Source organism: Schistocerca gregaria, chromosome 4 (assembly GCF_023897955.1).
Source record: "Schistocerca gregaria isolate iqSchGreg1 chromosome 4, iqSchGreg1.2, whole genome shotgun sequence".
Taxonomy (NCBI): Eukaryota; Metazoa; Arthropoda; class Insecta; order Orthoptera; family Acrididae; genus Schistocerca; species Schistocerca gregaria.
In genome coordinates, this window is record NC_064923.1 from 176,255,771 (window position 1) to 176,327,859 (window position 72,089).

Consider the following 72,089-nt stretch of genomic DNA (forward strand, 5'->3'; position numbering starts at 1 on the left):
TTACACATTTCATATAAGACAGGGCTCATTATATGGGACGAAGGCTTTAGTGCCACTGGAGACACCATCAAATCCAGATGGTCTTTTATTTTTGAGTAAATACATAATTTTTGTTAATTTCAGAAGGTGAACTTGGCAAAACATTCGTTTGACGGAATTTTATTAGAATTTCTTTTTCGACATAATGCTGCAAATTTCTCTTGAACTGCTTGTCCCTATACTTTCTACTATTTAATAAATGATTGTTGAACACATTTTCTATCTGTGACTCATCATTTACAGCTCTTCACAAATGATGTAAACCTGTTCAGTGGCTGATTGTCCTCTCTCTCATTTCATTACATTCCATATAACCTTAATTCTATTTTCAGAATTGCTGATTTCTGGCATTATTTGTATGTTCCTCGAATTTTAATAACTTTTCTCATTAATTGTTAGCAGTTTCATATTGTATGACTATTGAAGGATATCTTACATTACTCTTTTTCCTTTTAGAAGATATTTTAGTCCCTCTAGTGACCAACAGTTTTTTCTTGGATTTTTAATGCCCTTTCTGATAAGCTTATGTGGAAAGCTATTGTCAAACAACGATATGAATTTATCATGAAATAGATTAAATTTCATGTTACCATTTGGTTCATTATAAAAGCCATCCTATGCCATTTATTGTAAAGTATTCTTAAAAATTTCTTAAAAGACATCATAGTTGCCCTTGACTGTATAAAATATTTATTGTTACTATAGCAATTTCTGTCTTATGGCCATTTTCAAGTAACACTGCAAAGTTCCATTCTGTCAGAATAATTCTTCAAAACATTTTTTCCTGGAGTCAAAATAGTTCAAATTTATTTCCACTGAGGAGTATCAATATTGTAAGCACTACCTTATTTGTCCTAACTAACTGTGCATCATGATCAGAGAGAGCATTTGTTCATGGTTAAAAAGTTATTTTCTTGCTTTGAACTTCACCAAAGTAAACCCTATTAGTTAGAGTCCTACTGTTTTTATCAACTCATGTTGGAAATTTAATTATTGAGGTCAAATTGTAGGATCCAAATAAGTTCACCAGGTAATTCTTCCTGCCAGATTTCTTTAGAAAATCTGCATTTAAGTCACCACAACCTATTAACTGCTTGCTGCAGTAAGCTCAATAAGGGCTAGAAAATCATGAAATACCATAATGGAACATGTAATGAATACTCTCTCTATAGCATACCACTGTGGTCAAAAGGGGTTGAAACAACTGGAAAAAACAGTGTCATGAAAGGAGTATTTGTAGGGAAACAAAAGCAATACATTCAAGGAGAGTGTAAAATATACAAGGTCGTGAAGACTGGAACAACAGTGAAGAAAACCGAACATTTCTAGTTGTTTTCAAAATTGCTGGTTGCTGAAAACTATGAATTGTAGTAAGAAATCCATTACAAAAGATGTTATCAAGGCAAGAGACAAACTTAAATTGTAATATGAAAACTGCCAAACAAATAAATCATGTGTTAGACAGGAAGAAGCCTTGTTGTAGATTGATATGGCAAATGGTTTTTTCCAGCATATCAGTGAAATACATGCAAGTGTGTATACCCTGAGAGTAGCAATGAATAAACCTGCTCATTTTATATTCTATTCTTATGTGCACAATGAGGTATGGGGTTAGCTAAATACCAGTGAAACAGGAGAAAAACTGTTGTACATTGTGATTCCAGTTGTCTACCTTTGGTGTATACACTGAGACAACAAAAGTCATGGAGCAGTGATATGCACGTATACAGATGGCAGTAGTGTCGTGAACACAAGGTACAAAAGGTTAGTACATTGGAGGGGTTGTCATTTGTACTCAGGTTATTCATGTAAAAATGTTTCTGACGTTTTTCTAGCAGCACAAAAGGGGTTAACAGACGTTGAGCTAGGAATGCTAATCGAAAATAGATTCACGGGACACTCCATTTCGCAACTCGCTAGGGATTTCAATACTCTGAGCAGCACAGTGTCAAGAGTATACCAAGAATATTAAATTTCAGACATTACCTCTCACCACAGACAATATAGTGGCTGATGGCCTTCACTTAACAGGTGAGAGCAGCAGCATTTGGCTAGAGTTGACAGCGTTAAGAGACAATCAACCCTGCATGAAATAACTACAGAAATCAGTGAAATGTGCAGCAAACATATCTGTTAGGACATTGTAGCGAAATTTGGTGTTAATGGGCTGTGGCAACAGATTTCTTTTGTGAGGCATTTGTTAACAGCATGACAGATTTATTGAATCCGTTGATCAGAAGACGACTGGAAAACTGTGACCTCGTCAGATGAACACCGATTTCAGTTGGTAAGAGCTGATGGAAATGATCGAGTTTGGTGCTGCCCCCATGAAGCATGGACCCATGTTGTCAACAAGGTACTGTGCAAGCTAGTGGTGGATCTATAATGGTGTGGGCTGTGTTTACATGGAATGGGTCCTCTGGTATGTTTGGCTGCTTGGAGAATATATTTTTCTAAACAACGATGCAATATTTATGGTTGAAAATGTCTCATGTCATTGGGACACAATTGTTTGCAACTGATTTGAAGAACATTCTGGACAGTTCAAATTAATGATTTGTCCACCCAGATCATCTGACAAGAATCCCATCAGTCATTTAATCCCATAATCCAGAGTTCAGTTCATGCACAAAATCCTGCACCGGCTATACTTTCGCAATTATGGAGCAGTAGCACGGCTGAATATTTCTGCAGGGAATTTCCAAGAAGTTGTTGAGTCCATTCCATGTTGAGTTGCTGCACTATACTAGGCAAAAGAGGTTCAACTCGATATTAAGAGATATTCCATTACTTTGGCACCTCAGTAAATGCTTAGCATTATCACTTTAAGGTTTATATCTGTGTTTTCCTAAGCAAACTAGCTACTTTGAATAATGTCTATAACCCTATATTGCCTCATATAAAAGAAAATAGAAATTTTTTTAATACAGCAGGTTGTTGAATGCCATACTACTTCATACAGAGAGAAAGTAACATTGAGATCCAGCTGAAATCCATATCATTTCAGAATGCTTCACATAGAGCTAGTAGACAAACTGGTAATTCCTAGAAGTTAAAATAAAAAGCTTAAAAAATTTTTGCTGTATGACAGGATGTATTTTCACCTCTGTAAACAACAATAATAGAAGTTCTTAAAAGCGAAAAAATTGAGGAATTGCATGGTATATCTGCTACAGTAATAAAACTTATTATCATAGGTTGATGGGACTTTTCTTAAAAATTAAACCATATATTAAAGAACAGTCAAAGCACTAAAGAAAAGTAGGATGGAACTTGTACATAAGTGTCGAGATATGAAAAATCTCGAGGGTTATCACCCCACAGCATTATGTCTAGCATCCTTAAAAAGTAGAAACTGAAATAAGAAAGAGGATAGTAGTTTTCATAAAAGAAACTGCTCATTAAATGGACACCAGTGTGGATTCAGGAAGCAAGAGTCTAGTTATTTATAAATGCCAAGGAAAAACCTATTCTCATTTAAATGCAAAAGAAACAGTTAATTTTAATCAAATCTTTAAGATTAGGAATTCAGTTTCTAAAAGTCACTTAACATGGGAGGATGATAAAAACAAATTTTTGTAGCTTGAGGAGCATTCTTGTATTGACAATAGAAAATATATGGCTTGTTGCATTAGTTTCTAAGAAAATACCTTTTTGCCCACACTATGCATCAATGTCTTATTGTCTAGCTATGTTACGAAATTACAGTGAATACACAAGGAACTACAGACTTTCAACCAGTTTCTCCACATTGGGAAAAACTGTATGATTTTCATATAATGAATTAGATAGTTTACTAACATTGACTGAAGAAGCCTTATTAAAGAGGTACAATACAGCTGTGTGAATAGATAAAACTAAAAACATTCATTTCAGCATGCACAAAGTTGTTTTCTAGGAAACTATTGGAATTTATACATAGTTGCTGCAAAATGTGGAACCACAAGAAGCTTGTATGCCTATTCTTTGACCTTCTGATTGAGTAAACCACAGCAACTCAGTGCAAAATATGAGTTATTATTGCATGCAGAGATAAGGTTGCTCATGTTATAAAGCATAACTGCCGTACAGAGAATATTGTTGTAGATAAATTATAATATTAACAATGCCAAAGCAGATGTGTACTTTGTTTTTAATCTAGTGATCCATGGTTTACGATAGGGATTAGTCCTATTCATACTGCTTGTAAATGGTATTACTTCAACAGGTAGTTACAATGTAATTTATGTAATACAAGGGAAGAATTGGAAGAGAGAGTTTATTGAAACAGAAGTCTTTCGAACATATACTTGTGTGGAAATAATTGATTTATAAATTCTATGGAATAAATCTTAGCAGTTAAATGAAAACAAAACAAATGAGTTACTTAAGGTCTGCTTTGAGATCAGGGACTTCGTTGTTCATATTCATGCCATATGTGAAGACCATAAACAAATATTGGTGTAAAAATTATTGTAATTTCTAATAGGGTAAATGTAAAAAAAAGTAACTGCACAAGATTGCAGATAACATAGCGAGGATTGCTCTACCCACACCTGTCACATTGCATATGTGGCAGATATGCATATACATGGATTTATGAATGTACAGAGCAAACCAGATAGACGTATAGGAAGTTTTCTCACAAGACATTCCTGCAATAATACATTATCTGGATTAAATATTGTATATTAACTTCTCTCACACTACATATAGATGTTGAAATTATTGTTGAAACGATGCTGTTAAAGTTACAGCTAATTATTATCTTATCTTTAGTGCCATTTTGCCACCAGCGATTAGTTTTATCAAGTCAGCTATTAAAGACATTGTAATCGCTATTATGTCACTGTAAAACAGCAATACTTCTCATTATGATGCGATTTCAACCAGTGTTACAAAAATGCAAAGCAGCACACATTCTATGGTAGGCTGATCAATCTGAAAGATGCTGCATTTCGTGAGAGGAAACCACTTTGTTACGGAAATGTCTGCAGTATAACATTACTCAAAATTTTAGAACCAAAAATTTTGCTTCAATACTCATAGAGTCTAACGCTGCCTGTGAATTGGCTGAAAATATTAAACCCCAGAGGCTGTGATTAAAATTAATAATGCAAAATAATCCAAAATAAAGTGAAATAATCTGAATAAGAAGTTTTAAAAAAGGGTAAACTAATAAAGAACACCAGTAAGGTAACACAACTGTAGTCAAATATAACGTAAATTAGATTAGGAAGATAGGAAAATTATTTCATGAGAATGATATAGACTATTACAAAAAGATCCCACCAAGAAATTTCTGAATGACTTATGGGAGAAAATAAATAGTTCTCGATTTCTTTAAATTAGTATGATACAGTAACAACAAACGTGATGAACTTTAATCTAGTCCCAACTTGCATCACAAGTTAATTTCTGTAAAATTAATAATACTATATATCCAGCTGTGACTAACATAGCTCCCAGACAGAAACTTCATAAAATTTCGAAGAAAAAGTTGAAAGCAGCATCCATTTTCAATACATATTATACAGTTAAAAAGTATACAGCTGGCGAACGAAATTAAGGATGTACAACATTCTAGATACAGCAGTTTTGGCATATATTTATATGTGCATAGCATATGCCGTCTGAATGGCAGAAAGCAACGTGTGTTAGTCCCACGTCAGTATCAGATTTTTAATCTCAGTCGAACTACATACACTTTCTCTTAGAGAGGCAGAAAACAATGCTATCGTTGAAACATTTGCAGTGTTTTAGAAAAGAAATAGAAGTGACCGAACATAATTACTGTAATATACAAAAACAAGGAGAATACACGCTTCTAGGTCCAAAGAACTTCTATCGTAGTAAAGTGTATGAAATGTTAATATCTTAGGAAGGAGCGTCTGTACTGTAACGTTGAAGTTGCCTGATCGTGTTGTTTGTGTTTATGGTTAGTAGGTGTTAAAGCAGTGAGTTTATTTTGAAAAACATTCGAATCATGGGGGAGAAAAAACTGCCGGAAGAAAATCTGTATGAATTACTGGGTATAAATATAGAAGCAACTGCACAAGAGGTACAAAACCGTGATTGTATCAAAGAGTAAAATAGGTACGTTGTAACAGCAGTGAAGTAATTCGCATACTTTTTATTTCAGGTTAAGAAAGCATACCGAAAAACAGCCCTGAAATGTCACCCAGACAAGAATCCGGACAATCCAAAAGCCGCAGAATTGTTTCATAAATTATCAAACGCTTTGGAGATTCTTACTGACGAGTGTGCAAGGGTTAGTAAACTCATTTATATTTCCATAGTTGTGATATTCGTTGCAAAGCTTAAAGTTTGTTGCTTCATGTACGTTCTGTTACTAACAGCTGGCCAGTAAACTTGATGTGACATACGAATAGGTTTAAGCCGTTTTGCAAGTTTTGTGCAATTTACTTCCGTTGGAGCTTTTCACTATATTATTCAGTACATTGACATAGATGGAATGAGTCTCGCATAACTTACCGGTTGTTCATTGTTCCCATTCAGTGAATCATGAACAAAGTATTGCCTTCCCTCCATTCTGTAGTTCCATTAATTTCTGTCAAATTGTGCTGTGTGCTGTTTACTTTTTACGTTTTGCACATAACGTGCCACATTTCTTGAGTAAATTGGGGTTTTGAAATGTGTGAGTGGTAAGGTACGCGTGAAGGGCCTATAGTATTCGGCTTGTCTCGATAATTTTTTTTATGATTTGGCACAGTTGTGGCATTGTTCCCAGTTTGAACAACTTTTTATCATAAAATGTGCAAATAGATTTCCAAGTTCCTTTTGTATTACTCTTCATCCACTTTTAATCATTTGCATCGAAGATTTATCATGTGTTTAATTTGTCTCCTAAATTGTCCAGTCATTTTAAAGAGATCCCTAAATGATACCAGTAGTACAAGTATCTGTTTCTATTGTTACTTACTGTGCAGTCTCAGCTGATTAAATGTGATGTACATTCACAATAATTTTCTGTTTTGTTCTCGTGATACTCTTATTGTTTGAATCACATTTACCAAATTTTCATTATGCTTTTCCACACCACCTTTAATGGATTTCAGAATTAGTTAGGCCTATCTACATCTACATGACTACTCTGCAATTCACATTTAAGTGCTTGGCAGAGGGTTCATCGAACCACAATCATACTATCTCTCTACTATTCCATTCCCGAACAGCGAGCGGGAAAAACGAACACCTAAACCTTTCTGTTCGAGCTCTGATTTCTCTTATTTTATTTTGATGATCATTCCTACCTATGTAGGTTAGGCTCAACAAAATATTTTCGCATTCGGAAGAGAAAGTTGGTGACTGAAATTTCGTAAAAAGGTCTCGCCGCGACGAAAAACGTCTATGCTGTAATGACTTCCATCCCAACTCGTGTATCATATCTGCCACACTCTCTCCCCTATAACGCGATAATACAAAACGAGCTGCCCTTTTTTGCACCCTTTCGATGTCCTCCGTCAATCCCACCTGGTAAGGATCCCACACCGCGCAGCAATATTCTAACAGAGGACGAACGAGTGTAGTGTAAGCTGTCTCTTTAGTGGACTTGTTGCATCTTCTAAGTGTCCTGCCAATGAAACGCAACCTTAGGCTCGCCTTCCCGACAATATTATCTATGTGGTCCTTCCAACTGAAGTTGTTCGTAATTTTAACACCCAGGTACTTAGTTGAATTGACAGCCTTGAGAATTGTACTATTTATCGAGTAATCGAATTCCAACGGATTTCTTTTGGAGCTCATGTGGATCACCTCACACTTTTCGTTATTTAGCGTCAACTGCCACTTGCCACACCATACAGCAATCTTTTCTAAATCGCTTTGCAGCTGATACTGGTCTTCGGATGACCTTACTAGACGGTAAATTACAGCATCATCTGCGAACAGTCTAAGAGAACTGCTCAGATTGTCACCCAGGTCATTTATATAGATCAGGAACAGTATAGGTCCCAGGACGCTTCCCTGGGGAACACCTGATATCACTTCAGTTTTTCTCGACGATTTGCCGTCTATTACTACGAACTGCGACCTTCCTGACAGGAAATCACGAATCCAGTTGCACAACTGAGACGATACCCCATAGCTCCGCAGCTTGATTAGAAGTCGCTTGTGAGGAACGGTGTCAAAAGCTTTCCGGAAATCTAGAAATACGGAATCAACTTGAGATCCCCTGTCGATAGCGGCCATTACTTCGTGCGAATAAAGAGCTAGCTGCGTTGCACAAGAGCGATGTTTTCTGAAGACATGCTGATTACGTGTCAATAGATCGTTCCCTTCGAGGTGATTCATAATGTTTGAATACAGTATATGCTCCAAAACCCTACTGCAAACAGACGTCAATGATATAGGTCTGTAGTTAAATGGATTACTCCTACTACCCTTCTTGAACACTGGTGCGACCTGCGCAATTTTCCAATCTGTAGGTACAGATCTATCGGTGAGCGAGCGGTTGTATATGAGTGCTAAGTAGGGAGCTATAGTATCAGCGTAATCTGAAAGGAACCTAATCGGTATACAATCTGGACCTGAAGACTTGCCCGTATCAAGCGATTTGAGTTGCTTCGCAACCCCTAAGGTATCTACTTCTAAGAAACTCATGCTAGCAGATGTTCGTGTTTCAAATTCTGGAATATTCCATTCGTCTTCCCTGGTGAAGGAATTTCGGAAAACTGCGTTCAAAAACTCCGCTTTAGCGGCACAGTCGTCGATAACAGTACCATCGGCACTGCGCAGCGAAGGTATTGACTGCGTCTTGCCGCTTGTGTACTTTACATACGACCAGAATTTCTTCGGATTTTCTACCAAATTTCGAGACAATGTTTCGTTGTGGAACCTATTAAAGGCATCTCGCATTGAAGTACGTGCCAAATTTCGCGCGTCTGTAAATTTTAGCTCATCTTCGGGACTTCGCGTTCTTCTGAACTTCGCATGCTTTTTCCGTTGCCTCTGCAACAGCGTTCGGACCTTTTTTGTGTACCACGGGGGATCCGTTCCATCTCTTACCAATTTATGAGGTATGAATATCTCAATTGCTGTTGCTACTATATCTTTGAATTTGAGCCACATCTCGTCTACATTCGCATAGTCAGTTCGGAAGGAATGGAAATTGTCTTTTAGGAAGGCTTCTAGTGGCACTTTATCCGCTTTTTTAAATAAAATTATTTTGCGTTTGTTTCTGATGGATTTGGAAGAAATGGTATTGAGCCTAGCTACAATGACCTTGTGATCACTAATCCCTGTATCAGTCATGATGCTCTCTATCAGCTCTGGATTGTTTGTGGCCAAGAGGTCAAGTGTGTTTTCGCAACCATTTACAATTCGCGTGGGTTCGTGGACTAACTGCTCGAAATAATTTTCGGAGAATGCATTTAGGACAATCTCGGAAGACGTTTTCTGCCTACCACTGGTTTTGAACAAGTATTTTTGCCAACATACCGAGGGTAGGTTGAAGTCCCCACCAACTATAACTGTATGAGTGGGGTATTTATTTGTTACGAGACTCAAACTTTCTCTGAACTGTTCCGCAACTGTATCATCGGAGTCTGGGGGGCGGTAGAAGGAGCCAATTATTAACTTAATTTGGCTCCCACACCAATTTGCACCGAGTATCTACTTCGACTTCACTACAAGATAAACCACTACTGACAAACACAAACACTCCACCGCCAATTCTGCCTAATCTATCTTTCCTGAACACCGTCTGAGACTTCGTAAAAATTTCTGCAGAACTTATTTCAGGCTTTAGCCAGCTTTCTGTACCTATAACGATATCAGCTTCTGTGCTTTCTATTAGCGCTTGAAGCTCAGGGACTTTTCCAGCGCAACTACAACAATTTACAACTATAATTCCGACTGTTCCTTGATCCAAGCACGTCCTGTAATTGCCAAGCACCCTTTGACATTGCAGCCCATCCCGCACTTTCCCGAGGCCTTCTAACCTAAAAAAACCGCCCAGTCCACGCCACACAGCCTCCGCTACCCGTGTAGCCGCCAGCTGAGTGTAGTGAACTCCTGACCTATTCAGCGGAACCCGAAACCCCACCACCCTATGGCGCAAGTCAAGGAATCTGCAGCCAATACGGTCGCAAAACCATCTGAGCCTCTGATTCAGACCCTCCACCCGGCTCTGCACCAAAGGTCCGCAGTCGGTTCTGTCAACGATGCTGCAGATGGTGAGCTCTGCCTTCATCTCGTAAGCAAGACCGGCAGCCTTCACCAAATCAGATAGCCGCTGGAATCCAGAGAGAATTTCCTCAGATCCAAAGCGACACACGTCATTAGTGCCGACATGTGCCATCACCTGCAGCTGGCTGCACCCTGTGCTCTTCATGGCATCCAGAAGGACCCTTTCCACATCAGGATTGACTCCTCCCGGAATGCACACGGAGTGCACTCTGGATTTCTTCCCCTCCTTAGCCGCCGTATCCCTAAGGGGCCCCATTACGCGCCTAACATTGGAGCTCCCAACTACCAGTAAGCCCACCCTCTGCGATTGCCCGGACCTTGAAGGCTGAGAATGATCCTCTGAAACAGGGCAGGCAGCTGCATCTGGCTCAGCCAGAGACAGTGCCTGAAACCGGTTTGTCAGACGCACCGGGGAGGCTTTCTGATCAGCCTCCGGTGACGCCTTTCGCTGCCAGCCACGCCTTGGAACGACCTCCCAATCAACCACAGGCGAGGGCTCAGCCCCACTGCGGGCAGCAACCGGGGCAACCACAGCGGCAGACCGATCTGGGGACAGACGGGACGAGGTTGACATCCCCGTGATACCCGAGTCCGGCTCCCCACAGTGGTGGCCATTGGCAACAGCCTCAAGCTGCGTGACCGAAGTCAGCGCCGATTGCAGCTGTGAACGAAGGGATGCCAAGTCAGCCCTCATCCGAACACAGCAATCGCAGTCCCTGTCCATTCTAATCTATGTTTAACAACAGTTACTGAAACACGAGTCCGTGCCTAGATAACGCAAGCGGAACACGCAAAGAATGTATCAACTAACCTGTACAAATGCCTAACGACTGCGCTACAATCTGCTGAATTTACAATTACAGTAACTAAAACTCGAAATTGCACCTCCTATATGAAACTCACACGCAATTTAAATAAGAATCTACGAAGTAAACACTAAAGCGCGATGCTACAACTGTCAAATACTATAATACGCCCGAAATATATGAATTAAACAATGCAAGTACCCAAAAACACGCAAAGAAATTAATTAAACTATCTAACAAATAAGTAAGCTAGGGTTACACGACTTGCTGCTGCAGCTGCTTATCCAACGGCGGCAGGGAGCACAATGATTGTGACCAACCGACACTGGCTGTTCAAAACAAAAAACAGAAGACAGACGACTACGCGAATTTACACTCTTCAGGTACTAAGGTGCGATGCTACAACCCTCAAATACTATAATACGCCTATGTTTAAATCGAAATATTTGGTATATTCTTATGCCTACTTATTTGCTTGAAATTCATTAGTCTTTCATGAAAGTTTATATTGTTTAAGACTGTCACATCATGTACTGTTTCCTTATTGTGTGGTTAAATTAATTCCTGTCACTCCTGTTTGGATTTTGCAAATTTTATTTTCTGTTTGTCACCTTCTGAAACCCACCCATAGACCTTGCCGTTGGCGGGGAGGCTTGCGTGCCTCAGCGATACAGATAGCCATACCGTAGGTACAACCACAATGGAGGGGTATCTGTTGAGAGGCCAGCCAAACTTGCAGTTCCTGAAGAGGGGCAACAGTCTGGATGATTCACTGATCTGGCCAAATAACACTAACCAAAACAGCCTTGCTGTGCTGGTACTGCGAACGGTTGAAAGCAAGGATAAACTACGGCCGTAATCTTTCCCGAGGGCATGCAGCTTTACTGTATGATTAAATGATAATGGCGTCCTCTTGGGTAAAATATTCCGGAGGTAAAATAGTCCCCCATTCGGATCTCCGGGCAGGGACTACGCAGGAGGATGTCGTTATCAGGAGAAAGAAAACTGGTGTTCTACAAACTGGAGCGTGGAATGTCAGATCCCTTAATCGGGCAGGTAGGTTAGAGAATTTAAAAAGGGAAATGGATTGGTTAAGGTTAGATATAGTGGGAATTAGTGAAGTTCGGTGGCAGGAGGAACAAGACTTCTGGTCAGGTGACTACAGGGTTATAAACACAAAATAAAATAGGGGTAATGCAGGAGTAGGTTTAACAATAAATAGGAATGCAGGTAAGCTACTACAAACAGCATAGTGAACGCATTATTGTGGCCAAGATACGAAGCCCACGCCTACGTCAGTAGTACAAGTTTATATGCCAACTAGCTCTGCAGATGACGAAGAAATTAAAGAAATGTATGATGAAATAAAAGAAATTATTCAGATAGTGAAGGGAGACGAAAATTTAATAGTCATGGGTGACTGGAATTCGAGTGTAGGAAAAGGGAGAGAAGGAATCGTAGTAGGTGAATATGGATTGGGGCTAAGAAATGAAAGAACAAACCGCCTGGTAGAATTTTGCACAGAGCTCAACTTAATCATAGCTAACACTTGGTTTAAGAATCATGAAAGGAAGTTGTATACGTGGAAGAACCCTGGAGATACTAAAAGGTGTCAGATAGATTATATAATGGTAATACAGAGAGTTAGGAACCAGGTTTTAAATTGTAAGACATTTCCAGGGGCAGATGTGGACTCTGACCACAATCTATTGGTTATGAGCTGTAGATTAAAACTGAAGAAACTGCAAAAAGGTGGGAATTTAAGGAGATGGGACCTGGATAAACTGACTAAACCAGAGGTTGTAGAGAGCTTCAGGGAGAGCATAAGGTAACAATTGACAAGAATGGGGGAAAGAAATACAGTAGCAGAAGAATGGGTAGCTTTGAGGGATGAAGTAGCGAAGGCAGCACAGGATCAAGTAGGTAAAAAGACTAGGGCTAGTATAAATCCTTGGGTAACAGAAGAAATATTGAATTTAATTGATGAAAGGAGAAAATATAAAATTGCAGTAGCCCTAAATGAAGCAGGCAAAAAGGAATACAAACATCTCAAAAATGAGATTGACAGGAAGTGCAAAATGGCTAAGCAGGGATGGCTAGAGGACAAATGTAAGGATGTAGGGGCTTATCTCACTAGGGGTAAGATAAAGACTGCCTACAGTAAAAATTAAAGAGACCTTTGGAGATAAGAGAACCACTTGTATGAACATCAAGAGCACAGATGGAAACCCAGTTCTAAGCAAAGAGGGGAAAGCAGAAAGGTGGAAGGAGTATATAGAGGTTCTATACAAGGGCGATGTACTTGAGGACAATATTATGGAAATGGAAGAGGATGCAGATGAAGATGAAAACAGAGATACAATACTGCGTGAAGAGTTTGGCAGAGCAGTGAGAGACCTGAGTCGAAACATGGCCCCCGGAGTAGACAACATTCCATTAGAACTACTGACAGCCTTGGGAGAGCCAGTCCTGACAAAACTTTACCATCTGCTGAGCAAGATGTATGAAACAGGCGAAATACCCTCAGACTTCACGAAGAATATAATAATTCCAATCCCAAAGAAAACAGGTGTTGACAGATGTGAAAATTACAGAACAGTCAGTTTAATAAGCCACAGCTGCAAAATACTAACACGAATGGAAAAAACTAGTAGAAGCCGACCTCGGGGAAGATCAGTTTGGATTCCGTAGAAATACTGGAACACGTGAGGCAATGCTGACCTTGCGACTTATCTTAGAAGAACGATTAAGGAAAGGCAAACCTACGTTTCTAGCATTTGTAGACTTCGAGAAAGCTTTTGACAATGTTGACTGAAATACTATCTTTCAAAATCTAAAGGTGGCAGGGGTAAAATACAGGGAGCGAAAGGCTATTTACAATTTGTACAGAAACCAGATGGCAGTTATAAGAGTCAAGGAACATGAAAGGGAAGCAGTGGTTGGGAAGGGAGTAAGACAGGGTTGTAGCCTCTCCCCGATGTTATTCAATCTGTATATTGAGCAAGCAGTAAAGGAAACAAAAGAAAAATTTGGAGTAGGTATTAAAATCCATGGAAAAGAAATAAAAACTTTGAGGTTCCCCGATGACATCGTAATTCTGTCAGAGACAGCAAAGGACTTGGAAGAGCAGTTGAATGGAATGGACAGTGTCTTGAAAGGAGGATATAAGATGAACATCAGAAGCAAAACGAGGATAATGGAATGTAGTCAAATTAAATCGGGTGATGCTGAGGGAATTAGATTAGGAAATGAGACGCTTCAAGTAGTAAAGGAGTTTTCCTATTTGGGAAGCAAAATAACTGATGATGGTCGAAGTAGAGAGGATATAAAATGTAGACTGACAATGGCAAGGAAAGCGTTTTTGAAGAAGAGAAATTTGTTAACATCGAGTATAGATTTAAGTGTCAGGAAGTCATTTCTGAAAGTATTTGTATGGAGTGTCGCCATGTATTGAAGTGAAACATGGACGATAAATAGTTTGGACAAGAAGAGAATAGAAGCTTTCGAAATGTGGTGCTACAGTAGAACGCTGAAGATTAGATGGGTAGATTACGTAACTAATGAGGAAGTATTGAATAGGATTGGGGAAAAGAGAAGTTTGTGGCACAACTTGACCAGGAGAAGGGATCGGTTGGTAGGACATGTGCTGAGGCATCAAGGGATCACCAATTTAATTTTGGAGGGCAGCGTGTAGGGTAAAAATCATAGAGGGAGACCAAGAGATGAATACACTAAGCAGATTCAGAAGGATGTAGGTTGCAGTAGGTACTGGGAGATGAAGAAGCCTGCACAGGATAGAGTAGCTTGGAGAGCTGCATCAAACCAGTCTCAGGACTGAAGACCACAACAACAACAACCACCTTCTGAAAGAATGCCTATGGACAAACATCTAATTCTTCTTTGCAAACTGTGTTATAGTTATGTGGAATTAAGAATGCAGCGATATGATGAATTGTGAACAGAGAGAGATGGAGCATAGTTTAATACTTTGCCCTGTGTTCTCTGTATTTACCGGGCACAATACAGGCATCACGGGGAGAAGAGCCATGCCAGACCTCAATTTCTACTTCTACTCTTTACATTCAAAGACTTATGTGCACAAAAAAAACAATACTTTTTAATTGAATTATTGGGGTTTTTGCATAATGCCATTCAAAATAAACCCTAAAGGTATTAAGTGTCACCACTATACATAAAGTAACAAGATAATCAATGCTAAATACTCTACAAACAATCTGAAGCATATGTTAGAGGGGGATATGGTATTAGATGGAGTGTTTTGTGGTAAGCTGATCGAAAATGAACCTCCGTGTGTTGCCCAACCACCCAGCTTGTAATGTGTGCCCTACTGTAGAGTATTATCTATGGGGTAGAAGAGGGCACTATTAGCCTATGTACCAGGCAGGGGTTGCTTGCATCTGCTCCTACTGCTATGTGAAATGCCAAGATACACTGTGCATGTGGTTGGCCTATACTGAATGTCTTCAAGTTTACTGCTTGGTGTTTCCTGTGTACTTAGAAAACTGATATCTGAGTGTTTCTCAAATGTGACCTTGATAAACAAGTAATAAGCTTTGGTAAGTTTATGGATAATGTTCTAGGTTAAGTCTGGATCAAGGGCCATAGCAACAACACTAGGATGTGGCACACCTCACATGAAAATGTTACAATACACCGAGGAAATGTCCCGTGAATTTCCAGTGCATTACTTCAGATAAATGAAAGAGGGCTATCTGTATGTGTGCCTCAAGGGTCAATCCATACCAAGTGGTCCAAGAAAAAAAGAAAAAAATTGGTTGCATGACCAACTGAGAATAGTTTTATATTTGCTGGGTGAATTCCCTGATGTTTAGTAGCCACAAAAATATTTTTTTTTAATTGTTTATTACTTTGCAATTGCGGCCATATTTGCCAGATACACTATTTTAAAAAATGTATTTTTTTTTTAATTTTTCCATTTTGTGGCCTGCAATACCTTTGTTGGGGGACCAGATAAATATCTGAAATTTTCATAGTTAATAGACCTTTATAATATCAAACTTCAGAGCTCTGTAGGAACATCGTGTTTGTCACTTTAGATAGTACCAACTGTAGTTATTTTCTCTTTCAAAAGATCGGATGCTAGTGATATGGTATTGAACGTTCTGTCCATGGTAACATTTCTTCTGGATTGTTTCGAGTTAGGCATTTCAATCTACCTTGTAATTATTTCAGGGCCACTGTTATATTTCATCTCATTTTCATGCATAGGGATATGCAACAAAGCAGTATTCCGTATTTGAGGTAACCTTCTATTCCATATTTATCTGGTTTTGTTCGAATATGTAGCCTGAATGGGCAAATTCTTCATCAACTATAACTGACTCACTAGGATTATAAAACTCAGAAAATTTACTATCATGTTCTATATATCCCTGATAGGAGCAAATTTACCGGTGTGTTTTCTAGCTGCTTGAGTTAGAGCATCATCAAAGTGCAGGCACTTTAGTGAGAGCTGCAGTTTATGCTCCAAAAATGGAGCTCAGTACTTCAAAATGTTTTCTTAACTAAATATATCACGTTAACTGCCCTGATTCTGTCTATGGGCTCCACAGTTCAAAAGAATTCCCATTGCTGACACAATTTCTTCCCTTTCAAATGGTTTCGAATTTTTCATGAAAATATCTTCAGATGATTCCCTAAGATTACCTAGCTTTTGGTTGGTATGCATCAAAATGTTATCATCAAGGTACTTTGAGTGTTGCTCTGGCACATACAGCTGGCCATGTCAAGCCTGCCCTTGGGGCCGCCTAATCCGTGTACCTGCGCTGGCAGCCACTTCCACGGACTATTGTATCATGTTTTGTCTCTGGCTCAGTTCCTTTTGGGGGCCGTCATTATGTTAGCAACAGACCTCCTCCTCTGATTTATGTAATGATCTCTCTTCCATATCATACTTGATGAGGCCACCATATCTTTTTCAAGGTGATCAATTTGTGCCTTCGGCGTGGGTTAACTTCTTGTTGTTGAATATCTATAAAAATGTGAACGCAGAACTGAATACAGGCACACAAAACACTCATCTACTGAGGCAGGCATCCTTATGTAGTCCAAAATATCAGCAAAAAATAATAAAAATCAATACTTACCCTGTTCATTTTCATCCAACCCGCTGCTATTAGAAACCATTCGATTTGGAATGGCCACGACCACATTTTCAGTCTCACTGCTTGCAGTTTCAGATAGTTCCTCACTAAATTCATTGTCTGAATTCTCAAGCAACTTTCTTATTTTGCCATCTGTCATTTTCATCTTTTTGTACATTCTGTCAATATGCCACAGAGATATTAGCTTCAACTCACCACACTGTTTACTGGTTGGCTGCAGGTGGTGATTGTTGAGCTGCTACACCTTCAGCTAGGACACAATCACTATAACTTGCCAGTGAATGTAAACCAAAAGCTCTTCTTACTATCAATTGTAGCAATAACCATTACAATAATTGTCATGTATGTATTAAATAAAATACTGAACACAGCGGCAGTTGCCCAAAGACAACATTGGGGGTCAGTCACTGACACCACCCTCACCCCCCCCCCCCCTCCCAATTAGTATGCAACTGTTAAGAAAGCAGATTTGGACAACAGGAAGTAAGGTTTATTTCTTCTCCCTTCTTATTATTCTTTTTCTGAGGGGGGAGTAGGGGGGGGGAGTGATTTAGAGATCAGATATATATATATATGCACGTTACAGGGTGCAGCAAAGGAAATGAAGAAGGAATGCCAAAGCAGAATTTTAAGTTCAGTGAGAAGAAATAAAAGTCTTAGGGCTGCCAATACCCTAATTTTTTCTTGGATGACAAGGGACTTGGTTTATCAGTTGAACAGAGAGGATACTGCTTCAAAAACAGATTATAAAACATCAACAAATGTAAAATAAATTTAATGGAAGTAGTTGAATTACATTGGGCAAAGTTGAGGGAATTACTTTATGGTTTGAGAAACTAAAAGTAGTTGATGAGATCTGTTTTTTGGGCAGCAAAATAACTCAAGCCAGCAGAAAGAGAATATGAAATGCCGACTGGCAGTAGCAAGAACTGAAAAAAGGTTTGTTAATATCTAACATAAATTTAACCCTTTGAGTGCTGCTCTGGCACATGTAGCTGGCCGTGTCAAGCCTGCCCTTGGGGCCGCCTAATCCGTGTACCTGCGCTGGCAGCCACTTCCACGGACTATTGTGTGTGCCTGAGATCTCCGCTCAGCTGTCCTGAGTATTTCTGGAACCAAGGCGGTCGTGACAGTCTTGCAGTTAGTGTGATCACTGACATTACAAATAAATGCAGGATATCTGGATACTTATTCCATAGCTTTGAATCTGTAGGTGAATTGCTCGACAGACCTAATGTACACTGAAACTGCTGACACTGCTAACATGTAACTCCTCATCAAAGGCTTTCTTTCATTTGCAATTAGTTCTTGAGAATCATCATAAGGTCTCAGTATACATCTGTGTTTTATTTCCTATACTGATACTTAATTATCAGATTTTTGTGCGCAACTTACGATATAAACGCTATAGAATCCGTAACAACCAAACATTGATGTTCTTCTGTGCTAGCGCAATAATTCGCGCACAAACAACCTTCGAGGGAAGCTTCTGGATGTCAAGACACTTTTAAAGCTATTCACTATATTTTGATAGCATTAACCCAATACATTGAAAATTAAACATTTCTGAATTCTTTTTATGTGGGACACAATTGTTATTGTACAGTAGAAATAAATAGTTATTTATAACTTTTGTTTAAGAATTTGATAAGGAAACAATCAAGTTTCAAAACTACCTAATTAAATGTTACCTTTAATTCCTAATGACCTTTTTTGCTTCAGAAATGGGCGAGTGTGTGCAACTGACCAATGTGTGCCGAGGCGCCCTTTCCAAGTGTAGGCCTAGAATTTTTTCACAAATCCAGTGTCCTGGGAAAATAGGACAGCAATCCATTACTGAATATTACTAGAAAATTGTAGCCTGGGTTGCGGTAAAATACATTTATTTAAGCGACAACTAGTTTCGAGCAAAGCCCATTTTCAAACAACCATGTCAAAAAGGAGAGTGGTATGTTTCAAAACATGGTTCAGTGCACGAAGGTACATTGCATGTTTTGCATTCATATTTCGTTTCTCGACGCACATTCTGTTTCGAGCAGACTGCACATCTATGCTATAGTCCGCGTTTCTTGGACTGGTCACTTGGAATGGCATGTGGAAAGTGCCTCCCAATAAAGTGAAGAGGATTCTCGTCATCAGAGCGTCTTACTTTCCTATCTCTTCTCCCTTCTGGAGCAAATTTTTCCACAAGTTCTCGTATCAGACATAAATCAAAATCTGCGAATGATATTTTACTCCCTGTCACCGATCTCTGAAGAGTGTGAGCATTCAAAACACAAAGGTCCACAACATGAAAATAAACTTTTTTGTACCATCTAACAGATTTATGTACGGGTGCAACAGAACTTAATAGCATATCGGAGTGGTCTATTGCCCCCATATTTGCATTGTAATCAACAACACATTGTGGCTTCATTACTTTTTCGCCAGTCATCCTGTTTGTCTTTCCCGTGTCACGCATTTCTGTAGTGTTGCAAGTAGTCAGCATGAACACTTCTCTCTTGTCGCACCACTTGATGGCAAGCATTGCGTCAGTTGACACAAACTCGACTTCTCCTCATTTCAGTTTCTTTTGTAGCTTCGGAAAGTTGCGCCTCTTTCTATGTACAGTACTGCATTCTGCTGTTCTCTGATTGTGAAGCCAGAGGAACAAGGCTAGACTTGGATACCAATTGTCGACATACAGGGTATGTCCATGTCCAAAGTATGGCTTCATTAATGTTGCCACAATATCACCAGATTTCCCCAAATTACACACTTCAATTTCTGTTGTTGTACCTGTTTATACAATGAAATCCAAGACATATCCAGTTTTACAGTCGCACAGCGCGAATGTTTTGATTCCAAATCTGCTTCATTTTGAAGGAATGTATTGTTTAAAAGATAAATAATCTTTGAACATTAATAGGCTTTCATTGACACAGAGTTTTCTGTATGGATTAAATGCACTGCGGAATGCCACACGAACTGTATCAATCTCCACGAGTGGCTGAGTTGTCACTAAAATGCAACATTCTCAAAAGTAACATAAAACGGTCACAGGACATAACTTCACTAAAACTTGGAGTACTCAGAAGTACATCTCTGGACCAATATTCCATTATTCTCAACTTTTTAACATGAGCCATGAGAAGCCAAATACCAATGAAGCTATACACTTCCTCAAAACCTCTTATCTTTCCAGGTGGATAGTCGAGAACGAACTGATTCCGACGTATTTGCCATGGTAAAAGTGAGAATCGGTTAATTTCAAGTGCTAAAAAACTTCAACAGATCTTTTGACAGAAATAGCATTAAAAAGGATAGAATGCTTGAATCAGGCGCTTGTTGGCAATTATGTCCTTAAGATGAGTCATCAAATGCATGAAGTGCAGGACTGAAATAATGTTTTTGCCAATAAAATTTCTCATTCTCACTATGGCGTGGCCTTTTACGGATCAATTCGTCTTCACTATCAAAATATGAAGAACTCTCCTGGCGAGCTCTACTAGGTGAAGTATGTGGAGGTGTATTACTATGAGATTCTTCTGATGAATCTTCATTGTCACTACATTCATTGAAGATGCCACACTCACTGTCACTCCTTGTCAGTATCTCCAGTGTCTATTCGTCAGTGTCACGATGCCGATGTGCCATTTGTCTGTGGAACTCAAAAGTGACATCATCATTTAAGACTGATTATGCCTTTCAGCGTTCAGTCTGGAGCAAAGTCTCCCTTATAAAATTCCTCCGTGATCCCCTATTCAGTACTAACATTGGTGCCGCTTTTGATGTTAAGCCTATTACTTCAAAATCATTCTTAACTGAATCCAAGTACCTTCTCCTTGGTCTACCCCAACTCCTCCTACCCTCTACTGCTGAACCCATGAGTCTCTTGGGTAACCTTACTTCTCCCATGCGTGTAACATGACCCCACCATCTAATCCTGTTTGCTCTGACTGTTACATCTATAGAGTTCATTCCGTTTTCCTTTTATTTCCTCATTGTAGACACCTTCCTGCCATTGTTCCCATCTACTAGTACCTGCAATCATCCTAGCTACTTTTATATCAGTAACCTCAACCTTATTGATAAGGTAACCTGAATCCACCCAGCTATCGCTCCCATACAACAAAGTTGGTCGAAAGATTGAACGGTGCATGGATAACTTAGTCTTGGTACTGACTTCCTTCTCGCAGAAGAGAGTAGACTGTAGCTGAGCGCTCACTGCATTAGCTTTGCTACACCTCGCTTCCAGTTCTTTCACAATGTCGCCATCCTGTGACAATATGCATCCAAAGTACTTGAAACCGTCTGCCTGTTCTAAGTTTGTTCCTCCTATTTGGCACTCAATCCGTTTATATCTCTTTCCCACTGACATTACTTTTGTTTTGAAGATGCTAATCTTCATACCATAGTCCTTACATTTCTGATCTGGCTCTGAAATATTACTTTGCAAACTTTCAATCGAGTCTGCCATCACAACTAAGTCATCTGCATATGCAAGACTGCTTATTTTGTGTTCACATATCTTAATCTCACCCAGCCAATCTATTGTTTTCAACATACGATCCATATATAATATGAACAACAGTGGAGACAGGTTGCAGCCTTGTCTTACCCCTGAAACTACTCTGAACCATGAACTCAATTTACCATCAACTCTAACTGCTGCCTGACTATCTATGTGAAGACCTTTAATTGCTTGCAAAAGTTTGCCTGCTATTCCATAATCTCGTAGAACAGACAATAACTTCCTCCTATGAATCTGGTCATATGCCTTTTCTAGATCCGTAAAGCATAGATACAATTCCCTGTTCCACTCATAACACTTCTCCATTATAAGCTAAAGATCTGGTCCTGACAACCTCCAAGAGGCCTAAACCCACACTGATTTTCATCCAATTTGTCCTCAACTAATACTCGCACTTTCCTTTCAACAATACCTGATAAGATTTTACCCACAACGCTGATTAAAGAGATACCCCTGTAGTTGTTGCAATCTTTTCTGTTTCCATGTTTTAAGATTGGTGTGATTACTGCTTTCGTCTAGTCTGATAGACCCTGTCCCAATTCCCATGCCATTTAAATTATCCTGTGTAGCCATTTAAGACCTGACATTCTACTATATTTGATGAGTTCCGACTTAATTTCATCCACCCCAGCCGCTTTATTGCACTGCAATCTATTGACCATTTTCTCCACTTCCTCAAATGTGATCCTATTTCCATCATCATTCCTATCCCATTCTACCTTGAAATCTGAAACATTACTGATCGTATTTTCACCTACATTGAGCAACTCTTCAAAATATTCCCTCCATCTGCCCAAGGCATTAACAGGATTCACTTTTGGCCTCACAATACCAATTTCACTGCAGATTTAATAGTGGTCAGTGTCATCAAAGAATCCCCTGAATACATGTGTGTTCCTCACAGCCTTCCTGAATTCCTGATCTGTTATTATATAGTCAATGACAGATCTGGTTCCCCTGCCTTCCCACGTATACCGGTGAATGTCCTTTCAAAATATTCCCTCCATCTGCCCAAGGCATTAACAGGATTCATTTTTGGCCTCACAATACCAATTTCACTGCAGATTTAATAGTGGTCAGTGTCATCAAAGAATCCCCTGAATACATGTGTGTTCCTCACAGCCTTCCTGAATTCCTGATCTGTTATTATATAGTCAATGACAGATCTGGTTCCCCTGCCTTCCCACGTATACCGGTGAGTGTCCTTATGTTTAAAAAAAGGCTTTTGTAATTACTAAGCCCATACTGGCACATAAATCCAAGAGTTGTTTCCTGTTCCTGTTGGCTTCGGTATCCTCTCCAAATTTATCCATAACCTTTTCATACCCTTCTGTTCGATTTCCAATACTGGCATTAAAATCACCCATGAGCAGGACACTGTCCTTGTCCTTTACTCTAACAACTACATCACTGAGTGTGTCATAAAAACTATCCATCTTATCTTGATCTGTCCCTTCACAATGCGAATATACTGACACAGTCCTAATTTTCTTGCTAGACACCGTCAAATCTATCCACATCAGTCGTTCGTTTACATGCCTTATTGCAAACTACCTTATGTAAAGCCCTACACCCCATTGGGCTGTTCCTGCTTTGACTCCTCACAGGTAGACCTTGTATTCTCCCACTTCCTCTTCTTTCTCACTCCTTACCCGAATGTCACTAACAGCTAAAACGTCTAACCCCATCTTATATGCAGCCTCTACCACCTCTACCTTCTTCCCAGAGCAGCCCCCATTGATATTAATAGCTTCCCATCTTGTTACCATTCGTTTGCAGAGTCGTATCTTAGGAGTCCCTGGTTTGTCAATTAGAGGTGGGACTCCGTCATCTCCAAAGGTCTGAGGCATTTTGCTCTGAATGTTGCCAGCATCCTATTTAAAGTACCAGGGGAGCAGGTTGCTAGCCTTACTTGCCCCGGGTCCCATTGAGTTTTACCCCTATCGGTTGAGGATCTAACCGGTGGATTAGGTAGTCTTTACTGTCTGAGCACAAAGTTAACCACAACTCATAATATGTCCGAGATGCCCAGCCTTATTCCAAAGTAACTGGTATCCCGATTGTCAGGACCACTTACTTGGCCACTCATACGTTTCCCATGGTTCATGAACTAGGACATTACAACAGGAACCCACACCATGAACTCAAAAGTGACAGCACTCTAAAAATCCTGATGAAACAGCAGCTAGCTAAAAGACACCACAGAAGCAGAATGCAGAAGATAATGTGAACCAGCTAGCATGAATGTCGAACAGCAACTGCGAAATTTGTAGCAGTGTTTCTCAGACAGCAGGGACAGCGGCGTAGAACAATAAATAGGGTACATTCATCCCAGGGAGTACACAGGACAAAAGAACTTGCTACAGGCCGGCGTGCAGTCCTGAGCAGCTGTTGACATCCATAGGCCCACAGGCATAGGAACGAGCTGCTGTATAAGCCGTCATTAGGGCTCAAGTACCAGTCAGGCCACACGCCAGATGTCGTCTGCAAAGCCCATGGGGAAGCCCACTTAGCGACAAACATCATCTGCAGGCCCGCGGCAAGGTGGAGCGCCGCAACATATCACGTCTGCAGTATTCAAAGGGTTAAGTGTCACGGAGTTTTTCCTAAAGGTATATATGTGGAGCATAGCCTTATATTAAAGTGAAAAGCGAACATTAAACAATATAAGGATGGAATAGGTGGAGCGCCGCAACATATCACGTCTGCAGTATTCAAAGGGTTAAGTGTCACGGAGTTTTTCCTAAAGGTATATATGTGGAGCATAGCCTTATATTAAAGTGAAAAGCGAACATTAAACAATATAAGGATGGAATAGAATCTTTTAAAATGTGGTGTTATAGTAGTATGCTGAAAATAAAATCGGTAGATTGTATAACTAAAGTAGTTCAGATTTAAATTAAAGAGCAAAGTGCTGTGTGACACTACTTGACTAAAAGAAGGGATACATTGTCAGACATCAAGGAATAGTTAATATGAGAATTGGGTGTGACAATTGTAGAAGTAGATCAAGTTGTAGCCACATTAAAAAAGGTTGAAGTAGAAGTAGGTAGCATTGTTATGTGGAGATTGTGAGGTACCCCATATTTTCAGATAAAAGGCCAATTTACTTTATTTCCAATTTTGCTATTTCACGTGCATGAAGTGAATGTATGCATACTGTCGTACATAAAGAGTAAGGAGCGAGTAGTAGGGTCCCACACTGGCACTTTCAGAGCCAGTGGGATGACGTGATGATGCAGAAATCGCTCCTGATGTCAACAAAGAGACACATAAGGAAAGCACATTTATTCTGGCATAAATCAATTAATTGTTATTAATAAATATTTACTAACAATGTTACCTTTCACCACTCAGACATAGTAGTAGTCTGCAAGTCATAAATACTATCTTTCAGTAATTTTATAATGCCAGGAAAATTGGTAGTAATAAATTAATGAATAACAGTGGCATAACAGAAAGTGTATGATCTTATATGAACTACACTGATTGTACACTCAGGTCACAGACTGTGCGCCATAGTCACCATTTTTCAATAGGGTGCCTTTCAATTTAGTCGTGAGGTAAACCATGCTCTTGTGCTATTAATAGTTAGCTTGTAATCAGTGTGAACAAGTTCATCTTGCTGTGTTATAAATAATTGCACCGTAATAACGTCTCACATAAAAATTATTTGCACAAAAAACACCTTCCGCCTCAAGTAGTATTGCACTTTCAGAATCCGACGACATTGCGGCTCTGCAAGGGGACATAGAACTACAAGAGCACCTCCACATAACTAGTAGGATGAATTCCTATGCACTGGCTCATTAAGTTAATTCAAAGACGGACTGGCTTAATTATCACAAATCCTGGGGTGGGAAAGCTTGGCCAGTTATACCGTATGCCCCTTATACCACCATCTCCAGACTCGCTGGCTAAACTGAGACCCTTCTAGAGGATTAGTAGTTGTGGATGGTTCTTTCAAGATGAAGACCCATGTTCAGTGTAGATTAGAATCGAGAGGTACCTTAACCATTCTTCAGGCTGAAGGCTGCTACATCAACAACATTTTGTCAGTTGAACAGTGTTACCATGTAATCACTGTGCTGTCTACTGTAATCTTAATTATATTCAGATGTAATTGTGTCTACACAGTGATCTCCAAGCAACTTCTGCACGATGCACATACCAGTACCCCAGATGGGGGTACCCTTAGTTGCATTGTATTTATTGGTCCTGTTGTCTACAAAACCATCTTTTGCATTAGACATTGGACAAGTCAAGTCATAAGTACACTTCTGAAGGTGATAGGTGATTACTAGACATGCATATTTAACGTTCTAATAATACACTTCACTTTATACATTTAAGTATTTGTGAAACACACTTCATAAATTTAAATGTTCTTCGCTGGAGTAAAAGCAGTGATGCTGTAATTTTGACTTACGAGGTGTTCTAAAGATTGTGACTTCAATAATAGCTTTTATGTTTTCAGGATATTTGTTGTAAAATTTAATTCGCATGTGGAAAGGACTTTTTTGAACAGAGATATATTGATTTGAGTTTTATGTAAATTTTTATTGTCTGGTAAAGTGATCATTGTATATCACAGATTTTTTTTCAGTCTGCTATCCATACCTATTACATTTATTTTAAAGAATGTAAGGGTTTACATAATGTATACACATGGCAATGGAGGAATACCAGAAATCTTAAACAGAAGTTTGCATACAAACAAGATTCTAATTGCCTTTTTTTTTTGTAGTTTGAAAGTGCTGTTAGCTTTTTTAGAGTATCCCATAAAGTGACTCCATATTTAAGGTAAGAATGGAAGTAGGCATGATATGTGTTCACTACTGTTGTCTCACTACAGCATGATTTTAGTAGGCAAAGAAGATAACAAGTCTTAGTCAATTCTGCTTCACTCAGTATGCTTATTCTGTTTTACGTTGCTTGCAACCAAAATCCGAAAATTCCTTGTTGATAGTGACCAGTGGGATAAACATGTCGTCCTTTGGAGCATTGTGGAATTTTAGTGCAGAGTTTTCTAAGCTGATTATTCTGTGACCAGCTGCTAAGTTGTTCTGTGACAGTGTTTATTGATTGCTGTAATTGTTCACAGCTGTCTCCTTTTAGTAGAATTGTGATGTCATCTGCAAATATGATTGTTTTACATGCACCCACATTTCTGATAAGTGTCCAGATACAGTTTTTAGGTGAACCTTTGTGTGCTTGATGCACACTGCCTACTTACAATTGCTCAGGAAACAACTGATCCAGCTCTTGGACAACCCTCGAATACCTTCCCCTCCCCCCACCCCAAGCTTTGACAGCAGACTCTTATGGCCCAACATGTCAAAGGCTTTTGACAGGTCAATAAATACTCCTATTGTTTCTTGTGTCTCAGACTTTGTGTGGCTGACAGTTGTCATTGACTTCTTATTTCTGAATCTATGTTGTTCATTACATAGGATATTGTTTTTATTTGCAAATTTCATGAGTTTGTGATACATTATCTTTCTCCCCTTTTTGTGTATTGGAGTGACTTTAGATGTTTTCAATACACCAGGGAAAGTGCCTGACTGAAGTGAACAGTTGAATAAGTGTGTAAGTACTTCAGTTAGGTTTGATGCACTCTTCTTTAAGATTGTTGCAGGGACACCATCAATGCCTGCAGAATTGGAATTTTTTAGTCCTTTCATTGCATCAACTACTTCATCTTGTGAGACAGAACTGATGTACATGGGCCATACACAAGCATTTATTTTATATTTGTTGGCTTGGGTGTTCTTATGTAAGTTTGTTTGTATCTGATTATCAGCAACACTTGTGAAAAAATGGTTAAATGTGTTGGTTACTTATAAGTGGTTTGTTACCTTTTTATTTTTTTGTGATAGTGTTATATTTATGCAGGATGGTATGTGTTCATCAGATTCTCTCTCTCTCTCTCTCTCTCTCTCTCTCTCTCTCTCTCTCTCTCACACACACACACACACACACACACACACACACTTTTTTTAAACTTTCCACGCAGCCTTCAGTTTATTAGCTGAATTAGAAATATATTAATTGTAATACATTATTTTTGATGCTCTTATTAATTTTCTTAGTATTTTGAAATATTTTTTGTAGTATACATGTATTTCGAGCAAGGAATTTTTTATTTACACATTTCATGAAGTAGTCTTTTCTTCTGTCATGAAACCCTTATTCCCCTTGTGATCCAGCTGTTTGTTCTAGAATTCCCCCTTATGGTTACAGTTTTCAGTGGGAATGCAGTTTGAAAGAAATGGGTTAATGTATCCAATGAAACTGTTAAATTTTTCATTTGTATCATAGTGTTGTTAATAATACAGCCTTTCATTTTTAAGCTTAGTATTTGAGCAAAATGGTCACTAGATCCTGCACTGAAAATTTTTAGTGAAGTTTTGTATAAACTTTTTTGTGATTAGAAATTGTTCTAAAGCTGTTACACAAGTTTCTTCTACTCAAGTAGCAGCCTTTACTTCCGTCATTAAATTACAGGATGTTGCAAGATTCAAAAGAGCCTCTTTGTTTCTACTGTTTGTGAGGAAATCAATGTTGAAGCCGCTACTGTTTGTCAACTCACAATCCATTTTATTTACTGTGTTTAGCAAAGACTCCATTTTGATTAAGAGAAGTTCAAATTTTCCAGATGGTGATCAGCAGACTACAGCAGTAACCAGTTTGAACTGAATAATTTTTATAGTTGCAATTTCATAATTCTTTTCGACATTTGCCATTATAGTTTAAATACATTCCATGCTTCATGTGCCGCTTTCGATGCAACCTGCTTATATCCAGTATTGTGAACACAGTTTCCTTGCTTTAAAGTTAGGTATATTAGTAAAATCTGTAGTTTCCTTTATGTAAATTGCCACCCCACGCAGCTTGCTGTTTTTCCTGCAGTAGTAGTAAGACAAAATGAATTTATTTATTTTCGTATTCTGAATTAATTCTGGGTTAAGCCAGTGTTCAGATATGCATAACACTGAGATATCTTTTAGTTCATTGATCTTATTATGCAGGTATTGCACATTATGGTGACAAATTTTAGATCTGGTATATTAATGGCTTGGTAGTTGGGATCATATCTACAGCAACACATACCTTTAGTGTAAATTGGGATCAGTAATTGTGTTGTCTTTTCATTCTTCTTTCTTGTTCATTTTACTTTTCTCACTGTTGTCCGTGGGATATACAGGAAGTTGATAGACTGTTTTCTTCCTTAAAAGTCTTTATTGATTATTTCATGACACGATCACAAACAACCTATTTCCATCATAGCTTTAAATACATTCCATGCTTCATGTGCCGATTTCGATGCAACCTGCTTATATCCAGTATTGTGAAAACAGTTTCCTTGCCTTAATGTTTGTTTTCCGAATTTCTTTGTTTGCACGTCAACTATAAATTAGATCGTATCTTTGAGGCAGTGTGGCAGCTACTGTCTTTCTGCATTTGTTAGCTTCTGGAAAATACTGCAGAGTGTTCATGCAAATCTCTGCTTCATTTTTTTGTCATATCATTTGTTCTGGTTATACATATGATAATGTCATTTTCCTGTGTTAGTTTCATCCGTGATTTAGTGTCTAGAATATTTTTACATCCTGCTCCAGGTTTCACTACACTAGTCATTGCTGTGTCGTGACTTTTCTCTCGGAACGTGCTGGATAGATTTCTGCTATTTTCGTCCTGTAGTAATATTACATTAATCTTTTTCCTTGTGTTCATTATTGACTTTAGTTGTATAGACACCATTCATTTTCACCTCATTGATTTTTACAAGCTCACAAGTATTTGGAGAGTCATTATCAGAGCTACTTGTTTCCAAAACATCATATTTGTTTTTATCAGAAAATATATATTTCTGTACCAGTTCATTGGTGCTACTTCAGCATTATTTCCATTGCAACGTACTCTGTATTCTCTGGTGAGATATATGATCAGTTAGTCATCATTGCTAGATGCTGCAGCCTAACAGAGAAAAACTGTCAGTTATTGTTAAATATCTCTTAAATTCAAAAAACTAAATCAATGCTACCTGTACTGCTTAATCGAAACATATAACATTAATAGCAAACACTAACAAATATAAAAGGGATTTTGAAAAATGTGTTAGCATTTATTTTGTGTATTTTCATCATAATTTCAGGCTGCATATGATAAAGTATTAAAGGCAAAGCAAGCTGCGAAACTTAGAACACAACAGCTAGACTCTAGAAGAAAGAAATTTAAAGAGGAACTAGAAGCAAGAGAGAAGGCAGCACAAGAAGCAGCAGCAAAGAAGTCTGAGTTTTTAATTGACACAAGAACAGATGAAGAAAAGCTTCAGGTAAACAGTGGCATCAACTGCCATGGCATCCTGAAATACATATTTCATCTTTTTCAGTCATGGAGAGATGAGTAAGTTATGAAGCAGTTTTTATTACCTGTACTATTTTTGTATTTGGTTACATTTTAGTATTTATATAAGTTACTGGTCTTGTTTCATAAGAAATAATTTTCAGCATTTGAAATATCGAAATGAAAATATTAACGCATTGGATAAAGCTGGAGGAATTAGACAAATGTTGATACAAATATGAAGAAAAGATGAAATGGTAAGAACTAATAGTGCTTTTCTTGGGATCAAGATTTTGGGTGTAGGTGGAGAGTGGCAACAGGCCATTGGAAGAATCAGTTCCTGAATTCAAAAATCTCTAACTCCCAAATATTCCAATTTCCTTTGCTGTTACGAAATATATTACTACTTTTTAAAGTGTTTCCAAAGCCCTGTGCCCCCAACCCTCCACACCTATTTTCTTCTTTTGGAAGAAAGAATCTTCTCCTAGAAGCTCAGTTATTTTTCTTTCCTCCATATCTGTCCTAGCCAACTTTTTCATAATTTTGTAGCTTCAATGGTGTTGGCGGGAGAGGGAGGGGAAGGCAGCAATGTGACCATGGCAGTATGTTTGCCGTTCAAACTAAATACTACTTTTTTCTATTTTATTTTCAAATCCAGCAGCAGTATTGATTGCTATAGATTTTGAAATGACAGGGATCCATATTCAGGGGTAAAGTGTAAGATTTATGTACATTACCTCTGCAAAATTAACATCTGAACATGTAAGAACTGCTCATCATCCGTCAATAGATACAGTATAACCTCAACTCTGTATCAACAGTTTTCATACCTCTTGTTGCATGAATAAGCATTGTCCTCATTTCAGATGATCAAGTCCACAAATGGAGCCTTGAGGCTTTGAAATTGATAGCCATTAAGTTATGAAGCAATGAATATTGCTGTTTGAATGTAAACATAAAAATAGTATTTTTTCCAATGTGAAAAGCAGCTTATTCTAATTTCCATATTTGGTAACAGGGTCCACTTTTGCAGTTGCTTTTCGTTGGATAAATTCCTTGTCAGTAACAGATCAAGAGTCAGCTTCCTTCATTTACACATAATGGAAACCAAATATTAGCCAGATCAACTTATCTTCATTTTTAGGAGTATTTGTGATGTGGACTCAGAAAGTGTCCAGCTTATACTCTGTGTGTGTGCTTCAAATTAAGTCGTATTAAAAGTGATGTAATAAACAAATGTAGCATTTAGAGTACTGAAGTAAGTTACAGAGTATATGGTAATTTCCATTATATCACTGTATTAGAACTAATGCACAAAGCTGTTCTGTAGAATATGCATATTGGCCAGATTTGGCATTGATGTTCCAGCCAACTGTGATGCACAGAAATGATAATCCTTGTGGGATAGCTGTGATATTTGTTTCTTCTTTTTTATGTAAAAGTGAGCCCTTGCTGTATGCACCAGTGCCAAAATACTCCAAACTTTATTAATTTTTGAAAAACTAGTACATAATATTTATTCAGTTTATTAATGGCAATTATCAGAACTTTGTTCAGTGTTGTCATGCATCTAAATGAAACCAGAGTTTTGAGTGACTACAGATAAGGACTGGTTCAAGCTTATCATACTGTGCAGTTCATTTATAATCATACTGTGCAATTTATTTATAATGAATGTTTTATTCCCTTCTTGTTATTCATAGTCTTACTTCTGTGATATATTTCAACAGTTGGGCTCTTCATGTGTGGTCAGTATATATAAAGCCAGATAAATATGGGTTCTTTTCAGCATACAAAATTAGTAGTTACTTAAAAATATTACATTTGTGGTAAATATGAATGTATATGTGAATTACAGCTCAAAATGGGACTACAAAATAAATGTTGTTTTGTAGCTAATTCCAGAGAAACTATTTTATCACAGATATTTCAAACCCCTGCAGGAACCGTGGACCTCACCGAAATGGGGTGCCTTATGTGCCTTAGCTGTACAGATAGCCATGCCATAGGCACAACCACAACAGGGATAGGCCAAACAAATTTGTTATTCCTGATGAGGGGCAGCAGCCTCTTCAGTCTGGATGATTAACTGGTTTGGCTCTACTCTGTGGCTTAATTATGAGGCTATACTCTTGGCTAAAAAATTTGAAAGGTTTTAGCCTACTATTCAGATCTCTGGGTGGGCACAACTCGGAAGGATGTCTTCGTCAGGAAAAACAAGACTGACATTCTGTGGGTAGGGTCATATAATGTTAGGTACATTAATCAGGTAGATAGAGTAGAGAATTTTGAAAGGGAGGTGAATATGTTGAAGTTAGATGTTGTGGGAATTAGAAGGATGCAGTAGCTGTATGAGTAAGACTTGTGGTTATATGAGTGCTGGTTAGGAGCAAAAAAAGCAAATACAGATACTATTAACAGCACAGTGAATGAATTATCATAGACAAGAAATCGACACCCACCAAAGCACTACAAGTTTATTTGCCAACTAGCTCCACAGGTGACAATGAGATGAAAGAATGTATAAGGAGATGAAAGAAACCATGCAGATAGTTCAGGGAGATGAACATTTTGTTGTGATGCCTGACAGGAATTCTCTAGTAGGGGAAGGAAAAGAAGGAAAAATAGTAGAAGCACTTGGACTGGAGAAAAGGGATGGAAGGGAAAGCCACCTGGTATAGCTTTGCACAGAGCATAATGTAGTCATCACTAACACTTGGTAAGAATTGCATAAGAAAGTTATGAACATGTCAAAGATGTGGAAACACTGGTAGTTTTCAGATTGGTTATATAATGGTAAGATAAAGGTTTCTAAACCACATTTCCATAGCCCAATGTAGACTTTGGCCATAATGTAATGGTTGTGTTGTTGTGGTCATCAGTCCTGAGACTGGTTTGATGCAGCTCTCCATGCTACTCTATCCTGTGCAAGCTTCTTCATCTCCCAGGTCCTACTGCAACCTACATCCTTTTGAATCTGCTTAGTGTATTCATCTCTTGGTCTCCCTCTACGATTTTTACCCTCCACACTGCCCTCCAATACTAAACTGGTGATCCCTTGATGCCTCAGAACATGTCCTACCAACCGATTCCTTCTTCTGGGCAAGTTGTGCCACAAACTTCTCTTCTCCCCAATCCTATTCAATACTTCCTCATTAGTTATGTGATCTACCCATCTAATCTTCAGCATTCTTCTGTAGCACCACATTTCGAAAGCTTCTATTCTCTTCTTCTCCAAACTATTTATTGTCCATGTTTCACTTCCATACATGGCTACACTCCATACAAATACTTTAAGAAATGACTTCCTGACACTAAAATGTAATGGTTATGAACTGCCAAGTTAAACTGAAGAAGTTGCAAAAAGATATAAAATTAAGAGGATGAAACCTGGATAAAGTGAAGGAACCAATGGTTGTTGAGAGTTTCAGATGAAGCATTAAGCAAAGTTTTGACTGAAACAAGGGGAAAAGAATAATATAGATAATGAGTGGGTAGCTTTAAGAGATGAAATAGTGAAAACAGCAGAGGATCAAATAGGTAAAAAGTTCTAATAGAAATCCTAGGGGAACACAGAAATAACTGAATTCAGTTGATGAAAGGACAAAACACAAAAAAATTAAACAAAATAGGCAAAAGGGAATACAGATGACCAAAATATGAAATTGCCAGTAAATGGAAAATGGCTATGCATAAATGGCTACAGAAGCCAGGTGAAACACACTCCGACTTTAAGAAGAATGTTATAATACCAATGTCAAAGAAGATAGTTGCTGATGGGTGTGAATATACTGAACCATCAGTTCAACAAGTCATAGTTGCAAAATACTCTCACAAGTCATTTACAGCCAAACGGAAAAACTGCTAGAAGCCAAGCTCAGGGAAGATCAGTATGAGTTTTGGAGAAATTTAGAAAAGTGTAGCACTGCTGACTGTACAGAATAGAAGGTAGGCTGGAGAAGGATAGGAAGAGTCTAGCTCAAGCTAGATTAGTGATTCATCAAAGCTATTTTTTTACGACTTGTACAGAAACCAGACTGCTGTTAGAGAGGCATGAAGGGCAAGCAGTAGTTGAGAAGGGAGTCAAACAGGGTCGTAGCCTATAGCCAACGTTATTCAATTTGTAAATTGATGAAGCATTGATGAAACCAAAGATAAATTAGGAAAGGGAATTGAATTTCAGGGAGAAAAAACAAAAAACTTTGCAGTTTTCCAATATCATTGTAATTCTGCCAGACATTATAAATGACTTGGAGCAACAGTTGAATGGAATGGATAGTGTCTTGAAAAGAGATTATAAGATAACCACCAGCAAAAGTAGAATAATGTAATGGAATCTAGTTGAATTAAATCAGGTGATGCTCACAGAATTAGATTAGGAAATGTAACACTGAAAGTAGTGGATGGGTTTTGCTATTTGGGCAGCAAAGTAACTGATGTTGGCGGTAGTAGAGAGACTGAAAAAAACAGAATGACAATCACAAGGAAATCATTCAGGAAAAAAAAAGAGAAATTTCTTAGCATATAACATAACTTTAAGTGTTAGTAAAACCTTCTGTCAAGGTATTTGTCTGGAATGTAGCCTTGTTCAGGAGTGAAACATGGACAATAAACAGTTTGGAAAAGAAAAGAATAGAAGTTTTTGAAATGGACTAAATCAGGAGTCTGATTGGTAGGACACATCCGTAGACTTCAGTGAATAGTCAGTTTGTTAATTATGTGAAATTGGTGGGGTTAAAAATTATAGAAGGAAACCTTGGCATGAATACATTGTTTGGTTGTAGGATTCATTTGGATAGGAAGAGTCTAGCTCAAGCTAGATTAGTGATTCATCAAATCAGTTTTTGTACTGAATACCACATTAACAACAATTTCCAAATAGCATTGTTTTCTCCTTATCAATATGAATCAAGTAACTAATTGTCATTAACCAGTATTGTACAACATTTAGAAAAATTACTTCAGACAAAGTTGCGAAATAGGGAATACACAGATGGAACATCATCTGTGTACTTGTAATTTATACTCTGTTGCAACATCAGTTGTCATGTGGATGAAATCTCTCCACAAGATACACACCATGTAAGCAACGTAGTGCATAATAGTCCAACCTGGCATCTTAGTTCAAATAAATGTGCACAGTTCAGTTCTACTTGGTGTAGTAGTCTTGTTTGGGTTGCTCCTTAATGAAAATACACAAGAGGGCTTATTAGTATGTTCATCTAGGCATAAACCTAGATGAACATACTAATGAAAACCCTGCAGGTCCAGAAACAGTTTTCTGCAGATGTTTTAGTAGTCAAATGGGAAAGGAGGATCTCAAGTAACACCTTAAATCAGAGAGGCATCCTCTTGCCTATAGAAAAATGTTGCTGCTTCCCAACACAGGCAGACATCACTTATTCAAAGCTTAAATAGTGCTTCGAAGAAAACAAGGCAAAGATCATTTATGGAAAAGAACTGCTGAAGTTTATGCAAAATAAAATAGTCCAGTCAAAAACCTGGAATATGGTATGTTACAGACATAAGAAATATTTGCCTAATTTTTTAGTGTGAACTAAAATAAAAACAGCCTTCAAGTGTGGAGCATTATGTTAGATATGGGTATAAATCTAGAACATACATTTCTTGTGTGAAAGAATACCATATTACTTTCTTGGACACACATTATTTTATGGTTGTGTCTTTTTATAGAGGATGCCCATCAATACAAACGCCTCATGCAGTTAAGGAAAGGAACTACAGAAACCTAAACCAGGAACACTGTACAGTGATTTGAACTTTGGTTCCCTTGAATATGTGTCCAACGTATTAACTATACTTGTACCTTACACAGTCTACTATAGTTCTTTTTCCAAGCTAAAAAATGGGATGTAATCAATGATTAAAGGCTGGGGTACACTCTGGCCATGTGATTTGCATTTTAGCTTCACCCTGTAGGATTTTATCCTCATAACAGGCCTCTATAAGCACAAGCATTGTTAGCTAAAAATATAAGAATCACAGTTGAATATATTGTTGTTGTTGTCTTCATCATTTTGAATCTGCGTAGTGTATTCATCTCTTGGTCTCCTTCTACAATGTTTACCCTCCACACTTCTCTCCAGTACTAAATTGGTGATCTGTTGCTGCATCAGAACATGTACTACCAAGCGATCCCTTCTTCTAGTCAAATTGTGCCACAAATTCCTCTTCTCCCCAATTCTGTTCAGTACCTCCTCATTACTTACGTGATGTACCTATCTAATCTTCAACATTCTTCTGCAGCACCATGTTTCAAAAGCTTCTATTCTCTTCTTTTCTAAACTATTTATTGTCCATGTTTTTCTTTCATACGTGGGCTACATTCCAGAAAAAAACTTTCAAAAAAGTGTTCCTGATACTTAAATCTGTACTCAATGTTAACAAATTTGTCTTCTTCAGAAAAGCTTTCCTTGCCATTGCCAGTCTACATTTTATATCCTCTCTACTTCGACCATCAGCAGTTATTTTGCTCCCCAAATAGCAAAACTCCTTTACTACTTTAAGTGTCTCATTTCATAACCTAATTTCCTCAGCATCTCCTAATTTAATTTGACGAGATTCCATTGCCCTTTTTTGGCTTTTGTTGATGTTCATCTTATATCCTGCTTTCAAGACACTGTCCATTCCGTTCAACTGCTCTTCCAGGTCCTTTGCTGTCTCTGACGGAATTACAATGTCGTTGGCAAACCTCGGAGGTTTTTCTTCTGCTTCCTTTACTGATTGCACAATGTACAGATTTAATAACATATGGGATAGGCTATAAAACTGTCTCACTCCCTTCTCAACCAATGCTTCCCTTTCATGCCCCTCGACTCAACTGCCACCTGGTTTCTGTAAAAATTATAAATAGCCTTTCACACCCTGTATTTACCCCTGCCACATTCAGAATTTGAAAGAGAGTATTCCAGTCATCATCATAAAAAGCTTTCTCTAAGTCTATAAATTCTAGAAACGTAGGTTTGCCTTTTTTTAATCTGTCTTCTCCAAACTGATCTTCCCTGAGGTTGGTTTACGCCACTTTTTCCATCTGTCTGTAAAGAATTCATGTTAATATTTTGCAGCTGTGACTTACTAAACTGCTAGTTCAGTAATTTTCACATCTGTCAACATCTGTTTTCTTTGGGATTGAAATTATTATACTACTCTTGAAGTCTGAGGGTATTTCACCTGTCTCATACATCTTGCTCCCCAGACGATAGAGTTTTGTCATGGCTGGCTCTCCCAAGGCTAACAGTAGTTCTAATGGAATGTTTTCTACTCCCGGGGTTGAATATAAGAGGCTCTGATCTCTGTACCATTAAACCATCAAATAACTTCCTCAAATTATATTCATATAATTTATATCTGTACATTCACCAGTGTGGATTGACACATTCTCAATCGAGCACTGTGATATTTAGATATTATGTCAGGTGGAAATGTTTGGTAATTTAAGTGTATTCATTGCCAAACTCTGCATAAAACACTATTTGCTCGACAACAAAACATAATTATGTGTTCATCTTTAGTGATGTTCCTCCACCCACTGTCTTGGGGCACTGAACTGCCATGTTGTTAATGGAACACATGCTATGGGTTTACACAAGTAGCTATTGAAATATCAGACCTTAAGCACTACCAGTCATGTGAGTGATTGCCACTTCGGAGTAGGATTGTAGAATTTTTACTGTGATAATACTGGACATTTTTACTCAGTGCTGCCCAAAACATTTCATTTTTTACACTTGTATCAGATATTCGTACATAACCAGTAATTGGTTTTAGCAGCATTTGAAACAGCTTTTTCCTCGCCATAAGAGAAGTCTTCATGATATAATTATGTGATGTTCCATGCCTTAATAGATAACTTTGTTGTAACTTAAAAGATTCTCAAGCTAATGTTTGCATTCTACACTAAAGCACCAAAGAAACTGGTATAGGTAAGTGTATTCAAATACAGAGATACGTAAACAAGTAGAATACAGTGCTGCAGCCAGCAACAATATTAGGCAGGTGTACCAGTTTCTTTGGCTCCTAGTGTAATTGTGCACATAATTGGAGAGGGGAAATTGTTCTTGATGATATCTGTTCTTGTGAAATTGATCTTTTGTTTGTCGCTGTTGGTAGTGTAATGCAGCAGCTGAATTACATCACTTCTCTAATCTTTAATGTTAATTATTTGTTTGTAGGCTGAGATTGATAGGTTAAGGAAAGAGGGATCAAAAGCAGTGGAAGAAGAAATAAGATATGTTCAGAAAATAATAGAAGAAGAAAGAGAGCAGAGAGCAAACAGGAGAGAACAAGAAGCAAATAATCAATATCGTCTTCGTATTAGGTGGAATGTAAATAAGTCTGATGTGAATAATGGAGGATATTCATATGACATGTTACACAAATTGTTGTCAAAGGTGAGATTATGTTAGTGTCTATCATTTATATACAATGTAATTACAATAACGGTATAAATCTTAATATTATATTTATTTAAATAAATGAAGGCAACATTTGCATGATCTATTTTAACTTTGTTTTGTTTTATATTGCAGTATGGAAATGTGGTAGCACTTATATTATCTCCAAAGAAGAAAGGTCGAGCACTTGTTGAGTTTGAGAGTAAAGATGCTGCAGTAAGTATTGTAGTAATTGAAACATATGATATTGCAAAATGAAAATGTCGATATTAAGGATAGATAAATGGGTTTCAGGGTTCTCTGTTGACTTATCCTTCACTTTTTTTTTGTATGTGTCACCTTTTTTTTATTAATGTTGTTATTATTTTTATTTTGGAAAAAGGAGAAAATGTTAAATTATTGTTGACATTGTACCATTTTTCTAACTGTCTTACTTGGAAAGATACAGGAAGGAGTCACAAGTGTGCACCTTTTTGCAGTATTGTTGACTGTTAGATTGTTTCATTAGTGAAATACGTCAGCAGTGGATTGGGCAACAGTTGTGATTATTTCTTATTTTGCTGTTTTGGAAAACCGAAAGTTGTTTCATTGAGACTTGTGAATGGTAAATAAAGTGAGAAACAATGATTAAAAGGATGAGTCAGTGCAGAATCCAAGTGATATCATGTTTCATTTAGAAAAGAAAGCATTGAAATTGAAGTAAATGAGTTAACAGAACTGTTGAAGAGATCTGTATTGTCAGCAGTCAGAACAGCTTCTGTGATACAGAACAACCAAAGAAGTCAATGAAAATGGAGGCATAGCACACCAGTTGCGTTGAAAGATAATGTGATTGTCGTAGGTGTGCAAATTCAAAGGACGGGAATACAGAGGATCTGATTATTCAAAATTGGTGAGTAGAACCCATTTATCTGTCTTTATAGTTGATTACTATGTTTGATTGTGATATACTATTGTTTATTTCATCTCACGGCATTCGTCATTGACGAGAACAAACATCACACTGAATACAGTGGATGTGGTAAATTAAAGAAATAATTAGGAATTGGTGCAGGTCAAAGATGATTTGAACACATGAATCCATGCAAACCAAAAAATAAAATAACGAATGATGAACACATTATGAAGCTTCATGAAATAGTAGTTTGGGACAGTGATGCCCCATTGTACATATTAGAGAAGACAATGCTGGCTGTTCACTGTTATTGTCTAGTGCGCTTGACGGTCATGAGTGGAAACAGTCAAAATAGTTAGAAGGCAGTAATGATTTAAGGAGTTGCACTAGTGAGTATACACTGAATTGAAAAGACTGCAGAGATGGCTTGACTTCGAAAAGTGATATGTTGTTTATGCTAGTCGACCTGTAGTTGCTTTTAGAAGTTCTAGTTAATATAGTATCCTACACTGGAATATTTTAGGATAACCATGGGTAATGTTGCTGTTAATGATCAGTATATTCCCATAAGTGCTGAAAGGTGAACATACATTACATTAAATTAACTTTGCCTGTATGTGCTGGAATGATTTGAAAGCTACATTCTGACAAAAGCAAAGTAAATTTGTATGGCATGATTGACTGGGGTTGTCTTGAGGGATGTTCAGCGACTTGTTTGCAAGTTCTTTGAATTGGTCTGAGATAGTAGTTTGTGAACAATTCGGCTCACTGTGGAGAGAAAGTACACAATGGGGCAACACGTATTTGAATTGGATCAATAAGAAGCAGCTAAAATCCATGTTTTTCTGGGTAATGAGTTCAAGCACTCACTGGTAGTGACAAAACCGGGACAATATTCCAATCCTTGTTACTGAAGTGGGCCAGATTGAATGTCCGTTTTTGTGCGGAGTGGCTTCTTCTGTCGACTGATTTATTTTCTCTTGCATGGAATTGTGATTGTTGAGAAATTTCGCTGGCCGGAGTGGCCGAGCAGTTCTAGGCGCTACAGTCTAGAACCGCGCGACCCCTACGGTCGCAGGTTCGAATCCTGCCTCAGGCGTGGATGTGTATGATGTCCTTAGGTTAGTTAGGTTTAAGTAGTTCTAAGTTCTAGGGGACTGATGACCACAGCAGTTAAGTCCCATTTGAACCACATCAGAAATTTCAGAGGGACATCACAGATTTACACAAATAAAGAGGAGAATTTCTTTTTAAAGGCAGGAATACTTCTGTGCAACATATTTCATCAGCTAGTATTGCGTAATATCCAAGGAAAGAGGCGATCATCAAGGTTCCCGAACCCCAGATTTATTGAATGTATACGCTGGTTAGTTTGCCTAGACCTCTCCCACTTTTCCTTCAAAAGATGCAGGTTACTGTTAAGACAATTGATACAAATATTATGAGGCAGTGCTCCATCATCTTTTGGGCATGTAACTGGGATATTATTATTTCTTATTCCAACAGTTTAGCTGACGGCCTTACAGACATTCTCATGGTGAGTCACTTTCAAGGTTTTTAAATCACTTTACACAGTATTGTTGAGTAAACTTGGATGCATCAGGGATAACACTATTGGTAACAAGAGCATCAAGTCATAGATGAATCTTTATGCATCTAAGATCAAAACAGTGCAAGCACAGAGTCATCGCAATGTTCATCTGTGTTTGCTTTGTTTTAATCGTATCTAGATTGACACTTTTGTTACCAACAATGTTCTCTCTGATGCATATGCATTTACTTCACAGTATTGTGCAAGTGATTTAAAAATCTTAACAAGCAGCCGTGAGAATGGCTTTAAGGTTATGAACCATAAATATCAGAACAGGAATTAATAATACCCTGGATGCATGCCTGTAAGATAATGGAATATTCAATCCCCTGAGAAAACTCCAAGAAACATATTCATTAGGCGGATTATGCTGTTTAATGATAGCAAATTCCTTACTAATGATTGAGTAAAGCCATCATTTCTAAAATTGACATCTTTGGTGGAAAAGTCTGTACAATGTATTTTTCCAGAGATATTATTTCACATTGTCTTCATCAGCACAATATTTGCAACAGGTAATCTATAGTAGTGTTTGGTTGTAATTACCCTCATTTCATGTTCATAATTATGCCTATGTTTTATTTCCTTGATTTTTCACATTATTTGTTTTAAAATCCAACAACAAAATTCTCTTTTTAGATCATGGCACAGAAATATGAAAAGGGCCTTACTTCAAACCCTCTAATTGTAGAGTGGCTTACGCAGCCACACAATGAAGAGGATGTCACTACAGTACCATCTTCGCAATTTTCTACAACAGAAAGCACTGAGAGACATGGACTGTTTCCTTCAATGAACACTGGAGGTGCTATGTCTTCTGGTTCTTATGCTCACTCCTCACCAAGTCCAATGGTAATTACATGTTTTTTATGTAAAATATTTCAGTAGTAAAATCCATGGAACACCATGCTACTAATTTGGAAAAAAAAAATTGAACGTTAATTAGCTCATAAAATTATATATGCTGTACCACTTTTGTTGTTAATGTATGTATTTTGAGGAAATGGAAATTGAGCTGAAATATAGGAAGACTAGTTTCCAGCTCAGTTTCCATTTCCTCAAAATATAGGAAGACTCTCCTCAGGGAGTCATACCTAGTGATTATGTGGCTGGCGACCACGGGGCCCCGAGCTGAGTCCTGGCATTGCTTCCACTTACTTATGCCAGGCTCCTCACTTTTATCTTTCCTATCTGACCACCCTCGGCTAGTTCTTATTCTTTTCTGACCCTGACACTATTAGGTTTCGAGGGCTAGGGGTCTTTCATTTTCTAACCTATACTTCTCATGCAGTGTCTGACCCGGAGCGGGCAGCTGCAAAAGGCCTCTGTATCCCGTGTTGGGGGCGGCCTCCAGAACTGTAGAAGGAAATGGAATACCACCACAGATTATCTTCCCTGCATAATGCAGTCTCCATTTTATGCACAAAAATGGCTTCCTCTCATGTTAAATCAGTGTCCGGAGGTAAAATAGTCCACCATTTGTATCTCCGGGAGGGGGCGGACAACTTGAAAGGAGGCAAAAAATCAGAACGAAAATTGGTACCTGGAATGTTAGAACGCTGCTACAAGCAGGAAAACTAGAAAACCTTAAAAGAGAGATGGAAAAGAATCATATGGACCTCGTAGGAGTTACTAAGGTAAGATGAAATGGACATAAATAGTTGCAGTCAGATGAATATGTGTTGTACTACTCAGGAGGAGAAGTAAAATGAATGAATGGAGTAGGAATGATTATGACAAAGGAATTGGCTAAATGTGTGGAATATGTAGACTATGGAAATGACCAGGTTATTGGTGTAAGGCTAAAAGGAGCACAAAAAGATTACTGATTGTCCAGGTGTATATGCCATCTTCAGAACATGATGACCAAATTGTAGAGGAAACTTACAATGTAATGGAGAATAATGGACAAAAATAAAAAATGCTGCAAAATAGTAATGGGAGACTGGAACTCCATTGTGGGGAAAAGGGAAAGAGGGAAACATAGTAGGCAGTCATGGTCTTGGAAAGAGAAATGTTAAAGGTGAATGCCTAATTGACTTCTGCAGGAAAAGGCAGCTGATAATGGCAAACACATGGTTTAAGAACCACAAGAGGAGACTCTACACTTGGAAATCACCAGGGGATAAATACATAAACTAAATCGATTTTATACTGGTTGAAGAAAGATGCAGGAATGGAATCAAGAAGATGCACACATTACCAGGTGCAGATATTAATAGTGACCACAACTTACTTCTGGCAGAAATAGAAATAAGAATGAAAAAACTGAAGAAGGCGACCATGGTGAAGAAGTGGGGTCTGGAGAAGATAAGATCCAACAAAGAACAAATTACAGAAATGCTGTCTCGGGAGTTTCTAAACACCTGATAATGCCAACAAGTACTGGAATATGCTGAAAGAAGGAATCATTAAAGCAGGACAGCAAAATATAGGTACGTAAAAGCGAAAAGTCAAAAAAACCGTGGGTCACACAAGAAATGATTTCCAATATGGAGGAGAGAAGAAAATTGAAAAACAAGAGCACTGAAGATGCAAGAAAGATATACCGAGGGTTAAATAACGAACTGCGAAGAGAAACAGAGCAGGCTAGGAAAAAATGGCTAAAAGATGAATGTGATGAAATTGAAGAACTGGACAGGAAGGGAAGATACGACTTATTGTACAACAGAGTAAAGACTATGACATGGGAACAAAACAGAGCAGGAAGTGCTACTATGGAAATTTTGAGTAAAGACGAAGAGGTAGTATACAAAGATCGTGACAATGCCCTCCAGAGATGGGAAGAATATCTAAAAGAGCTATATGATACAAATAGCAAACCAGAAACTCTGGAACTTGAATCACACAACAGCGTAAGTGATGACGAGAAAGTACCAACCATCATAATGGAAGAAATAAAGTCTGCCATAGGTGCAATGAAAGATGGCAAAGCGGTAGGTACAGATACAATACTGGGAGAAATAGTAAAATGCTTGAACCAAGATGGAATAAGAGAAATATTGAGATTATATGACAAAGGTGTAGAAATTGGAGGAAGAAGAGAAGGGTGTTTGAGGTTTGCTGATGACATGGTCCTTCTAGCCATAGGGGAAAAAGAATTACAGGATTTGGTGGACACCATTGAAACTAATGGAAAAAGATATGGAATGAAAATTAACACAAATAAAACAAAAGCATTGGCACTTGGAGGAAATAAGGAAATAAAAATTATGCTGAATGGAGAAATACTAAAACAGGTGCAACATTTTAAGTATCTTGGAAGCAGGATAGACACCGACTGGAAGTGCGTCACAGAAAGTAAAACAAGGATAGCAATGGCAAAAGAGGTGTTTTAGAAGAAAAGGAGAATTTTCTGCAGCAGTCTGGACAGAGAACTCAGGAAGACTTTTAAAATGTCTGGTTGGAGTGTTGTTCTATATGACACTGAAACATGGACTATGAGGAAGAAAGATAGAAAAAGGCTGGAGGCTTTTGAGATCTGAACATGGCAGAGGATGGAAAGAATAAGTTGTATGGACAGAGTAAAAAATGAAGAGGCGCTGAGAAGAGTGGGAGAGAAAAGACAGTTAATAGATGTAATAAAGAGAAGAAAAAGAAATTGAATTGGGCATATATTAAGAAAGAATGGCAGACTGATAAAAACAGTTTTAGAAGGTTATGTAGGAAGGAAAAGGAAGCCAGGAAGGCAGAGATTCCAGATATTGGATGACATGATGGACAGTAGAACACACAGCAGCCTTAATAATTAAATAGTGCTATGCTGCCACTTTAATGACATACACATTAATTTACACTGAATTTGTGAATTGCTACACACTGTCTGTAGAGAAGAGATTGTGTGTTGTATTGCTGGACAAAGTTCACATTGACGCGCAGAAGTCGTGTTGAGTTGTTAAACCTGCAGACAGAACACTTGAACACTGCAGCTTAATATATAGAGCAGTCGATAGTATCTTATTCCACATGGTGGCATCAGCAGTACAAAAACTGCAGTGTCTTCTACTGTGTTTTAATAGTTTAAAGTCCCTCTTAATGATCCTGAAAGGTATAAATAATAGCACGAGGAAAGCCCCATACACCTTCCATTGCCTTTACAGTAGTTAGTCGAAGAACTGCATATAATAATGCTTATCAGTCATTACTTTCAGGAGTTCTCAGGTCTACTGTAGGTGCCGACAGCCCCATGGAACTTAATGTGGTAAACATTGTCTGGGGCTTAATTGTAAAATGTAAACTTTCACGGCCGGAACTGTCATGATTAATAAAATTCTTTTCCAGGCTATTATGCCGTGGTCTGATGGATTTCGCATTGTAAACCAACGTTTCGTCCCCATCTGCGGAGGACATCTTCAAGGGGGTTCGTGGCTTCTGTGCAACCCCCTTGAAGATGTCCTCCGCAGATGGGGACGAAACGTTGGTTTACAATGCGAACTCCATCAGACCACGGCATAATAGCCCGGAAAAGAATTTTATTAATCATTGTCTGGGGCGTTTTTGGGAATGTTCCGCATTTTCCATAGCTGATGTAAGAACTGTCTCACCACTGTTTCTAGCTTCTTTTTTCCTTCTTTCTTCATTCACCTTCTCCTATCCTTCCTCCACTTCAGCGTTCGGGGCCCCTCTTTTTCTTCTACCTCCCTGGGCACTCCTGAAGACCAGCCCACACATCTGGCATGTAACAGGTGACAGGGTAATGCGTAATTCCCAACCCCAGGTCAACAGGTATGGTTCACAAGTGCCCCCTGGTACAGCCCACATAGGGGTGATTGCCTGAGCTGCTATCTCCACAAATTGCCAGTTGGACCCTTTGAAGGATTTTCGGGAGGTGTGAACAATCACCAATCACCTGATGCACCAACCTCCCCCCCTCCCTCATTGGTGAGTGTTCATCGGAGGTGATGGCATCATCTGGAGTACCCCGGGGAAGTGTGGTAGGTCCATTGTTGTTTTCTATGTACGTAAATGATCTTTCGGATAGAGTGAATAGCAATGTGTGGCTGTTTGCTGATGATGCTGTGGTGTACAGGAAGGTCTTGTCGTTCAGTGACTGTAGGAGGATACCAGATGACTTGGGCAGGATTTGTGATTTGTGATTGGTGTAAAGAACGGCAGCTAACTCTAAATATAGATAAATGTAAATTAATGCAGATGAATAGGAAAAAGAAACCTGTAATGTTTGAATACTCCATCAGTAGTATAGCGCTTGACACAGTCACGTCGATTAAATATTTGGGCGTAACATTGCAGAGCGATATGAAGTGGGACGAGCATGTGATGGCAATTGTGGGGAAGGCGGATAGTCATCTTTGGTTCATTGGTAGAATTTTGGGAAGATGTGGTTCATCTGTAAAGGAGACTGCTTATAAAACACTAATACGACCTATTCTTGAGTACTGCTCGAGCATTTGGGATCCCTATCAGATCGGATTGAGGGAGGACATAGAAGCAATTCAGAGGCGCACTGCTAGATATGTTACTGGTAGGTTTGATGAAAGAAGGTTGTATACATGGAAGAATCCTGGAGACACTAAAAGGTATCAGATATATTATATAATGGTAAGACAGAGATTTAGGAACCAGGTTTTAAATTGTAGGACATTCCCAGGGGCAGATGTGGACTCTGACCACAATCTATCGGTTATGAACTGTAGATTACAACTGAAGAAATTGCAAAAAGGTGGGAATTTAAGGAGATGGGACCTGGATAAACTGAAAGAACCAGAGATTGTACAGAGTTTCAGGGACAGCATAAGGGATAATTGACAGGGATGGGGGAAAGAAATACAGTAAAAGACGAATGGGTAGCTCTAAGGGATGAAGTACTGAAGGCAGCAGAGGATCAAGTAGGTAAAAAGACAAGGGCTAGTAGAAATCTTTGGGTAGCAAAAGAAATATTGAATTTAACTGATGAAAGGAGAAAATATAAAAAATGCAGTAAATGAAGCAGGCAAAAAGGAATACAAATGTCTCAAAAATGAGATTGACAGGAGGTACAAAATGGCTAAGCAGGCATGGTTAGAGGACAAATGTAAGGATGTAGAGGCTTATCTCACTAGGGGTAAGATAGATACAGCCAACAGGAAAATTAAAGAGACCTTTGGAGAAATGAGAGCCACTTGTATGAATATCAAGAGCTCAGATGGAAACCCAGTTCTAAGCAAAGAGGGGAAAGCAGAAAGGTGGAAGGAGTATATAGAGGATCTATACAAGGGCGATGTACTTGAGGACAATATTATGGAAATGGAAGAGGATGTAGATGAAGATGAATTGGGAGATACGATACTGCGTGAAGAGTTTGACAGAGCACTGAAAGACCTGAGTCGAAACAAGGCCCCAGGAGTAGACAACATTCCATTGGAACTACTGACGGCCTTGGGAGAGCCAGTCCTGACAAAACTCTACCATCTGGTGAGCAAGGTATAAGAGACAGGCGAAATACCCTCAGACTTCACGAAGAATATAATAATTCCAATCCCAAAGAAAGCCGGTGTTGACAGATGTGAAAATTACTGAAGTATCAGTTTAATAAGTCACAGCTGCAAAATACTAATGCGAAACAAATACTAACAAAGAGATAGAGGGGCTGGCCAGTAGTTACCTCAGCTCAGTACAGCCAATAGATACACACAAAACAACCGAAAATTTACGTTCCAAGCTTTCAGAATAAATGTTCCTTCATCAGGGAGGATAGAGGGGAAAGAAAGGGAAGAAGGGAGAGTGGATTTAGTTACTCACAACCCAGGTTATGAAGCAACAGGGAAAGGAAAACAGGGAGGGTAGCAAGGATGGAGGCATGGTTGTCAGAGGGAAGCCAAAGATATTCTACTGCAAGTACTGTGCCAGCTTCAAACCAAAGAGGATGCATACAGAAGTAAAGAGGTGTATAGTATAAAGATAAACACAACTATGTAGAATGAAAATATGCGTGAATGGCTAAAGAGGAAAGGGAAAGAGGAGAAGACTGAAGAGTAAATGGGAGTGAGGTTGTTTAACGTAGGTTCAGTCCAGGGGGATGGTGGGATGAAAGGATGAGTTGGAGTGCAAGTTCCCATCTCTGCAGTTCAGAGGGACTGGTGTTGGGTGGGAGAAGCCAAATGGCACATGCAGTGTAGCAGGTTCCTAGGCGGACAGTTTGTCTGTGTCCGTTTATGCACTCAGCCAGTTTAGTTGTTGTCATACCGATGTAAAAAGCTGTGCAGTGCAGGCATGTCAGCTGATAAATGACATGTGTAGTTTCACACGTGGCCCTGCCTTGAATTGTGTATGTTTTACCAGTAGCGGGGCTGGAGTAGGTGATTGTGGGGGGATGCATGGAGCAGGTTTTGCAGCGGGGTCGGTTACAGGGGTAGGAACCGGTGGGCAGAGAACGTTGTCTGGGAATATTGTAGGGTTTAACAAGAATGTTACAGAGGTTAGGGGGGGTGACGAAAGGCAACTCTGGGTGGTGTGGGGAGAAGTTCGTCAAGGGATTATCTCATTTCAGGGGTTGACTTGAGAAAGTCATATCCCTGGCGGAGTAATTTGTTGATGTGTTCGAGGCCAGGATAATATTGGGTGACAAGGGGGATGCTTCTGTGTGGTCTGGGGGTAGGAACATTGTTGTTGGACGGGGAGGCATGTATTGCTCGGGAGATCTGTTTGTGGACAAGGTCTGCAGGATAGTTGCGGGAGAGGAAAGCACTGGTCAGGTTATTGGTGTAATTGTTGAGGGATTCGTCACTGGAGCAGAAACGTTTGCCATGAATACCTAGGCTGTAGGGAAGGGAGCGTTTGATGTGGAATGGATGGTGGCTATCAAAGTGAAGGTACTGTTGCTTGTTTGTGGGTTTGATATGGACAGAGGTGTGGATGTGAGCTTCAACAAGATGAAGGTCAACATCCAGGAAGGTGGCTTGGGTTTTGGAGAAGGACCAGGTGAAATTCAGATTCAAAAAGGAGTTGAGGTTATGGAGGAAATTAAGGAGTGTTTCTTCACCATGAGTCCAGACCACAAACATGTCATCTATAAACCTATATCAAGCCAGGGGAAGCAGCTGTTGGGTCTTCAGGAAAGCCTCCTCCATGCGGCCCATGAAGAGGTTGGCATAGGACGGAGCCATCCTGGTTCCCATGGCTGTTCCCCTGATTTGTTTGTAGGTCTGGCCTTCAAAAGTGAAGTAATTGTGGGTGAGGATGAAGTTGCTAAGTGTGATAAGGAACGAGGTTTTTGGAAGATCTTCGGGTGGGCGTTGGGAGAGGTAGTGCTGAAGGGCAGAGAGACCATGGGTATGTGGGATGTTTGTATAAAGGGATGTAGCATATATGGTGACAAGAAAGGGTTCAGGTGGGAGAGGAGTAGGAATGGATTTGAGGCATTCTAGGAAGTGGTTTGTGTCTTTGATGTCTGATGGGGCTTTGAAGCCTGCTACAATGGGACGGCCAGGATGGTGGTCTTTGTGGATTTTGGGTAATAGGTAGAAGGTAGGGGTATGTGGTTCAGGTGAAGTGAGTAAGTCTATGGAAGCCGTTGTGAGGCCTTGTGAGGGACCTTGGATTTTTAGGATTTTCTGCAGCTCAGTCTGGATGGAGGGAATGGGATCCTGGGTAACAGCTTTGTAGGTTGAGGTGTCTGAGAGTTGACGCAGTCCTTCTGCCACATGCTCCACACGGTCAAGTACCACAGTTGTGGAGCCTTTATCCGCCAGGAGGATGACAATAGAACGGACTGTTTTCAGCTCCTTAATGGCATGGGATTCAGCTAGGGTGATGTTGGGGGTTGTCGGGATGTTCTTCAAGCAGGACTGGGAGGCAACACTGGATGTGAGGAATTCCTGAAATGTCTGCAAGGGATGGTTTTGGGGGAAGGGAGGAGGATTCCTTTGAGAAGGCGGTCGGAACTGTTCTAGACAAGGTTCAACACTGGGTCTAGTATTTGGGGGCTGGGTAGTGAAGTGATATTTCCAGTTGAGGTTCCGGGTGAATGAGAGGAGATCTTTAACCAGGGCAGTATGGTTGAATTTAGACGTGGGGCTAAAGGTTAAGCCTTTTGATAGAACAGATATCTCTGGAGGAGAGAGGGATCTGGATGAGAGGTTTAGAACTGAATTGGGACTGGTGATATGTGGCATTTGACTGTGGTTATAGTTGAGATTTGGTCTGTGTGGGGTATGTGCTGGGATAGGAAGATTGAGTAGGGTGGCTAGGCTAGATTTGTTGGCTATGAGGGGGGGTTTGTTGAAGGTTCTGTTGTGGTTGGTGTTTGTGAGGGATAGGGAGAGGGACCCCACTTCTTAGGTGTTGCACTAGTACTGTGGATAGTTTTTTCAGGTGGTGTGTGGCATGGAACTCAAGTTTGCACCTGGCTTCTAGGATCATGTTCCTGAGTGTGTTCTCCAAGCAAGGGTTTGAGATGTGCAGAGAGATAGGAGCTGTTGGGAGTGGTGGTTACATGAAGTAGTGTAGAGATTCAGGACAAGTTGGGTAAGGGCTAAGGATTGAAGGTTCTGGAAGTCCAGGAGAGACTGGTGGAAGGAGGAATTGCACCCAGAGATGGGAACTTTTAAGGTAGGTCCTTTAGGAGTAATTTCAAAGGTTAAGCAGGACCGGAGGAAAAGTATGTAGGATTGCAGTTTGGCTACGGTGAATGCATGTTTCCGGAATGAGTGTAAATAATGTGGTATAGAATTAGGGTCCATAGTGGGTAACTGGTGGGTAGGGAAATTAAATAACTAAAGTTAAAATAGTAATCATAAGAAGGAATAAAACACGGAAGGAAGGATGAGAAAGAAAGAAATGGTGTTGGTAATGTTCAATGCCAAAGGAAGACCACTAAATAAGAAAAATATGGAAAAGGTTGACCAGACCATGCAAGTAAGTCCAGATCAGGGGAAAAGAACACACGTTGCTCAAAAACAGAGATAGCGAGTGGCGTAAAAAAGGTCGCGCGTGCTGCAAAAAAGATCGTGTGTGCACCCACCAGTATCATCCATTTCCGTCAATTTAGTGTTGCTGGTGATATTTTTGTGCCATTGGCTATCTTTCTCTGCCACAGGAAGATTTTTTTGGAACATTTCTGCGCCACCCGCAAACTTTTTAGCGGCACGCGTAATCTTTTTTGCAGCACTTAAAGTAGTAAGGAGTTTTGCTATTTGGGGAGCAAAATAACTGATGATGGTCGAAGTAGAGAGGATACAAAATGTAGACTGGCAATGGCAAGGAAAGTGTTTCTGAAGAAGAGAAATTTGTTAACATTGAGTATAGATTTAAGTGTCAGGAAGTCGTTTCTGAAAGTATTTGTATGGAGTGTAGCCATGTATGGAAGTGAAACATGGACAATAAATAGTTTGGACAAGAAGAGAATAGAAGCTTTCGAGATGTGGTGCTACAGAAGAATGTTGAAGATTAGGTGGGTAGATCACGTAACTAATGAGGAGGTATTGAATAGGATTGGGGAGAAGAGAAGTTTGTGGCACAACTTGACTAGAAGAAGGGATCGGTTGGTAGGACATGTCCTGAGGCATCAAGGGATCACAAATTTAGCATTGGAGGGCAGCTTGGAGGGTAAAAATTGTAGAGGGAGACCAAGAGATGAATACACTAAGCAGATTCAGAAGGATGTAGGTTGCAGTAGGTACTTGGAGATGAAGGAGCTTGCACAGGATAGATTAGCATGGAGAGCTGCATCAAACTAATTTTGCTGCCACCAACTTACATTTTGCGGAAAGACCACAAAGAAAAGATAAGAGAGATTAGGGCTCGTACAGAGGCTTATAGGCAGTCATTTTTCCCTCGTTCTGTTTGGGAGTGGAACAGGGAGAGAAGATGCTAGTTGTGGTACCAGATACTCTCTGCCACACACCGTATAGTGGATTGTGGAGTATGTATGTAGATGTAGATGATCTTTGCAGTCCTCATTCGCCAGATGTAAAAGGAATGAAATTCCCTATTCAAAGACCCTTCTAGGTGCACCACTGTTCCTCATGGTTTCATACTGAAGTTGGTCTGTCCTTTGCAACGGTAAATCTGTTTCTGATTCAGGAAAGTGTTTATGCAATTGCTGGCCCTGTGAAATCCTGCTCTCATTTGCACAATGACACTTTGCTTTTGGAGACTACTTCTGATTCTCAAGCACAACTGCTTACAGCTTCATTCCTCCATGGCTGTCCTGTTCGTGTCGAGGCCCATAGAACTCTGAATTCTTCCCATGGCGTTATTTACGCTATGCTGCTCATTGGTCCGACCAAAGCATAAATCCAAACGTACCTCTCTCATCAGGGTGTCTGTGCCATCCATCCAGTGAATAAAATGGTAGTTGCATCCTTAAAGCCCACACACTTTTCTCATCTTTGATAGAGTAGTGCTTCCATCCAAGATCAAAGCAGACTATGAAGTTATCACAGTCCAACTGTACATTTTGAACCCTGTCTACTGTTACTAGTGTCATCATTTCAACCACACTCAAATGTCTTGTCGACATCTGGCCAAATGTGTAACTTATGCTAGGGATGTGCTCAAGGGCGACTGTCTGCCCCCTCCTCCGTGCTGTATGAACTGCAATGGCGACCATGCTGCCTGTTCTCAAGATTGTCCCATGTATGTTGATGAGCAGGCTGTCCAGGAGTAAAGGAAAAGGAAAAAGTGCCTTACCTGATCACTCCCAAGTTATTGGCTAGTCGGAAACCCTGCGTTCTACTGTCTGGCACTTACAGTACTGTTCTTGTGACACTTCGCTCTATGAAGGACATGGCCATGCAGACATGCAGCCTCAAATTCAGCACTGAGGTTGTGAAATTGTCCAATGTCATAGTAGCATCGCTGTCTTCCTGTCCAGCCATGCACCAAACACAGTAAACGTTAACCTCCCAGAGCAAAGTCACCAACTACACAACTGGCAGGCTGCGAAGGACAGAAAGAATACTCCTGTGAAGACGTCCTCCATCCATTCACCCAACAAACATCTGAGGCTTCCTCTGCCAACCAGAAAGGCTCCAAGAATTCATACAAAGGCAAACGCTCTTCTCCTTCGCCAACACGGAGGTCCTCTTTTAGGGTGTCACCACACGATACCCTCGCCCACCAACCTCCATGTTACCAGTGCAAACCGCCAACCATTTTTCTGCCCTGGACTCCACAGATTGACAGAGGAAAGTGCCAATGCATCTGTAGATCTCATGGAGCAGGATCCTCAAGTCTCTGCACCCTGCAGCAGACAGTCTTTGAAGGCTGGCATGCGGCAGTTGCTGAGGTGAGCCCCCTTCATTTTTTCCCTCCTCCCCTTTCCTTGTTATGACTGTCCTTCAATGGAATGTTCATGGCCTTCGTTCAAAGAGGCTTTATGGCTGCTCTTAGACTCCCAGCATCTGCTTGTTCTCTGCCTCCAGGAAACAAAATTATGTCTTCACAATCTCTTTGAGCTCTTGCATTTCTTCCCGGTCTGTTTTGATCTTCCTCTTGAGGATGGTATTCCACCTCATTGGGAAGTCGTGCAGCTCATACAGAATGACATTTACAGTCAACCCACTTCCCTGATTACCCGCCTTCAAGCTATTGCAGTTCGCCTTTTCCTTCCTCACTTGAACTTTTCCCATTGTACTGTTTACATCCATCTTTCATTCGATGTCACCACGGCAAACTTTCTTCATCATATTGGGCAGGCACCTGACCCATTTCTGCTGCTCGGTGATTTTAATGTGCACCATCCCCATTGGGGTCCTCCCAGGATGTGTCCAAGCAATGCCCTCTTGGCTGACCTCAATCATCTTAACCTTCTCTACCTTAACAGAGGAGCACCCAAATTCCTTTCAGACTCCTCGCACACCTATTCCTATTTGCACCCATCCCGCACTGCCCAACTTGCCCATCATCTTGGGTGGTCTGTTCTCTCCGACACATACTTGATCGACTATTTCCCAGGTGCTATCCATTTGCTGACTCCTACCCCACCTACGTGCACACCCAAATGGCAGCTTACTAAGGCTGACTGGAGTCCTTACTCCTCCCTTATGACCTTTGACAAACAACATTTTCCCAGTTGTGATGACCAGATGGAATATCTAATAAACACTGTTTACTGCCACAAAACGTTCCGCTCCTCATACTTCCTCTGTACCATGCCATGCCGTGTCCCGGTCCCTAGCTGGACTGAGGCATGCCATGAGGCAATTCACATGCAGAGAAATGCTGTCCGTGTTTTTAACCGTTATCCTACGATGGCAAACTGCATTCATTATAAACAGCTGCGTGCACAGTGTCATCATGTTTTAGGTATGGCAAAAAAAAAAGCCATCTGGATTTAATTCACTAGGTCTTTTAACAGTTCCACTCCCTCTTCCAGCGTGTGGGCCAAACTCTGGCAGGTCCCTGGGACTAATATCTATTCCCCAATTTCCAGCCTGACAGTAGCAGACAATGTCATAATGGACCCTATTGCTGTCTCCAATACCTTGGGCTGCAATTTTGTGGACATTTCAAGCTCCTCCCACTATCACCTGCCTCCCTTCATTAGAAGTGAGCGGAGAATCCCCTCCTCTTCTCAGAATTAAGAGTGCTGTAATGCCATCTTTACTATGAGATAGCTAAATCATGCTAGCTAAATCGTGCTCTCTCGTCATCCCGATCCTCCGCCCCAGGCCAGACAATGTTCACATTCAGATGTTGCAGCACCTTTCCCTTGCAGGCAAACACTTTCTGCTTCATACATACAAGCACATTGGAGCAGAAGGTACATTTCCCAGACGCTGACATGAAGCGACTGTGATACACATACCTAAGAACAAACACCTTCCACTTCTCTCACCACCTCTGTTTTTGCAAAGTGATGGATCGTATGATTCATGCCTGCCTGCTATTGTGGCTCAAGTCATGCAATTTACTAACCACTACACAGTGTGGATTTGACTGTGCTGTTCTGCAGTTGACCGTCTCGTCACTTTATCCACACATGTCCTGAGTGGTTTTCTGTGGAAATCCCAGACTGTGGCCATGTTTCTTGATTTGGAGAAAGCATATGATACCTGCTGGAGGACTGATATCCTCCATTCTCTCTACACGTGGGACATCTGTGGCTGCCTGCCCTGTTCCTTCAGGAATTTTTAAAATACTGAGTTTTCAAGGTACATGTGAGTTCTGCCTTGTCGGACACCTTTATACAGGAAAACGGTGTCCCTTAGGGTTCCATCCTGAGCATCAACCTCTTTTTGCTATCGCCGTGAACCCTATCATGGCCTATCTCCTGCTGGGTATCTTCAACTCTCTTTTCATTGACAATTTTCCCATTTACAGTTCTCCATGGAATTGTCTCATTGAGCGGCATCTTCAGCAATGTCTTGCCCACTCATGGAGCATCGACAGTGGCTTTCGTTTTTCCACTGACAAAACCATTTGTATGAATTTCTGGTGGCGCAACTGCTTTCTTCCATCATCTTGGGCCTGTTACTCTTCTGTTCATTGAAACTATGAAATTCCTGGGACTCATGTTCGATAAGAAACTTTTTTGGTCCTCCCACTTGTCTTACCTGGTAGTCTGCTGTATGTGGTTCCTCAATGTCCTGTGTGTTTTCAGTGGTACTTCCTGGGGAGTAGATTGTACTACCCTCCTCCGTTTGTACCGGTCCCTTTTCGCTCCAAACTAGACTATGGGTGTTTCGTTTACGCACCTGCACATCCGTCCCTCCTACGCCATCTTAGTACTATCCACCATCGTGGCATCTGTTTGGCCACTGGCACCTTTTACACTAGCCCGGTTGAGAGTAGTAGAAGCTGCCAAACTACTGCCATGATTTTCTCCTCAGCAGATATGCATGCCGTTTGTCTGCTATGCATGACCACCCATCCTATGCCTTCCTAAATCACCAGTATGGGGCGTGTCCCTGTTCTCTTTACCTCCTGGAGTTCGCTTTCGGCTCTTGCTCCACGATCTTAATTTCCCAGTTGATGTGAGCCCTTCACCACCTTGGTTTCATGCAGTAGCCCATGTTCACCTTGGCCTTCATTCACTTTCTAAGGACACTACTCCAGCTCCGCTCTATTGCCTTCAGTTTCACGACCTTCGCATGGAACTTCACGATAGTACCTTTATGTACTCTGATGGCACTCTGACCGAGGTGTCGGGTGTACATTCTTCGCTGGCACCGACACTTTTTGGTTTTCGTATTTTATAGACCTTGCTCCACATCCCTGTTTTTAGCTGTCTTCTCTTCCATCGTTTGGGATTAACATGTAGTCATTTTTAACTCCTGTCTTTGTCTTCGTGTTCTACAGGTCTGGCATGGGTGCATATGACCCTAGTTGTTTTTGCGCCCTAAAATAAAACAAAACAAGATATAGGGTCACCTACATTATAACCAAATACTGGACACTTCTCTCACCTTCTCATTCTGTCATCATCTTCCTTTTAGCAAAGCCTATCCTACTTGATCTTTTCCTCCAGCTCTCAGGATCCTCGTACACCTACATTATTATTTGGCTATTCATCCAAGTTCAGGAGTGGTTCCCCAATCATTCCCTCTCCTATTTCTTCGTTGATTTCTTTCAGTCATTGCATGATAAAGCTTGTTTAGCACCATTTTGAATTCCATTACTTTTTCCTCTCAAATAGACTGCCTCCCTAGCAACAAGGACATTTTGAGATAAGAGAAAAAAACCAGACTTCATTACCCTTCAGACTTTTAATTTTACACTGGTCATTTTCTTAGTCATTATATTAATTACAAAATATCAACATGGAGTCTCCTGCACTGAATGAATAGCCAGCAAAATGGTCATGTCTTCATGTATCCAAAAAACTTTAGTCTCAGTCATACCAAAGGACAGTGCCTGGAAAATAGGAAGGAGACAAGCTGCAATCTAAAGACATAGACGATGGAAATCCTTTGAGAGAAAACTCGATTATATTGAGCTCTCTTTTTCATGCAGTGCCAAGCTTGTCCAGACCCTTTTTTCTTTAAACAAGATTTTAATAAACTGGTCTAATAATTTTTGGTACAGGGTAATGCTGCTGACATCAGTAAAAAAAGTGCATTAGAAAATCAATTATCTTGCTCCCATGCCATATAATTTCTCGAATTTGTAGGTGCAAAATGCAAACATCACTATAAAATGTGTAAGAAACTCAATACTTGTGCTCTCAAACCACAGTAATTTCTCTAACTTTGAGATGTGAGATGCAAGCTCCTCTCTTAAAACATGAATGACGCAAATCTGTAATATGTACTTAGCAGGTAGACTATAGTGTGTTTGATGAGATTTCAGAATTACTGCCATATCTTCAGTGACTTGACTATTAAAGCCTCATCCTCTCATACGGATGACAACCAAATTGCCATTTAATGGCAGAGGGCAGAAAAATTAATTTCTGGATAAATTGCTCGGCATTAAATGTGTAGCTTCAGGAGTGACACATCAGCTCTTGTTGTACCCCATCCCATCTGACTATCATCAATCACTCGCAACGATAACCCACTAGATTCTTCCCATATTTCACCTCTTTTGCATTCCTCCTTTCTGTGCATAGATGACCTGCTATCTCTCTCTCTCTCTCTCTCTCTCTCTCTCTCTCTCTCTCTCTCTCTCTCTCTCTGTGTGTGTGTGTGTGTGTGTGTGTGTGTGTGTGTGTGTTTTAAGATCAGTTTCTAACATTCCTGCAGAAGAACAAAGACTTCATAGTTAAACAGATGTTACAGCAGCTCATTCGTCTGGTGGTAGACTTCTAAGGGTAGTAAGGACCATATTATATTCTCTGTCTGTCTCTGAATATGCTTATTTAATGTGCTTTTAAAGGGCAGGGAAGGAAGCACACATGCTTACTTCCCAATCCAGAACACAAACCAAATACGATCAGCTTGTTGAATATTACACTGTCGGCTTATTTGTGTGTTAGTTATTACCATTAAATATTAACAGGTCTTGTACTATGCTATTTTTAATCTTTGTAACAAACTGTTGTAAGTATTGAAATTTAATAACAGAATCACATCCAGTTTTTTTAGTGTAGAATATTTGTGTTTTTAATTTGTTACTGTTTCAATTTGGCAGTTTGATGATGGATTTGCTGTCTTTGTTCCAGTCTCTTATACTTGATTATTTACATAATCTAACACATCTTCTTTCAGAGTCACATGAAAGTCACTGGCTCAGACTTTGAAAGCTTGGTGCTCCGCAAAATGAAACAAGCCGAAGAAAGAAAGAAACTTGCTGAGAAAATGCAAAAAGAAGAACTGGATAATGAGGATGTATGATAGAATGTCGTGCATGAAGTTTACCTCAGAATTCCATAAAATATGTACTACTGTATGTTTTATGGATCTGAGTGGAAAAACTGTAATTAGATAAAAAGTTAATACTCACTAAGTATATAAATTGACAGTAGTTATAACAGTGCCAAAACATAAGAAGTAAATATCTGATGGTCTGCACCAATGATTCCTTCTTTGGAAACTGGAAGAGGAAAAAACAGAAAACGGACAATTTTTCCTCTTGTCTCACTCCCCACGGGTGTTAAATACCAATCTTTTTACCACTCATACATTATTTTTACCCTTGATCTTATGCTTATCTTGTGGTGAAAGGACATTTGGTCTTAAAAGCTGAGAATTCTCATTTAGCATATCATTGTGGACAATGCCTTAATTTTGTCATTTAGTGGGTATAACTATTTTATCTATCTTAGCTAGTGTATATATTTTGTAATTTGTAAAGATGTGATTGTATATTTCAATATTTAATGCTGAATAAATAATACTTGGTTTGTATTTCGTTTGCTTATTTTTACAGTTTTCAAACTTTGATCAGTTTCAATTAAATTTTTCATTAAAACAAATTACTGAAATGCCACTTTTCAAACAAAAATTATTGAAGCACAGTATGCTGTCTCATACTCAAGAAATTTTTATAGGTTTCTACCATCACATATATATTTTACATCCAGTATGTAACTGCTGAGCAAGGTGGTGCAGTGGTTAAGACTCTGAATCTACATTTGTGGTTAGTTAACTCAAGTTCTTACGAGACCATTCTGTGTTATGTTGCCCACTGTTTCCTTAAATCTCTTCAGCTAAATGCTGAAATAGTCCCCCAAAATATCAGTGGCTAATTTCCTTCCTCATCTGTGACAAAATGGGATAATTCTCCATTAAGAATAATCTCATTGTCAATAACATGTTAAACCTTGAAGAAAATACGCAATTCCAAAATTCTTATTTAATCTCTATAATTTATAAGGAAAAAAATTAATCCTATCATTACTTTTCTCAGTTTATTGCAATATAATTACAACAGAAAGGAACAGTCTTCATTGACACAAAAAAGAAGTATATCTGTAGTAGAAGGGTTTTTACAAGTAACCCTTATTACGCCCCCCCCCCCCCCCCCCCCCCCGAGAAATAATGAAAGAGAAATTGGATAAATTATTGACAGTTGATTGATTAACGTATACCAGGGCATTTAAATACTAGATATGGGTTTTGTTTGTGACATCACTGTACATTACATACCTAATGAATTAACTCTTTAAAAATTAATTTCTTTCATGGTCTCATTCACAGAAAAGAATATGAGTGAAATGATTTACATTCTACACTTCCGTTGTACGTTGTGAAACCAAACTACTGCCAGTAGATTGCAGACATGTAGAAACCTATGACGCTGAAGATGCAAAGTTAGTTGTTCTTGCTGATGATACAAGTATAATAATAACATCCAAAAACCAAGAACTAAGTGATGTAATTGTAAATGATGTTTTTCACAAAATTATTAAGTGGTTCTCAGCAAACGGACTCTTTAAATTTTTATAAAACACAGTATATACAGTTCCGTACAGTAAATGGCACAACTCCTGTAATAAATATAGACTTTGAACAGAAGTCTGTAGCTAAGGTAGAATTTTCAAAATTTTTAGATGTGTCCATTGATGAGAGGTTAAACTGGAAGCAACACATTGATGGTCTGCTGAAACGTCTGAGTTCAGCTACGTATGCTATTAGGGTTATAGCAAAGTTTGGTGATAAGAATCTCACTAAATTAGCTTACTATGCCTACTTTCATTCACTGCTTTCGTATGGCATCATATTCTGGGGTAATTCATCGTTGAGTAGAAAAGTATTCATCACTCAAAAACGTGTAATCAGAATAATTGCTGGAGCCCACCAACGGTCATCCTGCATACATCTATTTAAGGATCTAGGGATCCTCACAGTAACCTCACAGTATATATATTCACTTATGAAATTTGTTGTTAATAATCCAACCCAGTTCAAAAGTAATAGCAGTGTGCATAGCTATAACACCAGGAGAAAGGATGATCTTCACTATGCAGGGTTAAATCGGACTTTGGCACAGAAAGGGGTAAATTATACTGCCACAAAAGTCTTTGGTCACCTGTCAAACAGCATCAAAAGCCTGACAGATAGTCAACCAACATTTAAAAGTAAATTAAAAGAATTTCTAGATGACAACTCATTCTACTCATTGGCTGAATTTTTAGATATAAATTAAGGGAGGGTAAATAACTAACTTAAACATTAGTGTCATGCAATATTTTGTGTAATGTAATATCGTGTACAGACATCTTTCATTAACCTGACACGTTCCACATCATTACGAAGTGTCGTATTCCTGATCTGTGGAATAAGTATTAATCTAATCTATGTCATATTAGAATTGCAGCAGTTATTATAACTTTTGAATATGGTTCATTACTTGCACAGCCACATTCAGCAAAGCTAAAGACATTTGCGTAGTTAGGAACTATGACATCAATCTGTCTTGGTATTTGTATCAGCATGACAAACTTATCTGTTTTTTAAAGGCAGCTTCCACTATTCTTCTTTGTTTAGGTCGTCTAAAGACCACGCGCCAGATTCAATACTTCCTTCATTGGAGTTCTTTCTTTTTCCTCCAGTATTCTTTCATCTTTTCACTGTGTATCCTTTTTCTCTCCTCAGACCATTTTGACACTGTTTTCTTCTCCCTCTTGCCTTAGAATTCTTCCATTTGTAACACTTTCCTCTTGAATACCTCTCTTTCTGTTGCTCACTTATGTTGTTTCCTTCCAAATCTTTCCTAACTACTTGAATCCAGGCTATTGTTGACCTTTTTTTCACTTATGTTGTTTCCTTCTAAATCTTTCCTAACTACTTGAATCCAGGCTATTGTTGACTTCTTATCCCAAGAATATTTAAAAATCTGTTTGGTTAACCTGTTGTTCATCCTGTATAAGTGTCCAAAAATAGCAGTCACCTCTTTCATAGTGTTTCATTTATGTTTTCTATGTTATAATAAATTATTTCATTGCTTCTTAATGTCCATACCTCTGTAGTTTTTGGTGGCCCAAGTATTATTCGAATGATTTTTCTTTCTAGGACTTCAAGTTTGTGTAATTTGTAGTTCAGTTCTAACCAATCACTTGCGTAAAGATATTCTGGTTTTACTACTGTGTTGTAGTGCTATATCTTGAAATTGTTAAATGGACACGTTTTGTTGTAGACATTCCTAGGTATTCCATAAACTCTCTCCATTTTATGTACTCTTTCTTTTAGAGTGAATTTTTCTAAGCCATTTTCTTGGATATTTTCTCCCAAATATTTAAATTTATTTATGCTCTTTATCTGGCCAATACCTGTTGCTAGGGATTCTGGAGCATTTTTTATATTTGCCAAAAACTTTGTTTTTTCTGCAGACATTCTTAAACCTGCTTTGTTGGCTATTTCTTTTAAGAGATTGATTTGTATGCCAGAATTTGTTAGGTTTTCAGAAATAAATTGCAAAATCATCTGCAAATGCTAAACAGTGAATTTTAATACCTTTATTTTTAGTTCTCAGTCTGATTGGTGATAGCTTCTCTTCTTTTAGTTTTTGTATCCATTCCCTTACTATTTTCTCTATTACACAGTTAAAGAGGAGTGGAGACAGGCCTTCACCTTGCCTTACACCTGTTTTTACGTTGATCACCTTCGATAAGTCACCCCAAATCTTTACTTTTGGTTTGGTGTCTGTGAGCGTTTCACAAATAAGGTTTGCTAATTTAGATTTGATGCCAAATTCCATGATCACTTTATCTAGTGTTTCCCTATCAACTTAGTCAAATCCCTTTTTAAAATCTATAAATGTTACAACTATATCTTTGGAGTTTGTAAGTCTGTGATGAATTATGGGCTTTAGGTTGAAAATCCGTTCTGAGCAAGATCTGCCCTTTTTAAATCCACCCTGATATTCTCCCAAATGGCTATCAAGCATTGTCTCTACCTTGTCTAGTAGTATTGAAAATATAACCCACCGGCAACTGTAGTTACTTACATTTTGCTTATCACATTTCTTGTGCAAGGGATGGATGAGAGCCACTTTCCAGTCTTCCGGTATCTTTTCAGTTTCTCATATTTCTTCAAACATGAGCTGAAGCTAGTTACAATTTTTGGTTGAGATCATTTAATAAGTTCAGCTGTAATAGCATCTTCTCCACTGGCTTTGTTGTTTTTCAGGATACTTATTGTTTTTTATAATGTCTTCAGCTGTAGGTGATGGATCCGCTTCTGTATTTTCATGGAGATCTGGAAATTCTAGCTTATAGTTTCGTTCTTCTCAGTTCAATAATTTTTCAAAGTACTTTCTTAGTATTTCACAATTCTGGCTGTTGCTTAGGTCTACTGTACCATTTTCATCTGTGAAGCAAATACTTGGAGCTTGGTAGCGCTTTAGATGGCTTTTAAACATCTGATAGAAATTCTGAGTTATTTTTTACAAAATTTTTTTGTATGTCAAGAAGTTGTGATTTCTCAAAAGATCTTTTAACAATCTTTTTCATTCTTTCTGTTTCTTTCCTTTACATTCTAAATTGATCAAGGTGTTTAGGCTTCCCAGAACATTTCCATTTCTTCCACTGTTTTGTTCTTTCTGTAACTGCTTCTTCACAGATTTCGTTCCACCAGACTTTTTTCTTCACTTTTGTTGTTCCAAATAAATTTTTCTCTGCCCTGTTGATTTCATTCAATATTTCTTCTCATTTCCCTGATTTAGTTACTTAATTTATATCTGACATTTTTTTATTAGGTCTTTGGTGATGTGTAGCCTGTTTGTATTATATTTAATTGATTTTTGGCTGTCTCTTTTGTTTTTTATTGGGGAGAAGTTTCAGTTTAATTTTAGTTATCTAATGATCAGAATCAAATTCCCTGTTTCTTGCTACTTTAAAATTGCATTTAGAAATAGTGACGTGATCTAAATGGAACTCCCCTAGCATTGGATTCAGCTAAATCAATGTGTTTGCTTTTCTTGGTAATTTTTTGAAGAAGGTTGACATTACCTTCAACTGAAATGTTCTACAAGACTAATTAGTCTTGAGACATTTTTGTTTGTTCTTTAATGGGCTGGATAATATCCTACTATTTTTCGAAACGATTTTTCCCTCCCTAGATGGCAGTTATAAGAGTCGACGGACATGAAAGGGAAGCAGTGGTTGGGAAGGGAGTGAGACAGGGTTGTAGTCTCTCCCCGATGTTATTTGATCTGTACATTGAGCAAGCAGTAAAGGAAACAAAAGAAAAATTTGGAGTAGGTATTAAAATCCATGGAGAAGAAATAAAAACTTTGAGGTTCGCCGATGACATCGTAATTGTTAGACACAGCAAAGGACTTCGAAGAGCTGTTGAACGGAATTGATAGTGTCTTGAAAGGAGGATATAAGATGAACATCAACAAAAGCAAAACGAGGATAATGGAATGTAGTCAAATTAAATCGGGTGATGCTGAGGGAATTAGATTAAGAAATGAGACACTTAAAGTAGTAAAGGAGTTTTGCTATTTGGGGAGCAAAATAACTGATGATGGTCGAAGTAGAGAGGATATAAAATGTAGACTGGCAATGGCAAGGAAAGCGTTTCTGAAGAAGAGAAAATTGTTAACATCGAGTATAGATTTAAGTGTCAGGAAGTCATTTCTTGAAAGTATTCGTATGGAGTGCAGCCATGTATGGAAGTGAAACATGGACGATAAATAGTTTGGACAGGAAGAGAATAGAAGCTTTCGAAATGTGGTGCTACAGAAGAATGCTGAAGATTAGATGGGCAGATCACATAACTAATGAGGAAGTATTTAATAGGATTGGGGAGAAGAGAAGTTTGTGGCACAACCTGACCAGAAGAAGGGATTGGTTGGTAGGACATGTTCTGAGGCATCAAGGGATCACCAATTTACTATTGGAGGGCAGTGTAGAGGGTAAAAATCGTAGAGGGAGACCAAGAGATGACTACACTAAGCAGATTCAGAAGGATGTGGGTTGCAGTGGGTACTGGGAGATGAAGAAGCTTGCACAGGATAGATTAGCATGGAGAGCTGCAACAAACCAGTCTCAGGACTGAAGACCACAACAACAACAACAACAACAGATGTGCATTTATTCTCGAATCAGAAACGTACAAATTTACAGTAGCCATACACATCAATAAATATGTACATATATATTAAAAATAAAGATTCCAAGACTTACCAAGCGGGAAAGCGCCGGCAGACAGGCACATGAACACAACACACAAACACACACACAAAATTACGAGCTTTCGCAACTGGCAGTTGCTTCGTCAGGAAGGAAGGAAGGAGAGGGAAAAATGAAAGGGTGTGGGTTTTAAGGGAGAGGGTAAGGAGTCATTCCAATCCCGGGAGCGGAAAGACTTCCCTTAGGGGGAAAAAAAAAAAAAGAGGACAGGTGTACACTCGCACACTGTGTATGTGCGGATGGATATATGTGTGTGTGTGTGTGTGCGAGTGTACACCTGTCCTCTTTTTTTTTCCCCCTAAGGGAAGTCTTTCCGCTCCCGGGATTGGAATGACTCCTTACCCTCTCCCTTAAAACCCACACCCTTTAATTTTTCCCTCTCCTTCCTTCCTTCCTGACGAAGCAACTGCCAGTTGCGAAAGCTCGTAATTTTGTGTGTGTGTTTGTGTGTTGTGTTCATGTGCCTGTCTGCCGGCGCTTTCCCGCTTGGTAAGTCTTGGAATCTTTATTTTTAATATATTTTTCCCATGTGGAAGTTTCTTTCTGTTTTATTTACAATATGTACATATATATACACAAATTGTGTTTATATTACATGTGCCCAGTACTTTGCAACCTCCAAGGCGCTTGGAGTGGCTTGCAGGAGATCAGTCTTCATGCAGGATGTAGGGCACAAAAGCCACTGGAGCATGTGGCTTGTGGTTTGTTCTTGTCCACAATCACAGGACGTATCTTCTGTTATGAAGCCCCATCTCTTCAGGTTTTCTCTGGATCGTCCAACTCCTGATCATAATCTGTTTAAAGATTTCCACACCAGCCAGCTCTCGTTGTGTCCAGGTGGTAGTTCTAGCTTCTGGCATCTGCAGGTGAGGCATCGACTTCTTCCATAACTCCAGCCTTGCCTTCTCTGTTGAAATGGTGAGCTTCTCGGATTTTCTCAGGAAGCTCTTTCGCGATGTCAGCCGTTGCTGTGGTGGATTATGTCCGTCCAGTGGATGGGCACTGTCCTGTTCCACTTCCAGTCTCTCCTTGTTAGCAGCCACTGTTCTGCGTATCTATGGTGGCACTATTCCAGCCAGGCAGTAGAGCTTATCAGTTGGGGTAAGTTTCGTTGAGAGCAATGTCTACTTATCTGGCATGAGATGACCTGAACCAGACTGGAGAAGCATATTCAGCAGTAGAAAAGCACAGTGCCATTGCAGAACAGCGAATAGTTTGTGGATGTGATCCCCACTGTGTCCCCGCTAGTTTGCGAATTAGGTTGTTTCGAGCGAAGATTTTCATTTTGGTGTTCTTGCAGTGAGATTTAAATGTCAGAGTTCTATCGAGAGTGACTCCCAAGTATTTAGGTGCATGATGACGTTGGAGTTGGAAGCCTGACCATGCAATATGTAGCTCACGATTTCATTTAGAAATAGTGACGTGATCTAACTGGAGCTCCCCTTTACAGGACCACAGTTGACCATCATATTGATGAATATGTGCATTAAAACCCCCTTTTAGTATAACAACATTAAGTTCCCAGATTACTTCTACTTTACTTGGATTTTTCTTATTGTCATCATTGATTGGAGCATGACAATTAACAAAGGTATACTATTTTTCATTTAATTGTGCAAAGAGAGTGTCTTTCTGAACTGGATTTGAGTTTCGTAATGTTATCTACTAAATTTTTATGAACATAGAGACGGGTACCAAGTATTGGCATGCCTTTCATGATTTTTAATTCTGGTTTACCCTTAAAAATTCTATGGTGTTTGGTTTCTGTAACATTTTCATCCAAGAATCTTGTTTCTTGAACTGCTAAAATTTGTATTTCATACTTATCGTACAGAATTTAAAGTTCTTGTTGTTTACAAACTTTTAGTAATGAGTTTACATTCAAGGTGTCTGCAAAGAATTTCCTTTCCAATTTGAATTTGGAAGGATACCAAGGATGCTCAGACTCATCCTTAATGCAGATGCTGAGACTCCCCGGAACCCTAAGTCTGGATGCATTGCATAAAACAATGGTGGATTCCTCTTTCGAGTTACCACCTGGGGTAGTGCTTTCTTCTAGCGGGCTTTCCATTCTGCAATTGAAATTGTACATTGTACATGGTGGGAAATAAAATCCAAGGTAAGATAGGATTGTTAGTCTGAAATGATTGTTTTTCATGGTTTTCTCCATTAAGTTCTCTCTCTCTCTCTGCCGTTGGGGGTTAGGATTCCTCTTCCGCCTTTTGAGACTGTTGACCAGGCTTCACATGTAAACCTAGGCAGGGGCCCTCACAGGGTGCTACCATCCAGAGCCAGATGGTCCCAGTTTTTTTTTACAAGGTGTTAATCTTCCCCCCCACCCCCCCACCCCCGTCCCCCTTCTTCATTGCTTGCGAGATGAGGCCCCAGGTTTGGGACCAGATTATTATTATTATATTTATTATTATTATCATCATCATCATCATCATCATCATCGTTGTTGTTGTTTCCCAACAATATTGTTAATGAAAGTTTATTTAGGCAATATAATCTCGCCAAATGCCATTAGCTGAAACAATGAGATCATCCTCTAATAGGTTGTTGCTGCAAAAGCCCTCTGGTTGAATAACTGCAGATAGACTTCAAAAACATAGCTATAATATAACAAGAAACATACTTTTACCCTCATGGTAATTTTTCAGTTTTTGTTATTTACATATATTTTTAAGTTGATGTAAGAGTCTAGTTGATTACCATAGTCATCAGCATGGTAACTGCTGTGTTAGACAGATATTACTACAGAGGTTAATGACTAACTCAGACATAAATACAATCTCTGAAGATTGTGGTTACATGATATAACAGCATAATATTATTTTAAGGCTGATTTCATAACTATTGAAGTTGCCAAGCAGCCTCTAAAAGAATGAGGGTGGCTTATGCTAGTTTGTGAGATAGTGTTTGGTACTGAGAGAGATGATTTCAGAACAATTTGTTAAGCATGTTCAGAGAATACTCAGTTATCTATTTCGTTTAGAGTTTTTAGAACTGTTGTTTCTACTTTAAATGGAAAATATTAATGTCTTTGTGAAAGAGTACTGAAAGAATACTCTCATATTGATGTTGCGCTACTAAGAATGTGTGAAACATGATGCTGTAAGCAAAAAGCAAATATAATTTGAATTTCTTACACATTCCCAGCAATTTGTTTTCATCTTACAGAGTAGGGTGTACTGCCAGTAATCCATGTCTTCCCTACATGATATTTCAGTGTTGCAACTTCATCTCTTCATCGTGTGTTTCCTGAGACTGGAGAAAACACCTGATTAAGACACTGAGTTGCAGCATCAAAATACCTGACCACTGGCAGTACACCCATTTCTGCGAGATGAAAAATATCATTTGGCTTTAGACTATTTCAAAAGCTTGGGTAAAGGACAACAGTCTGGTGGCATCAGGATCAGAATGACAAGATATTCTATAGCACAAGCATTTTTGAACATTCAAGACTGGGAAATAGAAAAAAATTCTTTCATTTAGTAATGTGTGTTCCACCATGTCATCCCTATTGAAAGTCCACATTAACACATATATCTAGATTTGGCTATTGATTTTCATAGATATGTCAATGTCAACAACAACAGAGATTCTGAAGTGGAAACTGTAAAAAAAGTGGAAAATGGCAACCACTTACCTGTGATTGTTTGATGTATGCTGCATTAAACGTACAACAGCCCAGATATTTTATTACCTTTGAACTACTGCACTTTATCTAGTGTAAGTACACACGTCCTTGTGCTGCCAGTTATACAGTTTCTGAGTGATTGCTCAGGTTGGTAGGAGTAGAAGGAAAAGGTTAGTGCCAGTGGAATTGGGTAAACTGTGTGAGGTAAAGAAGGAATGAGGAAGCGATGGGAGACAAAGTAAGAGGAAGGGGACAGGTGGCTCTCACCAGAAATTAGGACTGAATAGGTGACACTCATAACACTGAAAAGGGGGAGTGGGGTTTGGAGAATGACAGGAGTGAAAAAGTAATATTAAAGAAATGAGAACTGATCTGTGGTCTGGTTTAAAGTGGTTGCCACATGACATTTAAGGTCTTGAGTTGTGACCCCATAATGATGAGTACTGTCAGCAGGCAGCTATCATAGTGGTCCACTCTGAGGTGATAGGATGTAGCTGTAAAATCTCTGTCTCCTTTAAAAATCACCTACAACAAATTCTGAAATTCATGTTGGTGTAAGTCTCTGTACTGAGAAGCATGTCAAAACTCTGTTTCTAATTAAATTATGGACAGAGTTACATTTTTCCTCAAAATAGATGAAAGTTCCACATCCTGGATAATTTCCTAGTTGAGAAGCGGCAGGCACAATTTGCTTAGGCAGGTGACAACACAGTGGGAACCAACAGTGCCAGGTTTCTATTGGTATATTGCTCCATGGAACAATCCAGCCCCATTGCTCTCAAATGCCAAAAATCCAGCGAAGATTGCAAGGACATAATGAAAGCACCTGTTGTGCACAGTACCCATGTAAGTTGGTATAAAGATGCCGGGTACACAGTTTTTCATCCTTCCACATCTGCTACATTCGCCGTAACTGTCTCAATGCAGGACCGCACTCTACTTGTAAAGCTGTATTAAAAGCATGATGACTGTGCACACATTGCTGTGCAGAAGTTCTGGACACTGAAGGGTTTGAAAAAAGGCATTGGTCTGATGACTGTCATCGGTCTGGAGAAAATTATTCAGAAAATCGAAAAGACAGGTTCTTTTGGTGTACCGCTTGGTAGAGGGAGGAAATGAATTGATTCGATGTCAGTGGAAGCAGTGGCCACAGCAATGCAGGAAGAGACAAGTGGTGGTGTGCAAACATGCAGTGCGTGGAGAATTGCCCAAACATTGGACATACCCTTGAGCATGATGCATAAAATCCTACGAAACATCCTTCTTTGCTATCCATTCAAACTTACCCATGTGCACAAGTTGCTTCCTGTTGATACACCAGCAAGAGAGACCTATGCATTAGAATTCCTTGCTCACATGGAAGATTTTGTGGACAGACGAAGCTACTTCCATCTGACAGGATATGTCAGTACACAGAATTGTCGAATATGGGCAACAGAAAATCCACACACAAATCAACCATTACCACTTCATCCTGAAAAGGTCACTGTGTGGTTCAGGCTTACGGCATCGTTTTTTCGAAGAGACAGGTGCTTCCGGTCCTGTTACCTGCACTATCACTGGTAAGCGCTACGAGTGTCTTTTGCGCAACCACATCATTCCTGCTCTCCAGCAGTGTGAATGGGATCTTTTTTATGCAAGATGATGCACTTCTGCAAATTGCAAATACAGTTAAGTAGCTGCTGAAGTGCCATTTTGGAAATGCTACAATTATCAACTGCCATTTCCCTACAGCCTGGCCATCCCAATCACTTAATCTTAATCTATGTGACTTCTGGCTGTGGGGCTATCTGAAAAAATCTTGTGTTCAGTGTTCTGATTGCAAACTTAGCTGCATTGGAGGCACGCATGTGCAACACGTTCTGGACAAGACTCCGGAAACACTTCAATCAGTTGTGGAACATGCTGTTTCTCGATTTCAACTTGTTGCAGAAAACGGTGGACAGCATATTGAACGTGTTTTGAGCCAGTCACACAGAAATTAATAATCTAATTTGATTTAGATTGATGCTTTTTATGCAGTTTTTAGCTTCAGGACAATTAAAAACCAATATGATTGATGCTTTTTAGTCGGTTTTGGCCTCAGGCCAATTAAAAACCAATGTGAGTGATGCTTTTTAATTGTTTTTTGGCCTCAGAACAATTGAAAACAGATTTTTCCCATCCGAAGTGATATCACCTTGCAATTGTGGATGGACCTATGTAACTAACAATATTACACCGGTACACCCATTCACACTGAGTAGTACAGTTTGTTTAACGTCAAACATACACCTTTGGCATTGTTGTATGATTCATTTGTCATTTGTAGTTGACCACTATTAAATTATGATGCTTACAGTACTGTCTATTGTTACATTTTGTAACTATTCATTTTTCTTCTGCCATACGTTTTCCCCCTTCTTCGATAATATTCCATTGCAATTTGACATCATCCTGACCAGTGTTGTTACTTCTACAGTGGCTTGAAAGTTTAACTTTAATTATAACCACCGTGTAGTTCTAAACTGATGTTGAGGCAAGGATTCAAATTTCATGGGTCTTGAAGCAGCTATTGAAGTCTTTGGAGTGCAACAATGATCAAGTTTGCAAGTAGCCCCCATCGGGTGGTGGCTATCTATGCAAATAGAAAGACAGTCAGTTGTTATCCTTATAAAGAATACTGCACAGTAGTTGCATCATTTCTCCTGTAAGCCTGATCACTTTTCAGAAACAGTCTCACTGCTGGCGTGTGTGAGGGGGAAAGGGGGGGGGGGGGAGGTGTTAGGGGAGGGATAGGTAGATTTAGTGGTTTGCTTTCCTCAGTTTTGTTTTTTGTTAATTGTCAACTAACACTGAAAGGTGTGTGGGACTATTTCATTTAACGTTTCTACACCATTTGAATTGAATGTAAACATAACAATGGTTATGCTGTCTAGACAACAATACCATTTGCTTCTGCTTCAAATCCTTCAGTTAGCTGGTAGTCTTCTGTTCCATAGATCCTTTGACCAATTCTTTTAACAAAGTAATGTGAAAGGAGTTAGTTTATAGGACATTTATACACAATTAATGTTAATGAACACATTATCATTTTATTCCTACTCATGCAACTACACTTAAAAACTTCTTTTTTTTTTATTTTAATATAAGGAGTTGTCCAGAAGAAATGATTTTAAATTAGATTTAAAACTTGCTTCACTACCTGTCAGACATTTCATGTTATGGAGCAAATGAACAAAAATTTTTGTTGCTGCATATTAAACTCCTCTCTAAGTGGCAGACAGCTTTAATAATGGGAAATAAAGATCATTTCTCCTTCTAACATTTTAGGTATGTACATCACAGTTCTCAAATTATGATGAATTATTTATGATGAACTTCATTCGTGAAAAAATGTATTGTGATGACACAGTTAAAGTGCCTAGCTTCTTGAAGCAGCATTTATGTGATGGCCATGGATGAACATCATGTATTATTCTTCCTGCCCATATTTCCACAAAGTCATGAGTTACCCTGGAAAATTAATCTGTATGTCATTGTACTGGAAATATGCAAAATATGTCAGGAGGTTGACATGTTTGTTTCTGAGATTAGCAAAGGGCAAAGGTAGCTGAACTTAATTATTTGAGAAGCTCAATAACGTGGTTCTTCCAGTTCAGGTTTTCATCAGTATGTACACTCAAAAATTTGGAAGATTCTACCATGTTTACTGACACCTGCTCAAGTGCTACAGCAATTGTTCTGTCTCTATTTGTTTGACAGATGAGTGAATGTATAAATAAATATCTTCTTGCTTCCTCAACTGAACCATTGAATCCTACATTCGCTGCCATGTTTAGAACCTGTTGCATTGGTTCTTCATGTGGGAACAACCTGCACCCTCACATTCTGGTAGCATTGTTTTCCTAATTTGTAGGTGTTTTGAGTTTTCTGAGTGTTGCACCCATTCCACTTATTTTCTTATGAATGTAGCGTTTACATTGAACATCTCCTAAAATTGTGGTGAGTTACCTCAATTTTTTCAATGTAGTATTTTAGTCTTAATTTTGCCACTGAACATTG

At 39.1% G+C, this 72,089-nt stretch overlaps 1 protein-coding gene across 1 annotated transcript; it reads left to right on the forward strand.

Annotated features, from left to right (window-relative positions):
- Positions 1 to 5,886: 5,886 nt before the first annotated feature.
- Positions 5,887 to 58,670, forward strand: LOC126267206 (dnaJ homolog subfamily C member 17). The gene is made up of 7 exons (XM_049972178.1): positions 5,887 to 6,079; positions 6,161 to 6,289; positions 29,851 to 30,030; positions 38,234 to 38,452; positions 38,591 to 38,671; positions 41,581 to 41,793; positions 58,032 to 58,670. The coding sequence occupies exons 1-7, from the start codon at positions 6,005 to 6,007 to the stop codon at positions 58,155 to 58,157; spliced, it is 1,023 nt and encodes a 340-aa protein (XP_049828135.1). The 5' UTR covers positions 5,887 to 6,004; the 3' UTR covers positions 58,158 to 58,670.
- Positions 58,671 to 72,089: the final 13,419 nt, after the last annotated feature.

Excerpts from the sequence above, each read along its gene's own strand:
- LOC126267206 (XM_049972178.1), top strand. The coding sequence starts at position 6,005 with ATGGGGGAGAAAAAACTGCCGGAAGAAAATCTGTATGAATTACTGGGT. Across the intron at positions 38,453-38,590 it reads TACACAAATTGTTGTCAAAG|TATGGAAATGTGGTAGCACT; the intron begins GTGAGATTATGT and ends TTTATATTGCAG. Across the intron at positions 38,672-41,580 it reads TTGAGAGTAAAGATGCTGCA|ATCATGGCACAGAAATATGA; the intron begins GTAAGTATTGTA and ends TTCTCTTTTTAG.